This window comes from Amblyomma maculatum, chromosome 8 (assembly GCF_055883805.1).
Source record: "Amblyomma maculatum isolate TAMU_Amacu chromosome 8, ASM5588380v1, whole genome shotgun sequence".
NCBI classification, from domain to species: domain Eukaryota; kingdom Metazoa; phylum Arthropoda; class Arachnida; order Ixodida; family Ixodidae; genus Amblyomma; species Amblyomma maculatum.
The window spans coordinates 123,117,982-123,190,070 of record NC_139351.1 but is presented as its reverse complement, the minus strand read 5'-3'; the positions used below and the strand labels follow the sequence as shown (position 1 = coordinate 123,190,070).

Below are 72,089 nucleotides of genomic sequence, written 5' to 3'. Positions count from 1 at the left end.
TTTTCGCGGTCGTGTGTCGTATTCGATTGAGCAATCTACACTGACTCAAATAATGCAAATGAGAAGCATTTAGCGAGGATAACTTATGCGTGATGAAGAGTTCATAAAGGACCTTCTTGGTGGTCTTTTTTCCTCTCTTCTCCTTTTCTCTCTCTCTCTCCGTCTCAAACACTCACACACGTACACACACACATGGCAGAAAGAAAAACATCAAGCCGCGATATCTGAATAATTTCGAAATCGTGCCTTAGAGCACAATTAGCGAGTTCGATATCGGTCGGCTCGATCTTGATTCAGTAGGTCTAGGCAACGCAGAGCTTCACTTCTCCTAAACCAGTCAAAGACAACCAGAAAGTGTAATAGTAAATCCAAAGAAAATTATTCACACCGCAGGAAACGCGGGGGTAAAAATAATTCGGAGCTATTAATTTTATAGAGAGTGACTGCAGCGTAGTACAGTATAGTGTTCTACTGAGCTTCATTTTCGAACCTAGTGCTGTTTTTGGTCTTTCCCATCGGAAGGATTCGAGCAAGCCATCCTGACCTGGACGGGTGACAAAATCCAAAGCAAACAAGAGAAAAATTGTCCACCATTCGCTTGCACTGAAAAGTGCACCGCCAAGGCCGCGTCATAAAATAGTGGATTTATCTCCGGTATATCTAACAGCGTAGACATTTGTGCGGGTTGGTGCATGATCTGTGGCTAAAACAACCGCTGATACGAGACGAAGCAGAGAGAGCTAAGCTGACTGACAACCAGATTTGTATTGCACGTTCGTCAGTTTTATACCTTTCATTCGAACAAAAAAGAAAAAGGGAAGATAGAGAATCGCGAAAACAAGACAAGGTAAAAATGTGGCAGAAGATTGTGTATTATAGCACAGATAATCAATTTTGCTGTCGTGAAGTGCTACAGAAGGTATGCTGACGCACTCTTCGTTTTTTTGCCGAATGGTAATGGCTTCTTGAATTTCTCTGGTCTGTTGGTCTAAGTAGGACGATAAGATTGTGGTGTTGCCGAGCTGGGGAACACATTCATGCTGTCGGCAATGTTTTGCCAGTTCACTGCTGATGGCTTATTTCAAGGATCTTTTGTGTTCTTGGAGCCGTTCATTTAAACAGCGCCCTGTTTGACCGATGCAGATGCGCTCGCATGACAAGTGTATCTGATATACATTTTTTGTACAGTAAAACACGTTGTTGGGCTAGTTGGTGCATTACATGAAGTAAGACTAACCGGCCAAGAAGACGCACACAGGAAAAATCGACACAGAAAGAAAGAGGCTGGATTGTCATATTGTCTTTCTTTCTGTGTCGATTTTTCCTGTGTGCGTCTTCTTGGCCGGTTAGTCTTACTTCATTTTTTGTACATTTCACGTGCATGTTCTTGGGCTTCTTTTGGCATTTTTTTTTTCGTTCGCTCACTGTTGACATTGGCACACATGTTCTTTAACTTGTTGGGTGCTGACATCAGCACTTTTACGCCACTTTTTTTCGCCTGTCTTCTTGAGTTTGTGGGAAAAACCATGAATGTACGGAATGATGGCGAACGGCTTCTTTCTTCTGATGTGGTCTTGATTCTATTTTCTGCCTCTGAGGTCTTGTTGAAGTCCTCCTGCGACACTGGATAGTAGCAGCGCCAGGTAACCTGCTGCTTTCAGCCGACAGTTCTGGGTGTCAAAACTAGCTTGTACAGCATGGTATCGGGACCTTGTCAATGCGGCTCTCATTACTGCTTTCACTATTTCCCGCTTGATGGTCTTGGAGCGCGCTGAGGTGTATAAGAGTAGTGCCTTTTTGCTTCGTGGTCTGTACCGCCAACACACATGACTGACTAAAAAGGTTAGCCTCAAGTCAAAGAATCGCAGAAAGTTGTTTTCTGGGAGTTCGCTAGTTATTTCTAGTCCTTTTAGTTCTTCTTTGAAAATGTCAATGATCTGGCCAACGCACTGTTGCTCTTTTAGATAAATCGATGGTAAGACCACGAATTCGAATTCTGCCCTTTCCCTGGTTTGGATATTGTGCACGCGCATCTGAGTGCGAGTATTCGTTGCGTTCTTTCCTTCAATGAAACTTCAGTTGTTAGTCCAGACTGATCTTCGTTTCTGTTCTCCGCGTCTTGTCTTTAGGCTGGTTTAAAATGAATGCTTATAAACTCGCCGAGTCTTCAACCTTGTTGTGCAATGCAGGCGCTGTATATTGTTGGGAGGCCTCATGCGCAGTTGCACCTGTAAAAAAAAAAAAAAAAAAAATCAGCAACCACAAGAAACTATACAATCCGCGAAGAAAAAAGCTGTCTAAGAGGATCCAAATTCACGCTTCCAGGAGCGTATAACTTGGTTTAGCCACTCTAAGTTGGCATTGATTTTTGTGTGTTCCGTTCTTGCACTGCAGAGAGCACGGAGCTCACAGAGTGCACCGGTAACAAAGTTTTGACAACGCGAAGCAAAAGCTCTGTCTCAGAGAGCTTCAACACTACGGCGGATATCAGCTTACACGGCGGCGCGACAAGCTGTAGTCGCTGTGCACTAAAAGCCTTTGCCCAGAGGGCGTTCTCGTATTCAAACTGGACGCTCCTATATTCCATCCTTCCATCCATGGAAGGGACCGACCGTTCCCTCTTACGGCGTCCCCAGTTCTCGCTATAATGCATATGGCTGGTGGAGGGACTCCTGGAGCAAATTTGATTTATTTCATATTATGTTACTTTCGGCACGCCTTGCGTTACCTCATGCTGTTGGTGCAGTTGGTCGGGCCACTGTGTGGAAAGAGCGGAGAATAAAAAACCTTTGTGAAAGCAAATAAAAACACTGTGCTGGAACTTCACGAATAATGTAAAGGAATTTCTAGCGTTACCTCACAAAAAGACCACAAGCTAAACCACAGCTAATTTTTAGAAATTTGTCTTAGCTGCAGCTGTTATGAAAAGAGAACCTTTTCAGACCTTTTAAACAATTAATTACAACCAGTTGATGCTCGTCGCACGAGCTCTTTTTCTCGGTGAATCCGGGCGAGCATTTACGGTCGATTGAGGAAAAGGCGCCCCGATTGTCGGTCAATATTAGTAGAATAGCAACGCTGCGACATAGAAAAATAGCTTGATGGGCTCAGTGAGAGTGTAGGCAGCCGGCCGGGCTTCGATGTGCATGGAAAAAGACGGCAAAACAAGTGGAGCGTTTTTGCGAGCGCCTCCGTGACTGAAATAGCAGGTAGCGGTTGAATGGCCTCAGATGTAAAGAGATCAAACAATGTGACGCGTTTTCAAGCTAAGATGAAATGTTGATTATGTAGCAAAACCAGCGCGAAAGTGGCTGTCGCACATTGCATGCTACGTGAGATATATGTACGCAGTGAATTAAGAAATAGACGTTGTTGCACACATCCTAAACGACGCGAGCAAAGAACGTAAACATTGTCAATATTCAGACCGATCCAGCCAAAAATGTCAAATACGTTCTCATAACAAAAGTGATATATAATCACAAAACTACGAAAATCAATGCACAAATCCCGGAATAAACACGTCTCATGTATCAAACAGATTTTTACACGTTTAGCATGGGCCTACTTCAGTTATAAGCAACAAAGGTACTCCAAACTGACTTGTCGCAAAGTGCTTTCGGCCGAGTTGTTATGAAAGGGAAGAGCAAGTGTGTTTATGGTATGAATCAATCTGCCGAGATTGTTTTCACGATTGTACGATACCGATTCTCCTTCATAAATAATTTCTGCGCGCAAGTGTTACTGTAAGATAGCTTAATGACTACTTTGGCGAAAAATGCTGTTATGAATATTCCTGACGTCCACGCGAGCTGCTTCGCTCCTTCACATAAATACAACACTCCTCTCGCGAAAATATGAAGCGGCCATAATCGCGAGGGAAATGCTAGCCTGAAAGTTGAGATACACACCACGTGCGTTCTGAGCGTTATTGCAGCTTATGACAGCTTTCATAGATAAAGACTTAAGATAACCACGCCTTTAAACTGCGCAACCTACTAATAAGCTGGTTTTTATTCAACGCCTTCGTAACGATCACATAACGTTTAAAAATTCGAGATTAGCATCGAATGTTCCTTTTCTGATATCGCTAAAATTGAATGCGAAAAAACAATGCTGGAGGGTTTTCCTAGGAAGATAACACGGCGACAGGTGCCTAAACATGCGAGCAGGCAACGACAGTTACTCGCAAATAAAGTGCGTCACGTCTCGGGCTTAATATGTGTGAATGAGCGACTTTTATGGTGTCTGGGGAATAAAGTGTCGCGATATTCAAACGCAAACTGAAAAATGGTGTTATAAAGAAGTGGCTACTCTGGTCTTGCATAATTAGGGAACGACCTTCTGTGGTAAAATTCTGGTTTACGCAGGCGGTCGCTTAGTGTTTCATTCGGCAAACGTTTCTTTTTTTTTTTTTTTTTCCTGCGTGTGAGTGCGTTTGTGTGCAATGAAGTTTTAGTCTTATGCTAGGACAATGTTTCTTTTCGCATAAATGGAATTCATTTTCTTTTTATGTTTTAGTCGTCACTTCACTCTGAGAATTTTTTTCAGCAGAAATAATTACGTCTCTGTCATTTTTTGCCACTCAGAGCTGACCTTTTTCTAGACGAAGTTTAAACCAAATGCCTGCACAGAAGCGTTCAAAATGCCAGTGGCTGTTTTAAGGGGATGATATAAGAACAAGCTTATAAAGGTGTTCGGGTCCATTTTCCAGTTCGCTATCCATGAAGCTGTATGTTACATAAAGACTGAACTTGAAGCAAAGTAGGCGTTTTGAGGCAGGCAGCAGTAGAATCCGGCTTCCACACCCCATCAGCTTGCGTCAACGAGGACAGCGAAGGCATGGAATGAGCAGGCCACCAGTGGATTAGGACTTCATAACACTGAAATAAAAATACAGGCTGCGAAACGAGCGCAAGGCGAACTCCTCCAAGATAGGCAGGTAGTCCGCTATGTACTCGCTAGAAGAGCGAGAGTTTTGTAACTGTCACGATAATTAGAGGTTTAGATATTGAAAAAAAACTCGCGCTGCCTTATCATTAGCAGCTATCTTACTGTCCAAGCTGCAAAATAACATGAATGCCGCAGCATAAGCTTCTCAAAAGCCAGTATCCAGAGCCGAAGCCAGCAAATAATATTTCTTGCTGCTTTTTTTTCAATCAATCAATCAATCAATCAATCAATCAATCAATCAACCAATCAATCAATCAGTCGATCAATCAATCATTTATTTCAATAAATATACAGCATAAATGATGATGGCGGTTCTCGGATTATCCTTCCAATAAGATGCAAAGCTGCTGCAAAATGACTCCTATTTTTTAGATTGTTACCACGACTATTGATATCGTTGCCACAGTGGCAGCCGCAAACCTGCGCTTCTCAACGTTTTTACAAAGAGTAGACAACTTATTTTAGAAACGCATTTTATGGCAGACCGAACAGCAACGTGAGCCCGAGACAACGCATGTGCAATGCCGTCGCGAACGACTACGGCTAAGAGTCACACTGGGCTGCGAAACTTTGAAGGCTCCGCAATAGCGGTCGTTCTCTGCATCCGTGCAGTGAAGCTTCGGCGCCTTCCCCAGGAAAAACAGGGTGTTGCACGTGCACTTTGCGTAGCTCTGCATCACCAGATCAGCACTAATCCTACAGGTTCATCTACTTTCTCCTAACTTTTAACCCGATTCCGCGCATTCCCCCCTCAGTCAACTTCCACTCAGTCTAGTGCCTCCTCAAAAATTCAAAGCTAAATTATGATAGTGGTTGTTGGTCGGGTAATCTCCCTCATTAACAGGGGATGACTTTCAGCTAAATTCCACCACCTATACGGGGTCCTTTCTGCCGAAACGACTAGCTTACAGCACACGTTCGAAAGGTGTCAAGCGTGGCGTATCTGCATAATTAAGCTCTATAGTGTCGTGCGCTTTTTATCAGAGCAGTAGTCTCGTTTCTGGACTACCGCCACGAGTTGTGGAGATAGCACTGAACCGCGAAAAAAGCGTGGTTAGGGAGCTGAGATTGTTCAATGTTCGTTGTTTGTAACTCTGCGTTGGAATTTGCTTAAACGCAAGCCTTTATGTCTGGTCACGGTTACTGTCAGGCGGAATGAAATTTTATGCTATATACCCTGCTATATACCCTTGGAATTTTGTCTTAACGTTTTTCTAACGCAGTGATACCAGCCTTGACCATGCTTAATGATTGCCAACGCAACATGTCGTAAAGCTGCAGCATTTTAAGGTGGTACAGGAACAAGTCAGCAAAAAGACGTAAATGTGTCACAGAGATCAATCGATAACTTTGCTGATAAATACCATGCCGAATATGAGGGGGGCGCTTAGATTGAAAAAAATCGCCACGAGCATGTCTGTGATAAGAGAGGAGAAGTCTCGCTACAGCCAATATATATATATATATATATATATATAGACAGATCAATCAAGGGGAAATGAGGGTGCTCGTTATAATACATGAAGGAAAGAAGCCAACAGTCGGCGAGGCCAAGGAAAGCTCCGCTTTTGGCTGTTGGCCGACTGTTGGCTTCTTTCCTTCATATATATATATATATATATATATATCCCTTCTTAAGACAATGAATACATTTCGTTATTGTTTCAATGTGTGTTCTAGAGAATTCCAGGTACGACACTGTAGAAGCACCGGGATTTTCTTGCTATATACACTTAAAAAATGCCAGGAAAATAGACCTGTCTTGCGATGCATATTGTAGAGCATTTTCCATGTGGGGTCGGCTGCAACACAATAAAAGTGCACGCTTGGACAAAATCGTTCAGACATGATGCACGCAACCTCTAGAGGCAAAAGGAACGTTTTTTTCTAGCTTCCGCGCGAGAAATCATCTCCCAAGTAGAGTTTACTGTGTGCGCTATATTGAAGGGCTAGGAAAAGTACCTGCTGTCCAGTAGAATGGTATCATTGCCCGTGCTTTCAGGCACACAAGCCTAAACACAGAATGTGACAAATTCAGTGTGCTTCGAATAGACAAAGCGAATTAACGAGCTTGTGCATGTACCGCTGTTTCTAAGCTGCGTCGAGAAAACTGGAGGCAATGTTGGAACAGCGATACGTGGCGTCGTTTTGCAATAAACTTTGAAAGTTGCCTACCGAGGCACTCGGCATGACCAAGACAATGATACGATATGCTGAGTGCGGCTGCTCAAATGGTACAGAGCATCTATAGATGGCTGTGAAGACGTCCAACCCAGCATCGGTTCGGGCGCCCGTCGACGCAACTACGGACAGCGATAATGATTCTGTGTGCATGTTAGAGATAACTGATCTATGTTTAAGTGTCCTAATGTTTGTACAATCTCCAACTCTCTGAAGTCACACGGACACTTGAAAGCCGATTATATTTCAATAAAGCACGTTCACAATCAATATCGGTGATGGCAGCCCGCACCAATGCAGGGCTGGACGTCGTCAAGGTTGTCTGTAAATGCTTTGCACTATTTGAATAGTTGCAGTAAGCAAATCGCAGCGGGGGCCTTAACCATCATGAGTCAGTAGGCGACTTGTGCAGTGTGCTACAAAACTCCCCCGGGTATCGCTGTTCCAACTTTTGTTCGTCTCCTCGACGCAGCTAAGAAACAGCGATACATTCTCAAGCCCGTCCCCTCGCTTCGCCTGTCACTAGCCAACTGAACCCGTCACTTTGTGAAGCTAAAAGGCTCCCCACCATCCCCCCAAAACAATTTCTCAATCGCGCTTATACGCGTGTAACGCCACGACTAATCTCATTACTTCCAGGACATGCCCTTAGTTACACTGAAAAAAAAAAAAAAAAAACGAAAATCGGAATTAGATGAAAATCGAACACCGGACTCTTGGGTTTCAGTTGGACACATTACCACAGAGCCGTGCAGGCAGTTTTTGCCGCGGTGATTCGATAGTGCTAAAAAAGAGGTTTTCAAACCCTTATGGACAAATAAAAATATAAACCTAACAAAATGGCATCTTTATCTTTGAAACGATAAGGAATAGGACGGCAAGCTTGTGAACAGACCCAATAACGCTATCATTTCACGTTCGTGAGGCGGCGTTTAGGTGAGCGCTGCTGTTTTTTTTTTTTTTTTTTAGGTGGAAGCTTTTTTCTGCGCTTGAATATCTCATCGACCGAACTATTTTTACCATACGTCCTCAAGAGCAATGCCTTACCTTCATAAAACGCAGCACTCCTACATCACAAAATCCGTAATTTTTCGAAAAATGGAGCGAGTCTGAAGGCTTCGACACTAATCTCATAATGAGCTTTCCTCTTTCGGATGAAAGAATATCAGAAACAGCGTGCGCAGTTCCTTGTTGATTTTAATTTTCAATTTGGTGGCGATATTAAGATCCTTAAGATTCTTGCAGTCTTATAGTCAACTAAAAAACAAACGCACATTTTGTTTAAAAATGCCTTGAAAATTTGCAATTCCAAATACACAAACGCAATGGTCCGTCCACGTGCCTGCTCTGCTCTCCATTTGTGCGTTTACATCATCACCAAAGAGTAACTTGAGCCACACACTGCGTAGGTTTGGTAAAACGAACGAGTGACTTCGACGAAACATTCAGAAACAAATTGACATTTGTTCCGGAATCAATTCCAGTATACGGTTGTTTGCCTATGATTATGTTTTATATAGACAAATTAGAAATCAAGACGACGTTGCCCAGTTACAAAGTGACTTATCATGTGTTTTTGAATGGTGTTCTAAATAGAAAATGAAGTTAAATACTAAAAAATGTGTTCATGTTACGTTTGCACGTAAAAAACATAAGTTAGCCTCAGAGTATAGCATCAGCGGTTTTGTAGTGACACAAAAAGTGGCGCATAAATACTTAGGTGTGACACTTACAGCTGGCAGTTCATGGAATACACATGTGGCTACCCTAGTTGCAAAAGCCGCCAGGACCTTAAACATTATACAGCGAAATCTGAAACACGTGCCGCCTTGTTTGAAATCAATAGCCTACTTAACGTACGTTCGACCACTGCTCGAATACGCTTGGGCCGTATGGGACCCTTGGCAAACAACACTGAGCAATAAAATTGAAAACATCCCAAATTGAGCAGCAAGGTTTGTCCTGCGTCGGTACTCGAGAACTGATAGCTGCACCGTCATGAAAAAAGAATTAGGATGGGAAACCCTCTCCTCTCGAAGAAGGAAATTACGACTTAAACTGTTGTACAAAATATGCCACAACAAAACAGGCATTCGAAAGGAAATATACTTACATAGGCCACGTTATATCTCTGCTCGCACAGACCATTGTATTAAAATTTTGGAATACCGTGCTAGAACTAACATGTATGCCAGTTCCTTTTTTGTTCAATCTATCAGTGAATGGAATCGGCTTTCAGATCAAGTGTGCTCCATAAATTAAGATGTGTTTTTTTCCACTCTGTAATCCCCCTGCTGTAGCGCCCTCGAGCTAAGCGGGGTAATCATTGAATAAAGAATAAAGAAAAATAAAATAAAATAATTTTAAAATGCTTAGGCTGCCGTCCACAGAAGCCAGCTCTTCTCGTGTCGCCCGACAAACACAGCTAGATATTATAAATAGCTCGATGATTGACTTTGGCTCCTCCTCCCACATAGAACGCAGAACTTCCAGCTCGCTAGACGTATAGTGCAAAGAAAGGCTGTTTGAAGTAAATCCTCCGGGAGTGGGTTGCTCATTAGCATTCAGGGCCATTGTCCTAATATAAATTTAGCCGTCGTTTCGTTGAAGTGGTTTTCATTACCTCCTGCGCAGTCAGTCATCGGCGTTGTTCTCTGATGAACAGGAGGTTAAAAAAGACACGTGCAAGGTCATTTTTTTACAGGAGCTTTCTAGCCTGAAATACTTTATTTGCAATGCTTTCCATTTTTTGCAGCTTCGAGAGACCTCGAAAAGTTGCGCGAACATGTTGATTTTCCGTACCCTGCCAACCATGCAAAGCAGTAGTGGACGGCGCATTTGTTCGTTTGCGGTTTCGACAGCTGATCGTTCTTCTTGCAGTACTGTCTGGTAACAAATTCAAGAACATGCATTATCACGTTGCAGTGGTATCGAGGGCACGATGTTTGGTTTTTGTGATATCGCGAGCGAGTAGCGAGCCGATGTTGTGCTCTTCATCCTGCGCTTGTGATAAGTTACACACGGCACGCCAGCAGTGATCAATAATAACACGATGTTCTCGGGAATAAAAGTGCTTTTTCTTTTGGACAATCGTCGTTGCTCGTCGTAGTTATCAGTTGTCGTTTTTGTTTGGGGGGGGGGGGGATTTACTGTCCCAAAGTGACCCAGGCTATGAGAGATGCCGTAGTGGAGGGCTCCAGAAATTTCGACAACGTGGGTTGCTTTAACGTGCACTGACAACGTACCAGCACACGGGCGCCTTGCTTGCCGCCTATATCGAAAAGCGTCCGCCGCGGCCGTAATTCGATTCCCATTCTTCGGTACAGTAGTCGAGCGTCGTAACCTCTGCATCATCACGGTGGGTTAGGACATGATGTGTGTCTTGATGATTATTAACATAAGTAACGAAATTGGCACATATTGGATGGTCTGGCTCAAAATATACTATGCAGTTCAAGCGAAATATCTTTATTTTTAATGCTGAAAAAAATATTGCTGTATTCCTCTTATCTTTTGCCTTCCAAATCAGAAACTGCAGATGTTCTATGACCCTTCCTAGACCATTACTGACACCCTGGAGTATTTTAAGCTTGATTTCTATTACTAACGTCGTCAGTCGTATCCAAGAATTTCTCCTTGGTTTCAAGAAATTTGCACAAGGATGGACTAATGTTGGTTTAAAGTTGGCTTAAAGGCTTCACACTTAATGGCCTCTTAGAGCGGCGTATCTAGTGAAGAAAACTTTGAGAGGGAGATAACGAAATAAAAACACACTAGCTGTATTCTTACCGCACGAAAAGCTGTTAATGTCTGCGGACTGAATGATTTCTAGGCCTTAAGAGCAACAAGAGGGTTTCGAAAGACCAAGCTCTTTTTCTCAACTTCCAGAAGTATACGGTTAGCAAAAGGGCTTCAATAAAGGGCTGTTGACGGAGGTCATACATGCGCGCAACTAGGGGAGAAGCTGTCATAGAAGCTATCTGTCACGTATCTTCACCCTCTTCGATTCAGCAATTCGGGCAGACCGCTGAATGTCAGAAGATTCGCTTCTTGCAACAAATCGCTATATAGTCACATGAGTAGGCTGTTACTAGGACGACCCTGTCAGCCGCCACAAACCCAAGGCCGCCTGCTAAACGCGACATAACAAAAAGCTCGCGTGCACGTAGCGACAACGACTGGGGCTTTCGTCGCGCTCTATGCTGTTGTGAAGTGTGCATGTTACCCTCGAGAAATGCTCATAAACGCCTGATCAGCTATCGCTCTCTAGCGTATTTCGTTCGACACCACGTCAGAAAGGAAAATAGAGCGCATTGCTCTCCAAATGACACATCTTCCTCTCAAATGAGCTCGTGTTTTTCGACTACGTGCCGTAAATATCGGTATACACGATTGACTCCTTATGGCGGTTAACTCTGTGAAATTGTTGCGAATTTCACGCATGCGACCTGCTTTCTGCTAGCTGGAAGCGGAAAATAACCGATGCATTTCGGCAAACTGCGTTCTGTCGCTCGATTGACTATTGCTACCTGCAAGGAATGTACGCATTACTTGCAGAAGCACACGTCCTGAACGTTTTTTCTTTTTGTTTTGACGGAAACCGGTGCACTCCGAATTCAGAATTCGAGTATGCGTGTATGATGATCCGCGCTCGGAAGTTTCTTAACATTAATGAATCGAATGCGAGGTGATATCCGTGCGTGTTGTACTTCTTAAATATCTTGCAGCGATTCTCATAGCCTGTATACTTTGTTTCCGCAGTGCAGCAACGAAGAGCATGAGTCCGTATCGCGTTGCACATGTTGACCATGTACATTTATGCATTTGTCTGAGCGTAAAATAGGAGGGTGTATCTGCAGCCGGTTTCGAGAAAATTGTCTGCCACCAGTGATATCAGCCCCGTGCACGTAAATAAGAGCCAGTTTTACATCCCAGCTGTGCCTAATATCAAGCAGAAATTGTGCTCGCAAGAGAGGCTGGAGACATGATTGCGCGTACGACATAGAAATAAAATAAATAAAGAGATCTGACCTGATGGATCCATTGCAGCTGATGAAGACGATGTGCCCCGTGGTCTAGTCGAAACAAGCTCCTGAACCGCGCTCGAAATCGAACAAAACTTTTCTTTAAAGACCACAGCTCCTCGGCCACATTATACATGGCCCCGAGCGCGCCCTATTTCCGCAAATACTTCTCCGTCGTTCCATAGCCGCCCGAGGGTTGACAACGCAAAATTGTCCGAGCGACTCCGGCTGCCCGTGGGCAGCACAAACCTGGCCAGGCAGAAAAAAGCGAACGCGTTCTTTGAAACCTCCGAGAGTGCGCGGTGAAATCAGACAACGCTTGTCTATCTGTGCTCCCTGTATACCAGCATGAAGCCCTTGGGCTTCCCGCGATCTGCCCAGTATATACCTGGGCACTCTAGGTTCCTTTCACAGGGGCAGGGCGAGAGGTTGTCGGATGGACGAAGGTAAATGAGAGGGAAGTATGCTCTATGCCGGACTTTTGCCACTGGCAAGACCGAAATAATCCTGAAGCAAAGCCTTATAAAATAAGAAATGTTTGCACAACACAGAGATCACGTAGAACAATAGATTGAAACACGTGTTTATTGAAAAGTCTGAGTCACTGTGCACTTTTTGCTTCTGGCATCTGTCTGGGCATATGGCCTTCAGAAAGATGCTATTAGAAAAATCGGAAAGCATCCTCAGAAAGATGCAGGTATCATCACACTCGATGCTGCGTTAATTGCTGGTAGTCAACACATGCGAATCCTCATGGGAAACGCCGAAAACCGCTACGTGGAGCCATCATAGAATCCAGAAAATATAGGCAAATACGGCAAAATTGGGATACAGAAAGACCAAGGTCATGTCCTGTTTCCTTGTGAAAGCAACGTATGTACGTCACGGCCGAAAGAAAGGCTCGCAAAGTAGGAAAACAAAATCTTTAAATGTACGAGTAGCAAAGAGATGTGCGAGTGTAGGTGCCTTCACACGCGAACTACCATTGACAGATCTCCGCTCCTGTCTAGCTTGTAATCATCGAGGTCTTCAACTTTCGCCGACTCTGATTTTGCCAAACAATTCAAAGTTCTTTTTTCTAATGCATATTGTATATTTCGTCACAATGAACCATTTCTAGAAGAGATTGCCAAAATGATCTGTCTCTTAAATACCTTGAAATTTTATTTCAGATGCTTCACATGGTGCCTGTACGCGTAAGATAAATGTTTGTACTCAGAAACTAAAGGATTTACCCCTTGGGAAATTGAAAGTATTTCTAATGGCCAGCGTTCACATGAAGGGAATTGCACGGAAAGGAAGAAAAAAAATGATTTCGCTATTGACTTAGCAGCTTGGCTGACGAGGTGTCTCATTCGAAGACAGGAAAAGCTTTAGCGAAAAGCTAGTATATCTTCTAAACTCCAAGAGCCATGAAGTGAAAAACATCAGCCCGATATGGCATTATCTTGATGACGAAGAAATAGAAAAAAAGAAGCAGCGATATGTAGTTGGCTTAGCGATCGCGAAGGCTTTATTTGTCGGGCGTAACGCTTATGTTATCGCCCACTGCACAAATGAATTGAAGGTAGCGCCTAATAAGTACAAATGTTAATGTTTCTCAAGACGAAGAACGGACCCAAAGCGACTCAGGCTACTGAGAGACGCCGTAGTGGAGGAATCCGGAAATTTCGACAATCTGAGGCTCTTTAACGCGCACTGACATCGCCCAGAACACGGGCGCCTTGTTCATCGCCTCCATTGAAAAGCAGACCACTGCGACCGGGATTCGAACCCGCATCTTGGGGCACAGCAATCGAGCGCGGTAACCACTGCACCACAACTGTGGGTATATCGGTATTGAAGAAGTGGCTGAGGAAATGTTTCATTTGCAGTACCGTGTCCATTTAGCGGCTATCGTTCGTGCAATAATATGACAAAATGAAGGAAATCGCATGCTTTTTTTTTCTTTGTAGCGAGAGCTACATTCACTACATTTTCGCTACATTTTCGCCTTTTCGCGGTGCCTGTCCAAGCACCAGGGTAGTGGCCAAGCACTAACTGGACGTAGGAATTGCTGACATTACGTTTATCAGGAGCTGCCAACCCGGGCCTCTCCTTTCATGTGGGAATATGATATCACAATCAGCCTGCCAAAACCATTGCATTCCCGTTACACCTAGGCCCCGCAGGCACGTTCATACAGCTCGGTTAAAGTGGGGCTTTATATATTGGCTGGTAGCTTACGCTATCGCGTCATCACGAAAGTGGGTGTGAAAACAGAGAGAAAGAGGTGCCGTAGTGGAGGGCTTCAGACCACCGCGCGATAGAGGCTTTCGCCTCATCGCACTTTAGTGGTCAAAAGTGCCCCCTATGGCATAAATAAAGCTGAAACCATAGAGTAAACTACTATGTGCAAAAGTCATGTCTTTACTTTCAAACCGAACCTAAGCGTAGCCGTTCAAATGGCTATCGCGTAACTCTAGGTTTAACCATAAGCTAAACCACAGCTAATTTTTGTTTTTGTTTTTTTTCATAGAAACCTTAGAAGTAACAGTGAAAGACCGACCTCTGTTTTTGTTGTTGGCAGTCGCTGTTTGGCCTTGAGACGCCATTTTATTATTCAAGGGTCGGGGTCAGTACTGCTGTAAATATGAGGCTATCTACTGCAATATTATCTGCGTTCAGGAAAACATTTTGTGACTGGCAGCTGTATATGGCGTGTCTAAGGGGCCGAACAAGCGGGGATGACATTTTTAAAGAATAATAATATAATTGGTAGCTGAAAAATGTGCAACAGTTGAGTGCAAGCCAGTGAGTTTACAGCAAGCTCATTACATTATAACGTCATAAAGTCCCATACGCACTCAAATATTCATTTTCCTCCCTTTCAGATTCCCTAAATTGGAGTACCAGGCCTCGGTCATTTTTTCCGCCTGCCGACCTCTTCCGCTTTCCGGTAAGTGGACTACAATTTTACTCTATTTGAGAAAATTTTCTCCGTCTCGTGCGAGAGCACTTTCTACTGGTGACGTTTTCTTTATTATATTTAACAAAAGGTTGCGCCACCTGTGAGCTGGGCAGTAAACTATTATCGGCACCTTACAGCTGTTCCAGTGTGAGCTCACTGTCCATTTTGAACGCACCAGGTGGCTTTACAGTGTGTTCAACTTCAAATTTTGGTCAATTCAATGTCATTTACATCTATTCACGGGTCCTACGGGGAGTTTCATCACTTGTGCATTCCAATAAGCCTTCTCCACGATGACCGATAGCATATAGCATATTCTTGACAGTGCCAACTCATTGGCATCACTGCTTACTGTTTTACTTGACGATCTGTTTACTGGCCACTATTACTTAAGTGTTCTTACCACTACTAAGGCGCTGTCGCAGTTTAGACCGGTGGTCCTAGAACGACCTATCGCTGCAAAAGAAACGAGGGAACGTAGTAGGTCAGTTATCAAGATAAACAGCGCGAACACGAAGACAAAGGACACGATAAAAGAAAGCCACAGTACAAGCGCTGACTCACAACTATGCCTAAGCCCTTTACTCCAAGGCCCAGAAAAAAACAAACATGAAGAAAACAAAACAGTCACGTGAAACAACCCCTGAGTTCACCTGCCGCACAAAAAATCACTTAAATACGACACCTCTTTGCTTGAAAGAGCAAGAGAAGTCTTGCTGACACACTTATTGTCCGTTGAAATAAAATATGATTCCACTATCTCTCTCGTCATCTTCTCTTTGTGGTGATACAAAATCCTAACCTGGTCAAGCTTAGGAGTGCACTGCTTCTCCTTCTTCATTATTTCACATGAATGGCAATGTGATACCAGAAACGTTTTGTCCTTTCCACTTTCCAAGTTGTTCCGGTGTTCCTGTAGTCTCTTATTCACGTGAAATAATGAAGAAGGAGAAGAAGAAGTGTACTCCTAAGTTTGACAAGGTTAGGATTTTGTATCGCCACAAAGAGAAGATGACGAGAGAGATAGTGGAATCATATTTTATTTCAACGAACAATAAGTGTGTCAGCAAGACTTCTCCTGCTCTTTCAAGCAAATAGGTGTCTTATTTAAGCGATTTTTTGTGCGGCAGGTGAACCCAGGGGTTGTTTCACGTGACTGTTTCGTTTTCTTCATGTTTGTTTTTTCTGGGCCTTGGTGTAAAGGGCTTAGGCATAGTTGTGAGTCAGCGCTTGTACTGTGGCTTTCTTTTATCGTGTCCTTTGTCTTCGTGTTCGCGCTGTTTATCTTGATAATGAATAAGTACCAACTCGCCCAACAAAGTATCTTGGTCAGTTATCAAGATTGCGTTTATTCAGTGATCTGTAATGTTTTCCACAACCTTCGTCGTGTCCTTTCTCATTCTGAAGCGTCTTCCATAGCAGGAAATGTAGTTCTTGAGAGGCTGCAACGATAGCGTACTTCATTCCTACGTGGCCGAGCAGATTTAGGCGCCTCAAAATTCTTAGCGCACCGCGTTATACATCGAAAACGCATTAAAGGCCAGATGTAAAGACCCGAGTGCTACGTGTTGGAGTGAACGCATTAAACACCGTACGCGTAAAGTGCAGCACCTGTGGTGCCGTTCCCTGAAGCTCAGCCATGCTGCAAAAAAATTGCGATGGCTCCCAGCGTTCGTGACAACCCCGTAATTAAAACGAGTCGACATAATTGCCCGGGACGACAACACGCAGGCGTCGCTCCTGTGGGCGCTTTAATTGATCGCCGAGCACCGCCATGTCATTGTGTGGGGCGTCTGCACGGTTCGACGCCCTCGGTGACAGGACAGAAGCGGTCGCGATCTCATTTTCTACGCTCCAAGTATTCGCGGGCAATCAAAGAGACAAGACCTTTCTCGCTCGATACCTCCGCTGTGTCTCTTCCGGCTCGAAGCTCTCTTCGATCTCTTTTTCTGCGCTCGAAGTATTTGCAGGCAAATAGAAAATACCTTTCTGTTCAAGTGGTGTCGTTTTCGGCTCAAAGGTCTCCTAAGATAGAAAAAGGAAATAAATACGTCGTGGATGTGGTGCTTACAGCCGAGTTGTGTGTTGGCCTGTGACAGCGATGGGTTTTTATGCAGAAACAAAAATTTTAGCCGCGACTACGGCAATTTTGTCACTTATCGCGGGCCTCCTGAATTACACCTCGACCTAAAAAGAGAAGGCTTGACGGGGTATAAAGAGGCAGGATATGAGTGATAGCACTAACAATGTGATATAGTATGTAAGAGGAATTGAAGTGGCGGCATGGCAAAGGTGCAAAAAAGATCAATTCTCTACAGGAATACATGCTTGTTTTTCAAAGTTCCGATGTAATGCATACTCTAGGGACAGCAAAAGAATTGGTGTCCCTAAAAAAAAAACTTTGTGCACCCGTTAGGCCATTTGCAAGAGGTCCCGTGGTCCCCTCGATTACGTAGAGGGCATAACATAGAATGTTGGCTGGTTGTCGGTGTCTGGATGCAAGCATTCGTTTTCGATTTTTTTCGGGCATCCCATTGAGTTGTGTGTTCTAGGTCGCTGATGCAAGCAACGAGAAGGCTATAGCGTGGCCGCAGGCTCTCTTAAAGACATTTTATGCATCTGACCAGCCATTCAAACGCACAAAAACAGTCACACACCTTGAAAACAAACGCTGTTACGGCAGCCCTGTAAGCATACATCTCACCATAATAATCAAATATTCTCTAGAATGTGCGCTATAATTTGCTCTAAATGTTATAGAATATAAATGTGCAATTTCCTAAAGGAGTAAGGCATTCAAAAAGAAAATCATGGTCGATCACGGGGTTGACCTGACGGTAATCCGTGAGCATGGCTTGTTGCCACTGCATGTATCGTGCCATGTGCTTTCTTGCATTATCTCATTTCTTAAGTTAGTTTAGGTTAGATCAGGCTAGGTTATGTTTAGTTTAGGTCAGGTTTAGGTCATGTTAGGTTAAACATGATTTGGTTAGGCTAGGCTCTATTAGACGTAGCATCCACGAGCGAGGCAGCCTACTCCGAAGTGAAACGAAGATGCACACAGAGCCTCGTTTCTGAGTGTCCTTACGCACTACTACAGGCCATACATTTCACCGAGACTGCCTAGTCATCAAGTTTGAGATACGCGACTTACTCGCACCTGTACACACCCAGGCATGTATTCGTTGATGGTTCAATTCCCTAATAAAGGCTAAGACAAGCTACGACTATTTGCTCCGTACTAGGTTGCACCAGAGTCCAATGATTGCACGCATGTTTTAACCACAACGAATGTCCAACTTCTACAGTATGGACTCGAGAAAAGTGGGGTTCTGGGCCATTTGGTAGGCTGATTTACAGTAGGGCTTGCGCGAGATACACGAGAATAAGACAGGGATACAGGACGTGCTGTAACTTGCAAATAAAATTGGAACAAAAAAAAAAAAAAAACTTTACGAGTCCCAGAAAGTGTATAAGCATGCTCAGCCATGCACTAAATTGGGATGAAGGGGAAGGCAGATAAGGAAAACTAAACCAAGGTAATCTGGCGCTACTCGTAGACAGAGAATAAAAACATCGAATGATACCGGAAGCGGACGAAATAAATTACACAACATTTAGAAATACAGCTTCCTTTGCGTATACAGGTCCTCGAACTCGCATTATTTTTATTTTATTTTTTTTTTTCGCTTCAAACTTTAGGTGAAAGTTCCACCCTGGTTGAAAGTTAGCGCTGGTCTTGTGTCCCCCTTTTATCCTCATCTGTCTCGGGCTAAGCTCACCTGTAAATCATTCTACATTATCTGCGGCACACAATCATTTCACCCCGGCAAACCGACTCAGAGGAAAAGATTGTCAGTCTTTGGGAACTCGTATTTTTTAATAACCTCTGGCAAATGACTGGGTTAATTGAACAAAGGACTGAGGCGATACGGGAAAAGCGTTTCCCTGCGGTAGGTGTGCTCAGTCCGATGATGATTATTCTCTATAAAGCAAGTATTTGATTAGTGCAGTGCCAGAATGGGACGTCACACTCGTGTGACCTGCTTTTGCCTCTTCTTCCTACGCATTCGTTTTTTTCGGTTCCACGTCCACCTAGGTGTACAGGGCGGCCGATGTCAGTTTTCTTTCGCAGTGACCCTCTGAATTCTAACGCTTTCATAAATCTTACCAATACTTATGACGCAGCTCATGGTTAAATAGCCAGCCCAGCATAGCTTTTTGCTTGCTTTTACTGTACATAATACCTTGTAGATAACGGGGTATAATCACGCCAGTGAAGCGAGCAGAGCAAAAATATCATTTCGAGTAATCTACTGCGGTCTTAAAATTGAATGTGTATAAAAGACCACTGCACGAATGCGTTGCACGTATCCTTCTGTCGTAGCAATAAAGGTAACAGTAACAAAAAGATTCGAAGCGATGTTTTCCACGTTCATAAATAAAATGCCGGTATCACATTGCCATTCATGTGAAACAATGAAGAAGGAGAAGAAGAAGTGCACTCCTAAGCTTGACCAGGTTAGAATTTTGTATCGCCACAAAGAAAAGATGACGAGAGAAATAGTGGAATCATATTTCATTTCAACGGACAATAAGTGCGTCAGCAAGACTTTCTCTCTTTCAAATAAAGAGGTGTCTTTTTTGAGTGACTTTTTGTGCAGCAGGTAAACCCAGGGGTTTTTTCACGTGATTGTTTCGTTTTATTCATGTTTGTGTTTATCTGCGCCTTGGAGTAAAGGGCTTAGACATAGTTGTGAGGCAGCACGTGTACTGTGGCTTTCTTTGTCCTTTGTCTTCGTGTTCGCGCAGTTTTTCCACTGATCCTAATTTTAGAAATATATACAAAAATAGAAAAAAAGGTGTTTCCCCTTTAATGAATCATCCTCATTCTCAGCATAACAAACATGTGCATCAATTGTTTATTGAAAAACATCTCATTTTACCCCCGTAATTGTTAAATGTATATTCACGCAATGTCCCCACGTTTCGGTGACGACATTTTGTGCACTGGTGTCTTTTCACGAAAGGTTCTCTCGTGCATCCTTGGTTGGACGAAAAACTGGCAAGTTCCAGAATGCTTCAAACAACTTGTGAGCTGGTGTGTAGATGCTCTCGACAACCTGGCTTAAGCCTGGGGTTTAACGCTCTTGCCGAATACCAGGCAGGAGGCATGGATGACATTATCGGCGTGCATAAGGTTGTTCACTTCTTTCGCGATACCGTGTGTTGCGGAGAGGCATCCACCACGCAGATCTTGATCGAAAGTTACCTTCAGCGCGCAAAGGAGACTGGTTGAAATGACCAGCACGAGCTTGTTGGTCGTTTCCGTTTTCGTTAAAATATTATACGCAATGGATCAATTGTACCACATGCACGCTCTGCTGGATGGGAGGCGCCCGCGATTACCAAAGTAGTTGAGGATGATGCAGTCAAGGAGGAGGAGAAAGAAAGGTGCGGGGTTTAACCGGATATTCCCGGTTTACCTCCCTGTGTTGCCAGTTTGTTGCATTTTACGGGGGGTGGGGGAGGGGGGGGGAGGCAACGAGATAAAGAGATATAAAGATGAATCTGAGTACTCTCTTATTGCTTGCGGAGAACGTGGGAGGTCAGGTCCGGTTGCAGAAACGCTTGTGCTAGCTGCGTCGTTACCCAAAATGCATCTCGCAATGGCGTGATCTCTGTGTTTCACTGTAGGTGCTGCGCATCTCTATCCCGAAAACGTATGGCCAAGTACATAGAAAAAGTACAAAAGAACAAGTGTTGTTCACGAATTTAATAACGCTAAATATAATAATGACAGTTTGACACATAATCTATGTTCCTGCGCACCACACTTCGTGGATGAAATTCATAATGCTCAAAATCTGGCCTTCGTGTGATGTCCCGCTCTTGTACTTTTATTGCGTAAATTTCTGTACGTGCCTTCCTCCTACTTCAACACCTCCTCCTCCGGAAGGCTTTTTTTAAGCACGAAATAAAGAAGGTATGATGCATAAATGTTTAATGTAAACCATCAGCTTTTGACGTCGCGTACAACAACAAATGACGTATTTATATACAGTGTTGTTACATACAGGCTCTGGAAGTACGCCAACAGTACCGTTTCATGTTCACAGGTGTGCCGTTAGTGGGCTCGAAATACACACACACACACAGCGTGGTCCCACCATCATATGCGAAATAATATTTCTACAACAAAGAGTAGTCGTGAAATGGGAGCCTGATCATTGCAACGCCATTCGCCGGGCCACAGAGATTACACCCGCTATCTATGCGTGTCTAATCACTTGAAAGTGTTCAAAGGTACAACAGACATGTCTGTTCAATGCTGTTTGAACAAGGATATTTATGACAAGTGTCCGCTTGACTCAGAGTCTACTCAATTGACATCAAAATGTTGGAGCACAGGCTTCGACGCTGGCCATCACAAAATGGAGACAGGGGTGGTAGGGACTTGACTGCCCAATCAGACTTGTTTCTAGCACGTGGCTTCCGTGACGCCGGGGTGTGTTTGGTGGTTACTAGAACGCACTGTGAAAGCAATGAACAATTATTATGCGTGTAAAATAAATATTTCCTTTCTGTAATTATCTCTGAAACCAGAAAAAGTAAAATATCCACAGAAAGAAAGTGCTACACTGCCACTCTTCTTAGGATCATGCGAGATTGACAACGTGACCCTCAGGTAGCCCTTTCTTGTACAAAGAGCACGGTACCATCGATTCCTTCCTCTGAAAAAAAAAAAGAAAACAACAGCAAAACGCTCCAGACTCTCCTTTCAACGAAGCTGTCTCCGCATGAACGGGTGGACTGTTGCCTTACTTTGCGAAACATACAGGAATGTATTGCGTCAGAAAGGTTGAATTGCATTGTCTAATATTGTTTCGTTGCTTTTTACAAGTTATTATAGCATACTACCGGAACTGCAAGCAGTGATGTTATGTAACACAGAAGCTCTCATATTTTTACTATTGCTTATTACAAATAATACAACAGACTACCTCAAGTGTTGGAAAAGCATTGATGCTATAGCACGCAGAAGCTCTAAGATTTGTGTTAGTAAAGTTCGAAACTTATATTTTGAAGAAACATGACGCGTTCTTTGAGAAAAGTGATAAATTTTGTCTCCGAACAGCCTTCAGACGCATATTTTAATTAATCCAAATGGAAGGGGAATCTTGCTTCCCTTTCTATTACAAGTACTCCTCTCCTTATATACACACATACAAAGAAAACATTTACAAACACGTGTTAGAAACAAGTTTATAAGTGCAATTCATCAAACCGTAACTCATGAAGCACCGCTTTCCATCACGCTACCTGTTAACAACTGGATCTCTCTGCGCGTCAGCGCTCAATGTTTGCTTTCTAAGCATACCAACATATATACCGAAAAAATAAAAATCAACACAAAATCAAAACAGAAGCAAAACATTTTGACAATTATTCTGCTTGAGGGACAAAAACAAAAGCGCTGCAAAGAAGGTTCGAAATTTGACACGTATTGTCTTCAGTGGTATTAATGCCAATCTTTGTTGGTCTTGGTTTTCGACACCTCGAAAAACAGGCTGAGCGAATTCATACATTGCGCAGTCTGAGGATCGACTTGAAGGCCGTCCTTCGAAGAATCAGCCAATTGTAGCCTTAGAAGTCGCATGAATGATTGGGTTGAGTAAGAAATGAACAATCACGCTGTTGGTCACACGGAACCCCGAACATCAACAGATCACACTTTTTCGCCATCTTCTTCCAAAACGTACCACGGAATATTGCACAAACCACCCACAGGTAAACACGCATTCTGAGCTGTTCACACGTCATCATCTTCTCACTCCGCACTGCAAACTCGTTACAGTGGGTTTCATGGCGTCCACTCTCCAAGACGAACCCTTTTAAGGAACAGGAGCCATCATACCCACTAGTGCTCTCAAGTCATCGCAGCCGCACGGCATTGTTTTAAAATATAACGCTACGCATTCTTGCACAACCGCTTTACGTCTGTATCATGCCTCTCAATTCAGTTGTAACTTTTCGGCTGCTAATTAACAATTTCGATGTTCTAAACACTCTTTCATGAGCTATTCAAGCTTAGGTTCTCGCTCTTCATTTTTCTTTCAGCCATGATGGAGGGCGCACTCTTAATTAGATTTGAGGTCTTTACTGTGTCCTCAAGTGTCCATTTTGCAGGCACCACTGCCAAGGCATGGCATGCAGCACACGGTGACATCGGCGTCGGCGTCGGCGTGCGGCTTGCGCAGGCAGGGTCACGTGACGTACGTGGCTGAGCGTCCCATGCTCACGCTCGTGGTGCGTGTCCTGCTCAGGCGTACATTGGCTCCGTGCCAAGGGGTGGGCGTGCCCGGATGGACGCATCCGAGCAAAGCCTCGCGGAAGGAGTTGCGGAAGGAGCGGGACATGAAGCCGTACACTAGCGGATTCACGCAGCTGTTCAGGTACGACAGAAGGTGGAAGCATGTGCGCAGCGGTTTCAAGTAGGAGTAGTTGAGCGTTGAGACGCCGCCGAACGCCGTCAGGACGTTCAGGATGAGAATGGGCGCCCAGCAGAGAACGAACAGGGACACCACCAGGATCAGCATTTTGATCACCTGTCGGAGACCAAACAGCAGTGAAAAGTTGTCACGTAGCTGGCTGATGTGTCAGAAATGCTTTGACGTGTTCAGGAACTAAGACTATGCTCAAACAGCAGTCTGATCACCTTGGCCGCCTTTTTTTTTTTTTGCCAGTTAATGATTACAAATCAATACCTGAGTTGTAAAAGAGGCTACTGCGAACAGTGAAATGGATGACGGCGAAAAGCACTACTAACGTTGTTACAAATGAGGTCAAGAGTAACAAAACGCATTTTCATAATTCAGTCAGAACGATGCAATAATACTTTGATACTAATTCGACAAAAAGTCAATTTCGGCAGCCTAATTGAAATGCACACAAGTGACAGGCATTGAGATTCATGTTCTGCATAAGGATCGCAAATGAAATGCAAGAGAGAAATATTTAATGGCAAGATGGGGATGAACATCAGATGCGGAAACGTTCCTGTTCTCCTGTTGGTGGGGGTTAATAACACAGCAAATAAAAAGGGAGAGTTTGAAAGAGTATGATTGAAGTAATCAGGAATCGCATACTGCAACGAATTATAGGTGCGTGTTAACATCTCGTCATGTACACACACAAACACACCCTAAAGCTTGCACTTATCGCACGCCTAAATGCTTGAGAGACCGGTCTCCAAAGAGAGATCTTATAACACTTATCTCGTACGCTTTCAAATGTCCTGCTGACCTCTGCAAAAATGATTCCTTTAGGTATAAAGCTGCCAGTCTGGTGAGTCGAGCATTTTTAGCATACAAAGAAAAGATTCATACCTTTTAATCGCACATTAAAGCAGTGCTGAAATTTCAGCTAAATGGAATATCGTAAAGAGTACGAACGTTGATCACCTGGCGAACAGTGTCTTCGTCTGCGCGCGACGGCTTGAGAATGGACGGGTCTCCGTTATGCACGAAAGTGGCCTTCTTTTTTGGCTTCTGTTCGGTCATCTCAGTGGCAACCCTGCAGTGTGGTGTAAAGAAACAATCACGAGGTTACCGATTTTGGACTTTTAACGGACTGCTGCTTGGCTGCAAAACAAAAAGTCAAAGAACAAACTGCAAGATTTATTTCTATGACTAAACGATTACTCAGAATTCGCCTATCCTGATATTGATTTGAAATAGAGAGTCACATAGGCCTCAATAATATGCTTTTCAACATCGGGAATAGCCATTGAAATACAGCACAAACTAACATGAACAACATCGGCCATTGAATATATATATATATATATATATATATATATATATATATATATATATATATATACATTTTGTACAGAGACTACGCAGGGGTTCGCAGATAGTACGGAGAATGAAAAATGACGTTTCTCTTATTCGTCTTCTTCATGTTCTTAAGGGCTTTTGGAGAGACGATAAGTATTGTCATGTTGGAGGTTTTATTTTAAGTTTGATTTAAAAACGTTGTGACTCAATCCGTAATGTTTAGTTGATTAGTTTCACTTTATTTTATGTTTTATTATATAGTTCAGACTATGTGTACCTCGAACACTTTAAGAACTACCACAATTGCGTAAGCGGCAGGCATTGTAAAATATACGATTAATATTGAAGACCGAAAATTCCGACACTTCGGGGAGCGCCTTCTAGGCACTTGCAAAAGTGAATAATGACTTGTAACTTGACACTTTGTTGACAGGTGTGTCTGTAAGCTAAACTGAAAATATAAAGCACAATAAAAACGCAGTGCGGTTTTTGTACATTCTCTTTCTTTCTCTATGTGTGTTTCTTTTTCTCTCCTCGTCTTTATCTTTTTGCTTGCAGAATCGCATTTCCGTTTGTCTCAATCTTTACGTATGCCTCTTTATGTCCGTACCTCTATACATCCGTCCATCTCGGTGTCCGTCCCCGTGTATGTCCTTCTCATTGTCTAAATCTTGGCCCCACTGTGTCAGGCGCGACGAAGCATTTCTACATCTACGAACAATTTTCGCTTTCACCGCTCGCCACGTGACGCAGATGGGTAGCGCAGGTATTTAATGTAGAATAGGGACAAATGCACCTGGTGCAGACACTAACGCACACGTGTGACGTATAAAGCACACTCACGCGGTGCCTGTGGTGAGGGTGGCCCTCTCCCGAACCACCATCCAGAGTTGGGCGCATATCTTCGCGTAGGCGTAGCCCATGACCAGGGTGGGTATGCAGAACACCAGGATGAGCATGTAGATCTCGAAGGATCGCCACGCTCCAGGACTTGCCTCGTCGCGCATGCACCAGTAGGCGCGCCGATGTAGGCCCATCTCCACGTGCACCTACGGGGGCAGACGTAAGAGACTATGCAACAGGGTTCTTAACCGTTCAGAATGTGGTATGCCTGCGCGTTACTGCCACAACGCAGGCTCTTAGGATCAGCAGAGAGATTAATTTTGCGCTAATAATCTTCAGTGTCCACCTTGACTACGGTCTTCAAGAGATTTATAAAACCTGATCGGTGTTTCGTTTGCTGTTAGAGTTCGGAAGAAAAATGTGCTGCTTCTTGGTTTTTCGTGATATTCAAGTGTAATGCGCTTGCTCACAGCCCACTAACTAAAATGTTTACAAACCGCTCGATCAGACGATCACCTTTATTGCAGTTTTAATGAATATTTAATTCCTTCCGACCTCTATTGTCATCGCTCACCTGCACGAAGATGATGGGCAGCGCTGTGAGGAATGCTGCTATCCAGATGAAGATTATCACCCGCCGCGCTTGGCTGAAGGTGCACAGGTAGCGGGACCGAACGGGGTGAATGACCGCGTAGTACCTGGAGTGAGGAGCAGAGAAGGGAGGGAATGATAAATGGTGGCAGTTCAACAGCTCGTGGGAAATTATGACCCCCACAAAGGCGTGAAGGCGTATGATGTAAGCTTCATGTCTGCCAGCTACTATAACGCTACGCCTTATGTAGTTCTGCAATAGATGTTATTTACTTTTAAAGTAGCCATGACATGGTTGTTTGCCGTAGTACAATTTGTACTTAAAAGAAAATAGAATTAAATCATTACCTGGTAAAATAGTGCGTACTACGGCAGGCAGCAGCCGCTGAAACCGAGGAAAGCTAAAAAGCTTGTTACTCTTTTTATATTTGTTTGCGGCGTCGGTCAGTGGGATTTTGCTAGTGATGAGGGAGTAATTACTCACCCGAGTGCAGCAATACGGAAACAAAGGAAACTATACAGCTTTCTCAGAACCTTCGCATGGGTAAAGAAAAAATCGTCTCGGTCCGGTAATTGAACCCGGGACTACCGCCTTTCCGGGGCAGCCACTCTGCAAACTGAACCAACTGGAATTTCAGCAGATCAGATGATGGGACGGCAGTGAATTGATAATTAACTCGCAGTGATGTGAATGGTGCTGGCTGAATATTTCGGAGAATCCCCCAAGGGGGTAGTAGGACAAATTTTTCTTTAACTGCGAACTTTCTGAGAAAGCTGTATAGCTCTCCCTTGCAGCCGCATGGCTGCGCTTGGGTGGATGTCAATGAGTAATTACTCCTTTATTACAAACCTACTCCACCTTGGGGGATTCCCCTGAATATTCGACCAATTTAGTACTTTAGCCATTTTTTTATCAGGTAGATAATTGATAAGAAAGCAGGGACAAAAGACAATTAAGTGCCGCTTGTGGGATTCAAACCTATGACCTCCGTAAACAGCATATGATGCCCCGGAAACAAGCGAACCAGCGCCACATTAGACCAAAGCGGCGGACGTGATTAATGCTCCAATATCGTATTCATCCCGTTGAATGTAACCGAATAGGGAGGACGACAGCCCTTCAAGAATCCGCTCGAGCTAGGTAACGTATTACGACTGCGAAGGTCGACACACTCATTAAGTTATGGCTCAGACAAGGTTAGGCAGGTGAAGCGCTGGTTAGAGAAAAGTGCCGTTCTTCCGCGGTGACAATAACCCGGTTATCAAGAGCATCTGAGGCTGATGATCTCATTATCAGCGCTACTAGGAGCGTTATCGTAGTGTATGTACACGTAAAGCTGCAACTGGCCTGGTGAAGTATCAATGATAAGTAGAGCTCCGTTTGTGTTTTATGCCCTGCAAACAAACAGTAGCTGTTGGTACACAGCTACGTAAATCACAGTATGGCTGAGACGATTCATCTTAATCCCAGCACTTCAAGGAATTTTAACGCTCGCGCAATAAGCATTGATTGGTGTATTTTGTTAAACTGCTCATTGACCGAGTATATGAGTTATTTTAAAAAATGCAGCATACAAAAATGGGTCTGTTCGCAACCTCGCGATGCGAAACAACTCGCGAAGCGTCTATCGAAAGGGTGAAATAAATGTGGCGGTGGGTATTAGTATCTACGGGAAGTGAAGTGCTTTAGTTGCGTTGGATTTGGCAAACATTTCTATCAGCGAAAAACAGTCTACATTTGGGAAATATACGTTTTAATATAGTGTTGCCTTGTATATTTAGAAGTCTTTCGCTGTTGAGGCGACGGAGCAACCGTAGAAAATCATAGTCGGCAAGGCGACGTCACCGCCGCGCTCTTTGCAGCTAAAATGGGTGGAGCCGGAGACGGGATTTTCCTGGTTTTGGCTGGTATTAGGAGACCGCGGTTACAGCATTAATAGTGTGGTTCTGAGCATAGGCAATATTGACAGCGCATCAGCTTGTTGATTTCTGGTTTTTACAAATTCATGACGAGCGACAGCCACACGCCAGCTTCAACAAAGGCTTTTAGGCGCCGTTTTCAAAAGCATTGTATCAAATACCACGAAATAAATTGTACCAAGCATGTTACAAAGTTTTAGAGGCATAGTTTTGGATTTTATAAGAAAATAATACCTGCTACTATTAGTTAGTAGACTTGTTGCTGCTTCATTGTTTATTGTCCATGAGCAGGTTAGAACATTCGGAATAGATATTTTAGACAAGTCTTTGCCAAAGGTCCCCTGTAATCGTTCAATGCGTCTCACTCCTTGTATAGATACAAATATTTCACACACACTTCATTCTCGCGGGAAAATACGTATTCCTTTTAATGACTCTGCTATAAATAATGTTAGGGAGGGCTGCTAGATGTTCTAATTCGTGCCACATAGACAATCCGAGGACTTTCTTCGGCAAATTTTGCTTTAATTTTCATGTTTTAGACCATGAATGTGTACATATATGCGCAGCGTATGTGATGAAAGAGACTAACGATGAGCCTGATAATGTTTAACGATGCTCATTTTCATCCAGAATGTCATATATTGTTCCCCGATCTCATGTTTTGTCTCTGAATACTGCCAGCAAGCTACATTGGAAGACATGGCGACTTCAGCATAGGAAATACCCAACCAGTCATCGGAATAAAAAGAAAATCTTGCTAAATGCATAGAACCCAATGAGATGCACAAATATTATTCAGAAATATTGGCGCCACTATATTACAAGCATTACTTTGCATTCCACTGGGAAAACTCTGGTCATAATGTTTCCCATGCGTCAAGTGATCTAACATCCGCTTTCGCGAGTGTAAGGGCAAGGTAGGCACTGAAACTGATTGCTTCTCTTCTTCTCTACATGAGGTACGGGAGCGATAAATTGATGACTCAGAATGTTTCGCCGCCGGCGCTTAAAGTAGCATATATGTAGTCCGAAAGCCTTGCTGTCAACACCAATGATTATATTGTTACCGGGGGGAACGCGTGGACGACGAAGTGGTGTGGTCGCAGACAACGACGACCGAGGAGCACGTGAAAGATGAAAGGCTGTTCCAGAGGACGACACAGTCAGTGTGAACGCTCAACGACCCTTAAGTCTATGCATCGAGTTCTGCCCCTCGCAGCGCAAGTCTTAACAAATACATCCACGTAACAATATATAGAAACCATCCGCTATCCTTCTTTAATTTCAATACTTCCCCCTTCCCCTGTTCTAGTTAACATTAAGAAGGACATTTCATGATAATTTTACGGTGACAGATTGATCTCTTCTGACGGGCTGCTCAGTTTTCTTAACGTCTCAAGTTAGCGGGTTAAAATGGTCGACGTTTTTAGTTACAAGCGTCCCATCATCGATCTCCTGAGGCCGTGGGAAAAGTGTGAGTGCATATAGACGCCGTTTTATTGCGAAAGCAATACTACTCTAGGTTTCGAGCCTTCAGTGTAGTGCAGCCGGTAGCCACGTCTTACCCACGTGACGCTGCGTATGTCAGAATCAGCCTACTAGGACCCTGGCATTCACGTTACCCCTATAGGCATAGAGTTTCTTACCTTACCTAGAGGGAAAGCTGTGCTGCCGTCTATGGGAGTTTACATGGAGTGTCCAGACGGCCAGTTCAGCCACCATGAGCGCTCAAAGCATCATGGGCCGGAGAGCTACCGAGTGCAGAACTACAACTTTTGGCCAAAACTAATGCAAAGATAAACATTGTTCTACCGTAAATAATGTCCTAAGATCGAATATTGTGACTCTAAATTGCAAAAAGAGAGAGAAGCAGCATGTCAGTGTCATAAGCGATGGCTCTTTCTCCTATTGGCATAGTTTTGAGCAGCACAAATACCAATATTTTGCACTTAATAGGCAAAATTTGAAACAGAAAAACGTTATAAAAATATTTGTGGTTGTGCAATCACTTAAGGAAGTTTTTAGTGGCATTTCGGGAAACAGAAACCATTTATTGGCGACGTCTGCTTTTGCGCCTTCGCTACTATGGCTTTCGCGGTCAATGTACGCACCTTCAAATGATGATGACGACGAAAAAGAAACATCGCAGTAATGCCACTCCACGTACCCGAGAAAACCGACTGTCCCGCAATAAGTAGCACACCGGCCCATGATTCTTAGCGCGCCCATGGTGGCTGAAGTGCAGCGCCCTCAGCTTTCCCTCTAGTTAGTGTAAGGAACTCTATACCTATAGGCCACTAAGGCACGTTCATACGGGTTGGTTAAAGCGGGGCTTTATATGTGGGCTGAGGAAGAAGAAAAAGAGAAGAAGAATGCTCCGTCACCCGCAGCTAATTCTTTCGCTCATGATTTGGTTAAGCAGCGTTGAACCCTTGTACCTTTTTACGTTCGGCGTTGATAATATGGCTTAGCTCCTGGCGAGGGTGATACAAACTGGAAGCTGGCCAATGCATTCGCGTCATTTCAGTACCACGATGAGTGCTTTTTGTACACGGGGCGACTGAAGACAAGCACCAGGCTTTCAACCAAATAGTGTTTACTAAGTGATCTCGGTGAAGGTTTAGTAGTTATAGCCAGGTATGATTTTTACCCTCTGTGATGTATATAGAAGGAAAGAGCAGCGGGGAGAATTGTGTAGAATTTGTTTTTTTTTCGTCATATGTCTATAAAGAAACTGTCGATTGTCTGTTCTAAGTAGGCATATTAGTCACGCGCATGGTTTGCACCCTGGTCATGAACGGAAACCAATAAACGTCCCCTGCGGCAGTCCAGCTGTGCTTAGCATTTCTGAGTACTTTAGTATGTAACACTGCTGAGTAAAATGGTACCGAATATGCGGAAAAAGTAACATATCGGCGAGGAACCCCCTGAGGGGTCTCTTACATAAGAATTTCACGTAATTTGTGTATGGTTTTCTTTAACCTCAGTACTGCGACAATGCTGAATCTGGTCCTCTAAACCATATGAAAAGGTAGCAAGAGTGGAAATGAATGAAATCAGTAGAATAAATTAGTGAATGTACTAGAACCGCGTGAGAATCGTTGGTAAGAAGGCAACTTTCACCGAAGGAGCCATTACCATGCACGGAATGAAGCCTTGGTTGACGCTCTCAGAACATTTTTCTTAACTCACCGCTGAAGCTTACCAGGTATATCACAATTCTCAGCTTTCAATTTGAGGATATATGGTGGTTTTGTCGGCCTTTCTTCTCGAATAAAACGATTCATGAACCCGTGGCTATCTTAGTTGTACGCAGTCATTACCGCAAATGTTGGGCGAGGTTATCGTGAATAGGCGCTTTCTTTGAACATTTATTTACATGAAGGAGCTGCAAGTTGTCGTGAAAATCAAAATTAATCAAATGGCCCTAGTATAGATACCTCACTCAAGACCCCGCTCTGATATCTTCCAGTCGACCAGATAAGCTCAGTTGGTAGAGTGATAAGAAATTTAACAGAGCACGTTTTTGGGCTAGTCGGTCATACATGCTTAAAAAAGGTAATTGCGCTAAAAAAGAAAAGGACGAGAAGAGGACATGGACGGGCGCCCGTCCATGTCCTCTTCTCGTCCGTGTCTTTTTTAGCGCAATTCCCTTTTTTAAGAGTGATAAGAGTCCCCGCTGTAATTCTACTGGTGGTGGTGCCATATTCGATCTGCGTACTAGTACGAAGTTTTTTCAGAGCAGTGTAGCTTTGCATTTTGGATGTGCGGCTGCGCTTTAGTTGATGATAATGAATAAATCACTATACCAGTTACAGACAAAGCACCGTAATACCACATAAGGCTCACTCTCGACAACGGCCATAACATGGTTAACTTGGACAGGGCTTTTACTCGAGGAGGGGAACGTGGAAATATTAGTTGACGATCAACTTTCGACAATGAAGATTTAAATAATCACCAAGGAAGCCCCTTCTGCGTTGCAGGCGCAAGAAAAAAATAATTTCTTTCGCGGTCATACCTTTCGATGCTGAGAAAGGTGAGATTGAGCACGGAGCAGATCATGGACACGTGCTGCACGTACAGCAGCAGCTTGCAGCCCAGCTCCCCCAGAGTCCAGGTATAGGAGAAGAGCTGGCCGAACTTCACGGGGACGCACAGCAGCACGATGAGGAGGTCGGCCGAGGCCAGCGATGCCAGGAACAGGTTGGAGATGGAACGCATGCGCGGGAAACGAGCCACCGTGTACACGATGAGCAGGTTTCCCACCAACCCTAGCAGCAGGGTGGCCCCGTACACGACCGCCGTGGGAACCAGGTCGGCCAGGTCAAAGCGCCACGCGGATTCCTCGTAGTCGTAGTCCTCGGGCAGTCCTTCGTCGGGGAACAAGGGGAAGTCCTCCTCGCTCGAGTTGCTGCCCTCCATCACTGCACGGAGTGTCATTAAGAGTGAGTGTGGACTGCAAGTGGTATCGGACTCAGTAGGAAGGAGACACTCAGACAAGGGCTCGCAATCAGATGCTTCGGAACATAACGGCAGACAGACTTCAAGGTAGGGAATTGATGAAACTGGAAAGAAATACTTTGATTGTAGTAAGTGCCTTCTGTTAAAATCTTTCGGCAAGAATACGGCCAGGAGTTTCTCACATTCTTAAGCTATTGACATTGATAGACAAGTAGCAGGCAGGTTTAGAAACGTTGATATGTGGTCATCAAGACAGATACGAAATGAAGACAGGGACCAATGAAAAACATGCGTATAGCGGCTGCCTTTGTCTCCGGCTTTCGACTATCTTTTAAGCGATATCTTATACAGCTCCTCCGATCGAAAAGGCGTCGACATCGTAGTTGTAGTAGCCAGCATCGCATGTCAGAAATACTGGAGGCTACCTAAAAAATCGTATCATGGTAATATTTGGCATTAGTGATTGATGATTCGTTGGTGTGTGATAGGCGACGATGAGATAATGAAGTCACTATAATTAAGTGATTAAGTGACGAATTAAATAAATAAAAAAATGTGAAAAATGGAGCAAGTGCCCAGAATGTGAAGTTAATGCTAGACGAGGCTAATTACGAAAACTTAGAGCATAGATGATCAATAAATAATTGAAATAATTGACAACGGAAGAACTGGAAACGGAGGGTGTGGGAGGGGTCAAAATGCTCAGAATGAAAAGCTAATGCTTTATAATGCTAATAAAAAATATTTAGAGTGTGCAATTGATAAATTTACTGAATTGGCGATAAAATAAAAAAATGCATTCAAAGATGTCAAACTGTTCAGAATATAAAGCCAATGTTTGCTGTTGCTAAGTATCGGTGCGTGAAAGATAATAAAACAAGTTTAAATAATAAATAAAAAAATTGAAAAAGCATCGTGCTTATGTGTGTAAAACGCTATCGCATCGCATTCTTGACGGCGGAGCTTAAATGTCCTCCTAATTATTTTTACTGCGTCACAGTCCATACTAATTACCGATTTTCCTAACGTGGAAATCACTGAAGGTGACCTAGTGGGTAGAAATGCCCACTGGTGCAGCAGACATCGAAATACCATTTCCTCAAAAGATACCTTTTTGTTGCCTCCAAAAACGAAAAAAAGCTTGTTTTAACGAAATGTAAGAGAAAACTCAGAGGCGAATGACGTGCCTTCTTGTTTAAGAGCTTCTAAAGTCGTCATATCAAGTCAGCCCTGTTCCACCGACTTGAAGGCCAGAAACAAATAAAGCCAACTGAACAACATCCGAGCTTTCCTATCAGAGCGCGGTACTCTAACATGTGCGAATGGGCTAGCTGTATGTACAGCCGTCATGATATTTATAATATAACGCGAGCGTCGACCAATCTGCTGGTCAGCGCCTTATAACGGTGATAAGCGTGCAACACGGCTAGAGATAGCATCGTCTGTTAAGCTCTTCCGATCACCCTGCCACAATATCTGTTCGCAAAAACCCGACGGACAACTAAGCGCATGCGCGAGAAAAGATGTCACAGACGTCATTTTCCTCTTTTTTTTCCCTATTACTACAGGCTACGCTGGCAAAACGAAGTTAAGAAAAAAATAAAGAAAGCAAATACACCAGCACACGAAACACTTTACCTGGAATGCAAACATTCTGATTTCAGCAGCCCTCTGTTAGGTGGGAGCATGATAAAAGAGACAACAAAGCAGGTGTGCCCTACCGACATTTCGTTTGTCTTTTTTTTTTTTTTGCCAACAGATATTGAGCAGGGCGTGTCACCTTGTGATCGGAACAGCCTAGCAGCAGACGCCGTTCCACCTTCGTGCGCGTGCGCAAACCCTCGCCGAAATACACGCTTATCGCCGTTGTAAGGCGCTGACCAGCAGTTTGGTCGACGCTCGCGCTATATTATTAAAAATAAGGACGGCTGTGCATGCGGTGCCCACAGCACAGATCGCTGAGAAACAAAAAAAGCAATCCCCCTAGAAATATACAAATTTGGTACCCTATGTTTCGATACAAGACTTGTGAAGAAGACCGCTATAGGAGACGCCTGTCATCAAAACCAATTACGCGTCAAAGTTTCAAATTTTTCCTATTCGCGCATTCTCCACGTAGCGTATTAATATTCCAGCTGTAACGAGGTGTCTGCATGACGCGCTGGCGCACAGAGATTTCTATGTCAGCCAGACAGTAAGATATCGAATGAACACTCAAAGGACGAAGGTCCTCGATTGCATCATAGGTCTTCTGTGTGCTCCGGCCGTGCTTAATACGAAGAAACTGCCGGTGACAGCGCAGAGTAAGAACTTTTACTTTCAGCTTCCTTCCTCGTCACTAGCAGGTTCTCGCAAATATGGTCAGTGCTTGTCGCCAATATTCGAGTTGTTTCCTGGTCAATCAGCAGATCGAAAAACTGGCCGTTTCTCACTTCCTGCAGCTTTCAACTTGTATTCGAATTCCTGTTGGCTGCTTGGTGTGCATATAGCGAATGCAAAAACTGCTTTTTAAATCTCGTTGCGTGGGTTATCCCACATTGGGTCATTGCGTGGGTTATCCGACGTCGTTGCACATGGTAACGTCAGCAAAACGATGCTAACTTCAATATTATAAAGAAGCGCGAACAGCGCACGTATTTGTAGGTAAAATATGCAGTGAACACCAATAATGTGCAACGCCTGAAATTCAACACAGAGGAGCTTTCCAATGCGTTTTTTTACACGCTATAATTCGAACCACACTATCGCTTAAAAAAAAATTAAATTAAGAGACACCTTTCCTGTTGACAGCCTTGAATTTTTCGATATAATAATTTCCCTCAAAAGGCAAAACAAAAATGTTGAACAGGTAAATCAAGTAATTAAATGCCTAAACTCCGAGCTCTAACACAATATCCCCCTTGTAAAACACACCTGCATGGGCCTCACAGACGTATCTCTCACAAATTCGAAAGCAAACGTTTGCAAACGGTTAGTTGGTTGGTTTGGTTTGGTTTGGTTTGGTGTGGTGTGGTGTGGTGTGGTGTGGTGTGGTGTGGTGTGGTGTGGTGTGGTGTGGTGTGTGGTGTGTGGTGTGTGGTGTGTGGTGTGTGGTGTGTGGTGTGTGGTGTGTGGTGTGTGGTGTGTGGTGTGGTGTGGGTTGGGTTTGGTTTTTTGGTTTGGTTTGGTTTGGTTTTTTGGTTTGGTTTGGCTTTTTGGTTTGGTTTGGTTTGGCTTTTTGGTTTGGTTTGGTTTGGCTTTTTGGTTTGGTTTGGTTTGGCTTTTTGGTTTGGTTTGGTTTGGTTGGTTTGGGTTGGTTTGGCTTTTTGGTTTGGTTTGGTTTGGTTGGTTTGGGTTGGTTTGTTTGGTTGATTTGGGTTGGTTTGTTTGGTTGATTTGGGTTGGTTTGTTTGGTTGATTTGGGTTGGTTTGTTTGGTTCACAGGAAGGGAAAGGCGTTTACGCGCCTACTTTTTTCGTGGTAGCCACTCACATACCTTAGGGGACCATCGGCATCGACCGCACTAGGAATGGCATTGAAGGCGAAACTTTCCCGGTATCGGTGTGAAGCCTCCACCTGGTCATTATGGCACAGGTAGCAGATAGAGGGGAGAACGGAGGAGATGTTTTAGGCTGAGTTTTATTGAATTTGAGCGCCCCAATTCGACTCGCACTCTGATGGGCACCGTTATAGTGCTCCGGATGATTTCAATCATCTGGGGATTGTTGACTTGCGTTGACATCGTACAGCACACGGGCGCTTAGCTCCATCAAAAACCGACTGCCGTGGCCTTAATGGAACACACGTCCTTCAGTTCAGCAGCCTAACCCGTTTGCCTTCGCGGATAGAGAGATGGAGGGAGGAAAGAGAGATTTGGTTAAGAATTGCGACTAAGCAAACGTAGAAACGACAGTGAATTGGCAGGAATAAATCACAAACGCGATTGCAGAATGAACTTGAAAAAAGAATAGAAGCAGAAATAAATATACCGGTGAATCAAGGGTAATAAATTCTTAATTCGAATAGACACGCCAGTTGAAGAAATCGTGATTCCTCCGCATTATTGCAATTGATGACCCCCCCCCCCCCTTTTTTTTTTTGTTTTAATTTCAGCAAAGATTACAGTACCTTACGATTGCAAAAGACCCACTGGGCTCTCTTCTTGAGTCCTAACGTTGCAATTGCCATTTTATGCTGTACAGGCCACTGTGTTGTCCTCAAATTAAGTTGAAATTATCTTGTTTTACTGCATGTCTCTACTGCAGATGTTACTCAACCTCTCCCCCCCCATCTCCACAAAAAACAAATCGATGCCAGCAATTTTTACTTAACTGCGACCACTCCATCATGATGCCAATTATTTCATCATTACACCCTGAAAAACTAAATTGTGAATTATGGAGCGTGACGTAACTAACCGTATCAGGGGCTTCGAGGGACACGGCACTGGAAGTCTCCATACTATACACAAACTAGTATCCGCTATGCGCGCTGAAATAGCAGAACATGCAGGCGCCTTTTCCGATTCGCCTCCATAGAAACGCAGCCGCCGCTTTCTGGACTTAACCTGGGTCCTCCAATTCAGTAGCCAAGCGTCCTAAGCCCTGAGTCACCACAACGGTTTCCTAAATGCTACTTCAATTGTCTTTGGGGAAAAGAGCATATCTGTTATCCAGAGAAAGCTTGAAGGCATCTACATTCAATCAAACGAATAACAGCTTTTTATGCTTATTTTCTTTCGTAAACTTGCCATAAGACATCGATATGAAATCATGTAAACGATTTACATGCAGCAGCCGGATCGGTCGGCTGCACTTATTGTTGTCGGTCACCCTTTTAAGGAAATCCTGTCCCCTATCGCCGTTAGTTTTTAGTTCCCCTTCCTCAACAGTTTCCTCCGCTCATCGTTCAGATATAGGCTAATACGAGAACTCATCATTCTATTATCGCTACAACTTTCTTTTCGGAGGCCTTTTACACCTTACACGCCACCGCAATGCACGCACGTAATCGTATCTTCGCTCTCAACTTTCGGGATCTTCCAAAGTGTGTTCCAATTTCCCCCGTTTACAGTTCACAACCTCTTTTGGTTCAGACTGTCGCGTCATCAATAAAATCGTTTCATAAACAAATTAATAGTGAAGCTCGAGAATCGATGTACACATCCATTTGTGTCCTTGGCAGTAATATTCAATCACTTTTGGGGTTCCATATGTGAATGATTACCCGGAACAGGTCACTTCGAATTGCCTTCCCTGTAGTCGCGGCTGGCACTTCCTGCTCCTTCATCACAACCGAAGGTAAAATGCACAAGCAGAGATTGATTTTCAGCTGTGCGAGTCATTGACTACGTGACTTCCATGAATAAAAGATAGAAAGTTTCTTGAATGATTCTTTCGAATGGAATAGCAAGTCTGTACGCTTCAAAGGCTTATGGGTATATATAAGGGTCCCCATCACTTTGAAAGGATATGGTAGGAAGCATCAAATAGCTACATAGGATGCATTACGTATGGCTCAGAAAGTGGGTCAAACATGATCGAGGTCCTCTCTTTAGATCTGAGAAGACACGTGATCAGTCATTCTTGGCGTCCTGCGCCACGACAAGCCAGCAAAGACGCGAGGCCTAAGGACGCCTGTGACGTTTATTGCACTTGTAAGCGCCTAGGTGTTTTTGCCTGCGCTGCCTCTGACAGGAATCTGCACCAAGGCTGCCAGACACGCCTCAGGGACGACGTAGTGGACGCAGTCGTGTAAGAACTTGCGCAAGCAAACAGCGCAGGACAAGAGTCTCTGTTCCAACAGGCTCCTTTAGAAGCACGACAGCTGTTCTGGCAAGCTGCTAGATCGAGGATAGAGCCACAGACTGGTTACGCTTGGAGTGGAGCCTGAATGTCCGACCGAGTCTAAGGTTCGATCGCAGTTGGTCTACTGGATGTTCGTACGGAGAAAAAAAAATTCAAAGGACGACTGTGATACCCCTCTTTCGAATTTGACCGCATCAATTTTAGCATTTTTGCGACATGTCGAGGGAAAGTATTTGAGAGATGCTTATGTGTGAATACGTAAAATTTCAAAGCCCTCTGTCCTTTTCTCTCAAGCCAAAGAGAAATACTCTGAAGAAGAGGAAGAAGAGTCACGAGCGAGCGGCGCACTGACAGTCCTACTTCCTGGAGACGGCCGAATTGTTATCGGCACTTCTATAGCATGATGTATTCGTTTCTGCGCCGCGCGAGACGGAAACGAATCAATGCGCAACAATCTTAATCAGTCGCTGCAAACTTGTAGGTACTATGAGTTTACGGATAGTATTATCAGTAGTAAAAATACGAAAATGCCTCGAACCTAGATATCCTGGCAGCAGAGAGCATCGAAAATCTTGCCAAACAGAGTGTTTCTTTTTTAACGTTATTTAATTTCTCTGTTTCTTTGAATCAGTGCACATGACGCTTTGATGTAAGGCTTGCGAATCTTTCTGGAAGTATTAGCATAACCATGTTGGAAGTCTCTTTTCGGACAAGTGTGTGTGTGTGTGTGTGTGTGTGTGTGTGTGTGTGTGTGTGTGTGTGTGTGTGTGTGTGTGTGTGTGTGTGTGTGTGTGTGTGTGTGTGTGTGTGTGTGTGTGTGTGTGTGTGTGTGCGTGTGTGCGCGCGCGTGCGTGCGTGCGTGCGTGCGTGCGTGCGTGCGTGCGTGTGTGTGTGTGTGTGTGTGTGTGTGTGTGTGTGTGTGCGTGCGTGCGTGCGTGCGTGCTGGTAGGGATAATTATGATGACAGAAATGATCTCAAGCGATGCAAACACTGTTAGTTTCCTGCGATCTTGCTCTTTAGGAAGCATAAAGTGCGCGTTATTAAGTCAATAACTAGGTAATTAGTCGACAGGGATACCACCGCTGGAAGTTTCAGCCCAGGTTGTTACTACGTGCCCACACAACTGCCTGCTGGTGCACTAAGCGTTGCCACGTAAAGCCTCAAACAAGAGTAGTCGGCCACCGTGGCAGGCAGGTGCATTTTGCTATTTGCATCGACAGAGCCCTTCTCTCCTTTAGATGCCCTGATCCTCTTCCATAGCAAACCTGTTCTTGCACTCATGTAGACAAAAAACTGGGCCATGGCTGGACTGAGCGGCGCAGCTTCGCATTGTTAACCCTGGCAGTCAAGTGAACCTGGACAAAAGCTGACACTTTTCTTCTCCCCGAGCTTGTCCCTATTGTTCACATCTCCATTGATAATGGGTAGTGGACCTCGTAGAGCTAATGGAGAGGGCACCCCCCGTCGCTCTTCTTCCATATGAGGCTAATCGACTGCCACTGCGCAGGGCAGTACAAAGAGCTCGCAAAAGAAAGCAAAACCAAGAGAATTCTCTTATCCACCTGTCGCGTTCAGGCGCTCTAATATCGCCTCCTTCGGTGGGGAGCCGTTTGCCGCAATCAAACAGGCAGTAGAAATTCCAGCGATGGCCAGCAAAAACAAAACCGGAAACGGGAACTGTGATAAGAAAATGCTTGCACGAGAACGCTTGTTTCGGCAGACGCATTTTTACGCTGTGTCCTTGCCTCGACTGGCTTCCTCCTCTCGGAACTTTTGTTCTCATCAATGTCTACGATTTATGGCTCATCACGAGGAGGAAGTTTGGGAGCACTTCAGGTGGGGGATTGCACGCATGAAAGCAGCAGACCGACTTTTAAACTCTTAATAAATCTTTTGCCCCTTCTCCTTTTTACAGTTATAGTTTTGTGCTTGTGATCTTTATTTATTCCGTTACCTTTAGCATGCGTGCGCGATGACCAACACAATCCGCCTTTTTCACAAAATATGGCGCCCTCTGGGAGTGGCTGAAAATTCGTCTGCTACTGGTTGAAAACGTCCTTGGCGCCAGAGAAATGATGATGTGTGTTCTTGACAGTGAACGCCATCTATCGCGTACGCCTGTCGCGAATATTAACTACACATGGCCTCCGAGATCAACTATGGCTGCGCCGATCGCGGAGGCCAAGAGCTGCGCATGCGCAGCTGGTGTTGGTGGTTTGTTTTCAACCAGGAAAGAGGCGCGCATGCACAGAACGGCCTTGTGAAAAAGGCGTATTGGTTTCTGTGCATGGCAACTTGAACTAATATTCCCTGATAGTTTCATGAATTAACTGGTTATGATGAAAGCTGCTGGGTAAGCAATGCCGAAATAAGTAAGTCAAGACGCGACATCAGCTCCCATAATGCAAAGAAGTAGGTTAACGGGAAACTGTAGACGGAGTAATAGCGTATCGCTTGGTCTACTATGCATGTGAATAAAGTTTCTCGCGCAAAACAAATTCAACTTCAATTAATTTACCTCCACGCTGGTCAGGCGCACCCGACAGGTGGAACCTTCGTGACAGTAAGATATTCCAAAGATCGTATATTGTTGAAACGTTGTCTGTATAAATCACTGTAAATTATTTGCGCTTGCGCACCGACAGAGAGGGCATTCCTATGACTGCGCCCTTTGCAATCGTATATTCAATTCAGAAAAAAAGACGCCGCCTAATTTCGTGAAAGTGGCTTATATGTGAACCGGGTTAAGTGGAGAAATATGGGAGAGGCCTTTGCCCTGCATTGGGTATAATGAGGCTGATGATGATGATGATGCTTATATGCGTGAAAGGTAACTATTTGGTAAAACTCCCAGAGCTTTCCTTTAGACTTTAATATCGCTTTACCCTCTCTTGCAAAGGTTAACCTGCTCAGCCTGCTTTGTTCTTTCGTGCGACTGCGGAAAATGCACCACGGCTCAATGGCTGTCTCTTTCACAACACTTGGACGATATCGTGAGTTTCTCATACCTTCTTTTGTTCATATTGTCTGCTGACTGCAGCTGCTCTTACTTGACACGTGCTGATTGTGGTGGATAACGAGGATGAATAGTGCGTGGGCTGCCTACCCACTACCGCAGCATATGACAGGCGGTAGTCACGTAACGTGCAGCTCCTTGCAGCTCCTTTGAGGAGCTGCTGCGGGTGTGCAGCCGACATATAGATATACATCCTGAGCCGGGAAGAACTAAATATAGTACAAGGGTAAGTCGCTTAAGACTGGCTGTGTTTAGACAACCTTCGGTCCATGAAACAGCTCCGACTAACAAACGATACGGCGCGTATTTTGCGTTAGTCATCCTCTAAGGTCGAAACTGGCTGAGTGACCTACGAGAAGTCTTTACTATTTGGTCAAAACCTAGGGACATGTATTGGGGCAGTTATGTTAAGAACATTAAGCATCCTCCTGTCGCCTTAGGAAATCACCGGATGGTAGCTCTACGTATAATAGGACAGTTCCTCTTCTCAACTTGGACTATGATTTCCATAGCCAATTTCCATCATCATCATCATCATCAGCCTGACTATACCCACTGCAGGGTGAAGGCCTCTCCCATATTTCTCCACTTAGCCCGGTTCTGTGCTAGCTGCATCCACTTGACCTCTGCGAACTTCTTAACCTCATCCACCCACCTAACTTTCTGCCGCCCCCAGCTACGCTTTCCTTCCCTTGGAATTCAGTTTGTTACCCTCAGCGACCATCGGTTATCCTCTCTTTGCACTACATGTCCTGCCCATGTCCATTTCTTCTTCTTGATTTCCACTAGAATGTCGGTAACTTGAGTTATTTCTCTTACCCACTCTGCACGCTTCCTATCTCTTAATGTTACCCCTACCATTTTTCGTTCCATAGCCCTCTGGGTTGTCCTCAGCTTAAGTAGAACTCTTTTGGTTAGCCTCCACGTTTCAGCCCCATAGGTGAGTACAGGTAAGATGCAACTGTAGTATACTTTCCTCTTGAGCGATACTAGGTTTGGGGTGCGACCTGATGCTGGCGAACACCTCTGGCAACGCACTCCCTCACCAAAACAGGAGTTGGCCATCCTGGTGCAGTGATTGGCCGCAACCTCTCATGATAAGTCCATTTCCATAGCCCCAATAATTTTCTTTTCCACAACTTGTTGCGTTTTCTGATTATAAATGCAAGTCTTCGGGTTCATTTCCAGGTTTATGCCGTAGATGTGAGCGTTCGTAAGGCAAGAGATTATATACTTTCCTTGTGAAATACACGAGCGCAGGTGCCACGAAATCTTCATTGTGTGTGCACTTCGTCCAATGATAGCAGACGAGTGTTGAAAAGAACAATATTCAAATTGAACGAGCGCATTCCTGGGTCACTTAAAGACGTTCCTAGCGTTTCCAGAATGCTATACGCATGTACAGTCGACATTGTGTAATCCGCAAACACTTCAACTGTTGTCAAAATCAAAAGCTGAATATTTGACACACATGCCATGTAAGGCCTTAGAGGAATAGCCGCTGAAGAGAAGAAAGGAAATTTTTTTACATAAAAAAAATCTGACAGGTTTTTAGTCCCCTCATAAAAGCTGCCGACATGCTGTTCACACGCTAACTCAATGTACGCAGCATCAAGGTTTATTCAAGAGTTTATATGCACCACATTCAGGCGGCCAAACCTCGTTATACTGAGTCTGGCATATGATACGACGAACCGGTTTCCTTGAAATGCTCATGGCTTTCGGGGCATCGTCGAAGCACTTGCGAAAGTCGCAAAATGTGACACGCATTCCTACGACTCACGACACTTTGAGAAAGGAAGAAAATGGGAGGAGAGGCGAGTAAAGAAGGCACCTTCCACCTCGCTTGGCCGCTGTTGTGGCTTGTTATTGCAGCCATGGACGCATTTTGCCTCAAATCCGACAGCCACTAGGGAGACAGCGTTTCAGAGCGCTATACTTGACGAAAACTTTCCCGTTGCTCTTGTGCCTGTGTTTGCACCTTACTCGACTTGTGTATGTGACATTGCTTCTTGACTTCTCGTATGGTCGCTTACGGCATGAAAACCGTCATGGTCTTCATAGTCGCAGCCGAGGTCACAATACGAGAGAGCGACAGGCTGTATGTCAAATAGATGTCGGTTGCAAAGCTGCTGTTATTGCTTCTACTGCACAGCTACAAGTGCATTGCCGTTGTACTTACCAATACCGCCATCTTTACGCCGACATTTGCCAACATTGCCACTATTACCGTTATTGGCAAAACTATCACCGTAGTCTTCAGGCTGTATCCTGGGTGGGAGCTTTAGTGATAGTTGTAATGGTGCTAAAACTACTCACTTACACTGCTACTACTTCTACTTCCGCTGACCTGCGCCTAATCTCAGGTGGCGCTAGTAGCAAAGAATATGCAACGGCGGAAAATATGCGGCAATGAGGCCAGGCCGAGTCGGAGCGCTCGAGATAAAATTCGGAAAAGAATCTTTACGTCCTCTATGTGGACGCTAAGTTACTCGGAGAGGACAAGCACCTTGTGCTCATCGACTATAACAGCAATGGTGACAGGCACGTCACGCAGCGTATGTGTACATGCACTCAATCCGGATGGCAGAAGGGGCAGCTATTGCCGCTGCCTCTACAGCCGGAAGAGTGAGAACATCAACAACCGCGTTACCGTGACCGACTCACATTTGTAAGCTCAGGCGTAAGCGTATGATCAACTATCAATGCAGTCACGATAATTTATCCAACAATTCTTCAGATATACTCCACCTCATTTGAATCATCTAGACCCCTGTCGGTGGTTGTGTTTGTAGAAAACAACGCACCGACGAGCTCACACAGGACATGACCCGACGGCCACCAGGGAGAAAGGCCGGGACACCCGGCCGGTGACTCACACTTGCAGAAGACAACGCAACTGACAACCTCTTACATACACACTCATAAGTTTACATAAACAGAGACACTATTGAAAAAAAAAAAAAAAAAACGCTATCCGCACCACATGAATCACCCAACAAGGAGGCGTCGCAACCCGAAGCGAAATTCAGATACTTACTCAAAGCACAGCCCCAAACCTCTAACCCTCATCATCCATCCAACAGCCATGAATCGCTATTGGTTGGCGGGAAATTGCTATCGAAATTCTTGAACACAACGGTGCTCGAACCACCGATCCCCGACCAGACTTTCTCGTCTTGCTATGCTGACCTGCGCAGCTCAGAACCACAAGACCAGCAATGGCGGATTGAACGGTCGCGTCGGATACCGCCTGCCGACGTATTCATCGCTCGTTGATGATGGTGGCGTCGCTCTAGGCTAAATTCTGAAATTAATATACGTTTCTGCTTTTCTTCTCCTAACCTCGGAACACGGGGGGATGCACACTGCACGGTCGGTGTGATTTGAAAAACAACGATCTAATGAGAGGGTTCGAATGGAGCTTTTGCCTAGATGGTAGATGGAAGACTGCTGTGTTCTATATTTTCAGTGCTGCCGACAAGGAAGTTTCAATAATAATAATAATAATAATAATAATAATAATAATAATAATAATAATAATAATAATAATAATAATAATAATAATAATAATAATAATAATAATAATAATAATAATAATAATAATAATAATAATAATAATAATAATAATAATAATAATAACCGTGACTGTATAATCCCTCGTCAGAACTGAGCGCAAGAGTGTAGCTAGCTTCATTCCAGATATTCCTCAAGTCCGGACGCTTCCATTAATCAGTAAAAAGAAAACCAGCCGTAAGTCAAGCCTAACTGTGGTTTCTGTTCGACCTTCCGCAATAATTTACTGATTGGAAAAGGTTATTTATTGAAGCGATACCTGGCAAAATGCTCACTTGAATCAAAATTGTAAACTATGTATGAAATTGGCGATTCTTGAGAAACATTTGCTTCAAGGAACAGCAACCTGATTTACAGAAAAAAAAAAGCAACTCAGAAGACTACTGAGACCATATTTGCTTCGAACTGCTGAGAAGGTGGCAAAATGGGATGACAGCCTAATTTCCACTGGCGTTTAGGATGCAGAATTAGTGCTGTTTTTTCGTCTTTAAATAGCGTAATAGAGCAATGCACATTGCAATGCACGTGGATTCTGACAGGGCTGCAGCATATTTACGGTGAAACGCCTTCAGAATTCCGGGCTTGTAAATAATGCGTATTTCATTTTCTTGTGCCTCGAAGGTTGTGCCTTGTCTATACGTCTATTTCTGACACAACGTTTCCTGTGCTGCGCATGATCGTATCGCGGGTTCTCGCCCGCCTTCGATAGCCTCGATACTGAGCTGGAAAATATGTTTGCCTCTACTGTACCTATAGCAGAGGAGGGGAGTTTGTGCTCATAAATGTATAGATGCGGTCCAAGGGCACCAACTGCTTTCGGTTCTCTTCGGCTGTTCCCAGGGGATGTCGGGATACGATTGGCACCTTGTGCTGCCGCTTCGAGCCTCACGTACTTTCTTCCTCCTCCTCGTCTTCGACGACACGCTCCACCACATTCACGCTCGTCGATCACGTCGGGCTCGTCTCTCTTCGCAACGTCACACGCGATCGAATGCGTGGGCCTACGTATACTCATTCAGCCGCAAAATGAGTGCCGGCAGCACCTCGACCAGTAAAATATTACTGTGCTCCTTCCTGCTGACAGTGTTGCTGTTTCTGCCATTATCATCACTGTTTATCATTGTCACTATACTGAAACGTCTTTTAGTAATACCACTATTGCTCCCGTTACCGGTTCTACAACTGCTACTTTTGCCACTTTGCGAGTTTTTGCTGCTACTGCTTCGTGCTAAACTCGTTACTGCTGCGGCTACTTTCATTCGTACTAACGTTGCTTGTACTACTAACGTTACTATTACTAATAGTAATAGTAATAGTTTTGCTGCTACAGCTATAATCTTTGCTATACTCTTCGGAGACTGGATGTTCCTGAAGTAACGGAAACAATGAGCGTGCCACACTGTGGCCGTGTCAGACGTGTCTTCGGCGTACAACGGTATGTCTTGTCCAATAAAGCTTGAATGTGCTATTCTGCTATTCAATGCAATCGAAGTGAGAAGCCTAGGCGGTGTAGAGATTGTTTATACTTAACATTGATTAATATGAAGAAATAGGTGGTCTGCGTATTGCATCGACAAACCTCTCCATGCGACTGGCGGGGATCCTGATATTTCGTTGAACGGATAGCGTGTTAAACTTGCAATAAATTAACAGGGACAAGGGCTGTTCGCAGGCATTTCTAATTTCATGCCGCCAGTAGGCTCAAGCTACCTAGGGCCAAATTTAGGTTCCCAAGATGCTAAGATCTCTCACTACAGCTACATGAAAGACTAGCAAAACATTATATCATTTGATCGAAAATGCACGCTTAAGAAAATGCAGTGCCGAACTACACAAGAACTTGATAAATTTGTAATGCTTCATCACTATAAGGTCGAATGTTTTCCAATCAGGCGTGAAGTGCAAAAGGAACTTGAGCCACTAAATATTAAACTCATCAAATTAAAAGCACCTTCGAATTTGACTGTTTTCTTTATTTGAGAAATGTCGGAGCGCACCAATAGGATCATTTGAGATTAAGTTACCAATATGGTAACACACGTTCCTATTAGACCGTTACTGCAACGTGCACTGCGACGTCTGGCTAAGTCGCTGACGTTCTGGAGTTCCGCAAGCTGCACCCGATTCTGATGTGTAATGGAAACCGCTGGATTCCCGCGCCTAGTCGAAGCTCTACGTGGTAGAGCAGAGTCGCACTAAGAATAGATCTCGAAAACCTTTCTTACAATATTATTATTCTTTATGTTGCCTATCAAAATCTATTACCATGGGAGGTCCCACCTGCGGTCTTGTACCATGGGACCTCTCGCTGTATATTATTGTACCTTGTTTTTTGATGCAAAAATAAACTTTCAATTTCAACTTCAACTTCAAATCAGTGATACGAACGCTACGTCTCGCGATGTACGTACTTCGCTGCAGATGGTCTCCAGAGGCAAAGTGCAGCATATATTCGAGGTACAATTAATAAGTCGAGACATTCAATATGCATCCACAGAAAATCAATTTTATTTGCCTTATTCTGTCCCAGTGACCAATGTGTCTCTATGGCTTCTTTAGATATGGATGCGATGAAACGAGATATACGTTTATTTTTTCATATCCTGCCCGCGATTCGACATTAAATGACCCTGCAAAGTTGTCAACACAAAGTTAATTCTTAACAGTATGCTGTCGTTTGTGCTCACTCCCTTCATAGAGGCCTTGAACCGCCATCTACTGAGCAGGCGGCATCAAGACAGTGAGCGTGAGAGTGCAAGGACCGAGAGAACCGTGACGGCTCTTGGTAAAGGTAGCACACAAGGATTCATTTGCCGCTTTAAGAGGTTTGGCTGCTAAACTTTTCTCTCCTGTATCACAATGTTCATGGTAGGCAGTATAACGGCACTTTATACACGGAGCGAAGAAAGCCTAGCGGTTCAATTCAATTTTTCAATTTATTATTTATTTGCCATCCTGGTACAATGATGGCGGGAGCCCGGGGTAAAAGCTGCCGTTTGACAGCTTGACAAAGCCACGGGCCCCCACTTTGGCAGCACCACAGTAGTCAGGCATATATAAAAAAAAAAAGCACATGTCATGTGAATTTAAACACAAGGTAAGGAAACATTGAAATAATAAATACAGCTCTTGTCAGTGTACAGTTATGAAACGCAAAGTACACAATGAAAATGAAAACAAGCAGATAGAAGCCCACACTTATGACATATACCTGTCACTACAGCAGCAAAATTTCAGGCTGCGCGACCGTTATAGACAAGGTCTCGTTTGCCATGATAGAAGCCGCGTGTGTGTATAGCTAGTGTCTGGAGGTTAACGTTACCACCTTCAGTTACGACACAGCTCTGAGCTCAGAGCGATTGCTCACATAAGCTTGTGTCAGGCGTCACTTCATTTTTAAATGCTTCTCCATCCATAGTATCGTTGACGTGTTCTCTTTCTCTCTCGCTCTCTTATTTGGCCAAACATTACAGAAACAAAACATTGTGTGCCACTTTGGACCGCTAAAGTGCGATAAGGCGAAAGCCTTTGTTTGAAACTTCGCTGATTCCTGGTTTTACTGCACCTGTTTCTATATGTTGTGGGGTACGGCGCTCGAGGAAGCGCCAAATGGACGCCTGAGTCGGTGTATGACGCGATAGCGTAAGCTACCAGCCAGCATCTAAAGCCCCGCTTTAACCAAGCCGTACGAGCGTGTCTGCGTGGCCTAGGGATACCGTGAATGCAAGGGTCTTGGCAGACTGATTCTGATATCATCCTCTCATGTTAAAGGAGAGGCCCGAGTTGGCAGCGCCTGCCAAACGATAGTGCCCTGTGATTGGTCGAAATTTCTATGACGTCATACCCACCTCAGCCAATCAGAGCGCCGCAAAAGCGTGACACTTTCGCTGACGACAACGATGAACCATTAAAGGATTTCGTCTCTAAAAAATTAGAGGGTCTCTTAGATATCTCTTAATAGGAGAATGGCGAAAGCCTAGCCTTCCTCTCCTATCATTTGCCTCTCATTGTCTGTCTTTTATCGGCGTTCATTACAGTGCTACATATAATTATAATTCGTTTACAGGAAAGGAAAGGCGCAGTATCTATCACACTTTCTCCGGCAAGTGTGAGTTCGGACAGTACACCATCGCTCCTGTCGCGTGGCGTTCCTTGTTGTTGTTGTTGTGGCTGTAGGAAGAAGGAAAAAAAAATGCACGGGCCTGCTACTGGTTCTGTAGCTGAGCCACCTCCACTGCCTCGTGCAGAATGAAGAATAGAGAAGAAAGAAAAGGAAGAGGGAGAGAAAGACGCGCGCCGCAACAACAGCCGTCGTCCACCACCGAAATGGTGGCGGGTGTAATGACAGCCTATAACAGATGAAAATTCTGTGGCAGGCTAGCCCCCGTCGGAAGCGGCGGTGACCTACCTGTCCCAGCCCCTGTTCAAATTTGGCATTGCAGATGGCAGGGACGCATCCCGCCTCGGCCAATCAGAACGCCTCAAAAGCGGGACACACTTTGTCCACGACAGCATGAGCCATTCAAGGCTTTCGCCTTAATAACGTCGCAAGAAAGGAGTTCACTCATGATAGCTCCGATACCTTTTCATAGAAGATGTAACCTGCGCCATTGCGAGCTCTCCACCGACGACCGTTCATGCTCTGTTTATTTTCAAATACGTCCCCTTTTCTTCCGCCGGATGATCGGTATAATCTCAAAATCGTATAGCTGTCAGCGCACAATTTTTCTGATGGGATTCGGGCACGTATGCGGTGATTGAAAACGTAAGCGCTTCGGCCGCATCTGTGTGCGCAGAACCGCGAGGCCTCAGTCGTCGTATAGCTCCCAATTCCTCCCGTGGGGCTGCCTCGTCGCACCCGGCCTCCCACTTTCCTCCCTACATCTGCCCCTTTTACTCAGCATCATTGGGTAAGCTGTCTTCGAAGGGCGACTTTCTGTTGTTCCTTCCTCATATATATGTACTTCTAGAGTGCCTCGCTTTGAGGAGAAAATCCGATTATGCCATTTTCGTCGCGACTAAATATATCGCTCTATCTGAAGGATAAGTACGACGGCACATGCGCACTTGTGTGCCTTTTTCTATTTTATAAGGAGAATATCGTCGGATTCTTTGCTGACTTTGTGTTTACGCGAACAGGGTTGGATAATATAAGCTGTTTCGTACTGTAGAAGCTAGACACAAATTTTAATTACCGATCGCAGGTTGAAGCCCTAAGAAAGAGATTACGTTGATGAAAATATGCGTATCAAAATAACATTGTGCTAGGCTCCCTCTGCAATGTATAAATTAAATAAAAACAATTAGTGCGTGCGCAACTTTTCCTGGTTTTCTAAGCTACTTTCAGGCGCATTTAAGACACAAAACTGTAGCTTTTCTTAAGCGTAGTAACTATTCAAGTAATGGTAGCTACATTTTCAGGAGTAATTTAGAATACTTCCAATCTCAAAGTGTTTCTTTTTTGCGGGTGAGCTAGCGAATGCAATTTAAAACTTTAAACTTGACATAACGTTCTTCGACGTAATTAGGAAGACAAGTTATTCCGTGCCTAACAACGGAGTCTCCTTAGTATTTAGCATAATGTGTTTCTAAAAACATTTTGTCGAATGAAGGTTATTGAGCTTTTTGTTTCAATTATGATGTTTTCATCTTGTATTTAGTAACCATCCATGAGCTCTGCGCAGATTACTCAAGCCTGCAACGAATGAAAAATCGGGGTTCTCCGCTGTACATCTACATAAGAAAAATATTCCGAGGCTCTGCAGGGAGTAGCTACGAAGGAACATATATTATTGTCAAAATAACTTGCATGCGACGTTGTAAAATAAAGGATAAGCTGAAGTAGATATTTATTTAAAAGCGGTCATGGAAAAATGAACGCAATCAAGCGTCATAAGAGGCGAGTTTCTCCACGGTGTCTACTCATTTCCACGTGCTTCGTATTGCAATATCGAGGTACTGCTTTCCATTATCTCTGCTACGTCAATACTGTTTCCTTACAGAATATAGCACCAGGTCTACTCTGACCTTTCTCGTACAGCAATCACAATTAAATGGAAGTGAAATTTGATGACAAGGGAAGGGAAGGGCATTAGGAGTGTAAAAGGGAAAGTAACGTAGACGACCGCCATTATTGACCATAGCGAAGGGGCAACCCGGCCGGCCATCAGGACCATATGATGAGCAGTGTGTGTGTGTGTGTGTGTGTGTGTGTGTGTGTGTGTGTGTGTGTGTGTGTGTGTGTGTGTGTGTGTGTGTGTGTGTGTGTGTGTGTGTGTGTGTGTGTGTGTGTGTGTGTGTGTGTGTGTGTGTGTGTGTGTGTGTGTGTGTGTGTGTGTGTGTGTGTGTGTGTGTGTGTGTGTGTGTGTGTGTGTGAGAAAGAGAGATTCCGCAGCACTCTCATAGAAGAGGCTCTTCATACCTTATCCTGTTGGCGAAATCTCCGTCTGCTAGACTATATATTGTTCTGTTATTTGAATGTGATGTCAGTGTTCTTTGCGAGATTTGTGTCGGTTGTGTTGTTGAGGTAGGTATTTTGCTCCCTGCTAGTTTGGACACTTGGAATTCTTTTCCCCACCTGCGTCCCGGCCGCAGTGCTTACTTTGGAGACAAAAATATTCATAGGATTTTATATAATTTGTTTTTGTCCTGTTTGCGACAGTTGGTAACAACCATCGCTTTTATTTGTTTCTATGAATGTTGCCTACCAATTTATTATGATTTTTCCTAGTTTTTTTTTTTTTTTTTTTTACTTCAGAATGATGTCGTCTGTACACCGTCTGAAAAAAAAAAGTGGTAAAAACCGGCCTTGTCTTCTGAATCTGGGCAAGTAGAAGTGAAGCCAGTCATGCATTGAAATCGCTTGCGTTGTATCGCGGTTTGTTGGGGAAATGAGAAGACAGTTTGAGGCGGTTGATCATTTCTTAGTAAAAAAAAAAAAAAATAAGGATACACAGATCCCATTGTCAAAATAATAAACTATATTTGAGGGATGAAGAAATGTGAAAAAAGCCACCGACTACAAAGCTTCCTTTTGAACATAATCAAAGCAAAAGTTAGCGTTTTCAGTGAAGCCACTCAAAGCTTCCTCTGTCGATTACAACAAATTAATAATGAGGCTTGAAATAAGAGCAATAAATTTGCTGAATATATCTCAAATTATTTCGTATTTCTGCACAGCAAAAGGATGGAGCTACAAATGTTATCTGAAATAGCCATTGCCTGAGTTTTACTGAGTAATTAAAAACATTCCGTTTATAACGCCCGCGATTGGTGTATGTTTGAGAGTTAAAATATTTTAGGTTTTGGTGATATTTATCGTTAAAGCGTATGCAATAGTCTTTTCTTAAAAAGTGCCCCATGAATCATGGAATGGTAGGCCTGGTTTCTATTGCATGGTTGTGCTGAGTGTGTAGCAGAGCAAAAGTCCGAAAACTGTGCTCTGTAATATAAACAGCAATTGAGGGATGCATACAAAAAAAAAAAAAAAAAAAAGAAGGATGCGTCAGTTTCATGCTCTTAAGGATCGCGTTCATAATTATACTTCTAAACAACATGTTGATGGTTAATACAGCAAATATGAAACAAACAGTTCATGACGCCTATATCTATGACTTCTGAAGGTCTGAGCCAGCTTCACGCTACATGGCCTGGAGGTGTCGCGTAGAAGAAAGAAATTTTTAGGTTAATCAGGAAACTCTTCTTAATTATTACACTCGCATCAAAAAAGCTTATCACAACAAGTGAAAGAAATTCTTTTCTCAAGGTAAAGTTGCCATGGTAACAGCTCGTTAGTGCTGCAATTTGCCGCCGACATCTTCTGAGTTGAATCCTTTTCTCAGACTCAAAAAAATGAAAACAGATTTTATTTTTTTTAACCACGGCTTTCCTGTTCGAGTGTGAAGCAACAAAAAGTTTTCACTGCGAAAGTGCAGGGCTCGAGGACAAGGCGCGTCAGCGTTTCTCATCGTAATATTTTATTTTATTTTGTTTTTGTGTACTTGTTATCAATGCGTTACCTTCAGCAGGATACACATTTCAGGCTACTGGCTTAAAGCTCCTCACCGGTGCAGGACCGCCATACTCTCCGTACGTTTTGAGCTGCGGAAGGAAGACCAATTAGGAACTACGGTTTGGACGCGTCGAAATTGCATTGATTGTTTAGGACCCGAGCTCCCCGCTGGCGTCAGTAAATTAGCTCAGCAAACTTTTGCGCTCGTCTTTATTTATCTATTTTAGTTTTAGAATACCCACGTGTTCCAACTTGTGGGTGAGAGGAGCAACGCCAGCGTGATGCCGGAAATCATCGTCTCCTAGAAACTTCCTTAATTTCGGGACCTATGCGTTGCTAAGGGGTGTTCTGCAGGTGAAATTTGTGTCGCTTTTCTTCTCCCTTTAGCGCTATAAAATGTGCTGATGAGTTACAAGTCATGGAATAAGGTGCTCACGAAAATGCGCTTTTCAGCATATCCGCGAGTTTCGGTTCTCCTGGCAAGAAATTCCTTGCCCACGCCTCAAAGCCCTCAGCTAGTGTTCGAATTAAGAAGAAGGAACGATGAATGCAGTTCATGTTTCATGTATACGTTAGCAGGAACATTTCTCCTCTACGTAGCAACCAATTACGTTAAGGTCGTCATACTGTGTGAGCGGGCGATGTAAACTCAGTTTTCAATCACCGTTTTACATGCCATACCCTAGCTACCCACTCTCCTCTTTCTTCGTCTGTAATTGGCGGCCGCTGTTTCTCTCTCCACACGCCGCCTCTCAAACTCTGTCCCTGTTGACCCACTCACTAACAGCGGGGAGGGAGTTTCCTTTACTCCACTGTACCTCCCTTCCCCGAGACTATTATAATCATCACCTAGCAAGCAACGTGATATATTTTAGCCTGGAAAGTCAGTTTCTTTTAGCTCGTTATGCCGCAAGCATGAGGTATTTTAGATCGCATAACCCCTTTTTTCAGCGCCACAATTTAATGAACTTCAGTTCGAGCAAGTATAATGAGCTGCGAAAATTATTGAAAGTGCGCAAATTTGCAAAAAAAAAAAAAAAAAGAGAGAAAGAAACCGCAAAAATAATGCTCGCTATATTTCAACGTAACTGACTGACCAGGAAGTCGAGTAAAAGCAAAATTAAGAAAAGCACTCCGCATTAACGCTAATATAGGCGCTTTAGACGCTTATAGCAAACGTAGGTGTTTAGTTAAGCGCGTTTGTCTTCAGAACCCTTTAGCGCTGACGTCTCTACTTATAAAATGAATAATTTCCGCATATTAGAGACGTAAACGTGCTAGAGTAACATATATCGAATCGCCAGACGCCTACTGCGCAAGCACAATGGACAAGGTGGCGCCACTGTCCTTGCGCGGAAGGCAGGTGATTATTAGGTATGCGTCTAGGCTAGTATCCCAAAGAAAAACCGAACAAGAGCTGAACCAGAGGCTCAGACCGCAATCCGACGTTTTGACAAGAGGACTTGTCTTCATCTGGTCTTTCCTTCTCTTGTCGAAACATTTGATTGCCGACCATTCAGCCTTAGTTCATTTTCTTTGACTGCTTGTAGTCATCTTCTTCGCCCCGTTCTATCCTGGATACGCTAGTATATGTTAAGTAATCTAGAAATCTCTAATTAAGCTTTCGAACTTCCTCAAAGATTTTCAGTTTCTTAAACTGGTGATATAGGCTTGAACAAAAAGGAGTGGCTTTAAAAAAAAGATAAAAACATTACTAGTTCCTTGTATGAGCTAACCGACTGGGTTTTGTTATGAAAAATATTAAGCAAATAATTTAGTCGTAACATGGTCGTCACATGTGCACAGCTATCGTACTGTACATCACGCACTCGTCTGCGAAGAGCCTTACGCGGCCAAAAATTGCCGATCAGGTCATTCTCGTGAAGGTTATTCTAGCTAGCCGACAAATGCATTTAGGTAATCAAAGTCAAGAGAGAAAAATCGCAATATTGCGCTTAAGACGTTTTAAGAGCGGAAATGCGAAATCCTTTCTCTTTCGTCTCACCTCATGATGTTATGCAGTAACTATCATTGTCACAATCACTAACTATAATAATCATCATTATCTGTATGATCACCATCATCACTGTCACTAACTAGATCGTCATATTCGTCGCCGCTTTCGTCATCATAATCACTATCACTAACTACATTGTCATCACCGCTATAGTCATCATCACAACGGTCACTAAGTACATTGTCATCGCCATCATCATCACTATCAATCGCTACATCCTCATCGCTGCTGTCGTTATCACTAGCACCAATTATTATCATCACCACTGTCGTCATTACTGTAACCGCCATTGCCGCTAACTACTTCTAACCGACTATCGGCTGCATTTTTACCGTCACCGCTATCACTAATTACCACCGGCACAGCTATCGCTAACTGAACCTATCACTTACTCCCCCTGTCAGTATCACCAAATCTATTACAGCTGCCGTAATTAATTACCACTATCATACCAGTAACTGTAACTGTTACTCGCTCATATATATATATATATATATATATATATATATATATATATATATATATATATATATATATATATATATATATATATATGCATATTTATATATATATATGCATATTTATATATATATATGCATATTTATATAACGCACAAAGCATCGTTCTGTCACAACACTGTGAATTTCAGGACCGCATGGAGAACTGGGTGACGTCAACAAGCATGTTGCGCGCGAAATGCTTTACTTTTATCCACTCGATCCTTCATGCAACCAACCGTATTGATGAGAGGCAAGGCATCGACCAACTAACATAGCGATTTAGCTAAGAAATTCGCCTAAAATAGACCCAAGGTATAGTATTCTTGAAAATGAATGCCTTATCGGACGCACACCGGCGCTCCAATCTGTTCTTCAATTAACATTCGTCTATAACGTACTACGGCCACTGAATGGTGCGCCTCCATTGAGCGGCCGTGAATGTACTATATGCAATTTAAAATCGGAAAGGAAAGAAGATACATATATAGCATCATTGTTTGTTGTACGAACAAATGTTTCTCTAAATGATCACTTGCTGTATCTCATTTCCTTTTTCGCTCATTCTTTCACGTTTGTTGAAGGCACATGCAGGGATCTCAGCTTTCTAGTGTTTCTGGTTTCAGCATCAAGAGCAGCATTTGAGTTCGCAGAGTGAAAACCATGATTGATGGCTTTGGTTTGGTTTTGGAGTTTAACGTCCCTAAGCGACTCAGGCTATGAGAGACGCCGTAGTGCAGGACTCTGGAAATTTTGATTGAAAATATGACTGACTGCATGGTAGGGCAGCGAAGTAAGGAAACACATGAATGAACGTGCCGAAAAAACCAGCCGCGAATGTAGAAAATATTTTGCATATACTGCAGGTAGAAAAACGCGCAGGATGAGCTGGCTGCAAAAAGAAACGTAAGAGGTAGAATCCCACGGGAAGCATTTATTTCAGTTGCTTTCAGTGTGCCCTTTCAAGACTTTCTTTTGTGGCCAGCATTAAAGGTTTCAAGCCGTGTATTAAGGCCGATTCTTGGCCACCGGGGAGCTGCAACGAGTCGCATGAGACTCTCAGGAAAGGAAGAGGCGCATACTTTTGAGCACTTTCGCAGCGCTGATACTGCGCACTTTGCATGGTCGAAAGAAGTGCTTCGTTAACCCTTTATTTTTTGCATTGTTATTTTATACATAGGGAGAAAATTGTCAAAGACTGATTGATATTTACTAAATGTCCTGAATTTACGACGAGACTTTGACTCCCTCCTGTGTCGCAGTCACATGAGCTTTACGACGAAGCAATAATTTATTTATTTATTTGCATATACCTTACAGGCCTCCAGAGAGGCATTGTGTAAGGGGGGACAAATACAAAGATATCCGCAATTCATGAAATGTACTGTACGAGCTCTCACTTCGTCGCAGAAATATCCTCTCATTACGAGTGATAAGGCGTCCAGTTACGAGGTTCTTCCAAAATTACCCAAAGTAGCGGGATTTGAAGGCCATTGCAGTGTCTACATGAACCAATCGTGCCTTTCAGCTGACACGGCAAAGCCATGGGCAGGCACTCTTTGCTACACGAGCTGGATTTTTCTTGAATAGCCTGGCAGTGAGTGAGCCCCTCGCTTTGTTTCGGGCCACTCAGGCTTCTACTGCACTGTGCGGACGGTAGCGGAAATGTATGGTAACCCAAGAGAGAGTGATGATGTGTGCTTTACCCCAGAGAGTATCTTTTTCCATTAAGAGAGAGAGAGAATGCTTCCGTACGCTAGCAAAAACAGGAGGACGCAAAAGGGGGCGTAGTGGATGTAGGAAAGAGCTTATTCGGCTGTGCGAGTTTCTAGGATTGGATCTCTAATTATTCAGCATCACTGCATGAGCACCATCAGGTCGTTTATTCATCCGGTCTTCGCGGCCAAGCGTCCTTTCGTCGCCGTGCATGGCTATCTTGTTTCCGTCCGTTCATTTAGCAACGTATCTGTATTTGTTTTCTTCTCCCTCGTCTAACTTCCAGCCTCTCTCGAGGGTTTCACTTTTCCTCTTCTTGGTGGCAAGAGGAAAATCAGTAAATGAATAAAGCGAGACTCCAATGAGAACAAGTTTGTGCATATAGTTTCGTTATCGTTGGTGTGAAAAAAAAAACGCGAGGCAAGCGCTGTATCAAAGGCAATCCAATGGCACCCGAGATAGAAAAACATTCGTCGGTTTGGTTACTTGGTTGTAATACAAAAGGAAGAGCTACAAGGACTTGTTATAATTATTAGCGCGATTAATAACGAGCGTGAAGGATTCATCCTGAGCAGTTGCGCTGCAGAGATCCTTTGAGCAATACATGACCGTAGCTACCTGCAAAACGTAGCTGCATCATATGGTGTATGGTTTTGCAACCATCAATTTTCCACTGACCACCAGTGTGATCTTGGCGCACAGACCGGAAAGTTTTTGAGCAGCGGACAATACCATAATAACACCATATTTTTGTGCCCCTTTGTAGCCTGTGAAATGCGTTGCGGAAGAAAGGAACTATTGCAACCTTTTATCTACAGTCTTCCTTTGCGTTTGCAGTCTTTGCAGAACGCTTTCTCTATTTTGCTTCCCAGATAACATAAAGTTTTCTTTGTCGTGTCACAAACAACGCTTGATCGTTAAGAAGCTTTTAATTAGGAGATACGTTTTTATCAAAAAGTAATAGATTGCGGCCTTTTTGCTTGAAAACCGGAAATGGATAAGGTTAGTCCGGTTGTGTCTGCGGGATTTTGAATGCGGTAGAACGATGTTGATTGATGCAGTAATTCATATACCTTCGGCTGGATAGCTATTCTGAAGTAGGCGAGCATTAAGCAAATCTCGGTCGAAGATATAACATTTGTGTTGTACGAAAGAAAAGTGATATCTCTCTAGCGATTATATTGCGAACCGAAATATTCACGAACTTGGTAGCTACCGGACTGAATCCTGAATATTCAAAGCGTTGCAAATAAAAGATCTTAAATAATTTAAGCACGAACATGTGTTAAGAAGCGCACGCTGATTTATCTGACTTGTGGAAAACTGCCTTCTTAGTACCTGCCCGCTTATATAGCTTCGATAGCACTACAATATATTATTCAAATCGAAATACATGCCAGTTTCCTCCGTAATAACTTAACGTCTAGGCTAACCACGCAGTCTTCCCGCCGCACGAAAGCGCAAAAAATTCGAGGGTCTCCCACCTTCATCCCTTCCCTTACGGCGCGGTTCAGGTGTCCACATAGCAAGTGTGACAGATACTGCGCCTTTCCCTTCCTGTGAACCAACTATTATTATTATTATTATTATTATTATTATTATTATTATTATTATTATTATTATTATTATTATTATTATTATTATTATTATTATTATTATTATTATCGTAGATGTAATTGGTTGATAGGAAAGGAAAGACGCAGTATCTGTCACACTTTCTCCGCCAATGCGAGTTTGGATGGTACACTATCGCGCCTGTCGCGTGGCATTCCTTGACGCGCGTTCAAGTTTGGGATTGCAGATGGCAGGAACCCTAGACAAGAACACATCTCGCGGATTCTCGCAGAACATGGCAGATCTCGCGAATAAATCTCGCGCACGGGATTTCGTTCCATGAGCCTAGAAAGGCTTTTGCATTAAAAAAACAGGCTGTCATTGAAGTTCAAGAAGTTTGGCTCTTACGCAGATTGTACACAAGAAAAAGAGTAATTGAATACAAAGATTATGCTATCTTTATTTGTCTGGCGCCTCTCGCTTTATGTGCATACTGCGTTTCTAATGAGTAGGCTTTGGAAGATCCACACTAATATTGAAACAAACGTCGTCAGAACGGCACCTTTTTAATAAATGTGCTGTCAGTGCCAATTAAGCACATTGGTTGTCTTCGAAACCGTGGAGCCGTTGGTACCTTCAAGTGCAAAGGAGAAGGAGGATTATGGAGGACACTACAATTAACGCTAAGGGGTGTCCCTGTTATAGAGTTGAGGGAAGAATAAATTTTCCCCAAAAGCAGCAACAAAAAGAGTCTTGCATTCGAACTTGCTGCACAAAAAAAAAGAATATAATAATTATAATATTAATAATAATACTCGGTTCATAGGAAGGGAAAGGCGCGGTAACTGTCTCACTTGTTTTCTGTGGACACAGCAACCGCGCCGTAAGGGAAGGGAGGAAGGTGGGAGTGAAAGTAGAAAGAGAGAAAGAGGAGCCGTAGTGGAGGGCTACGGAGTAATTTCGACCACCTGGGGATCTTTAACGTGCGCTGACATCGCACAGCACACGAACGCCACTTCGTTTCGCCTCCATCGAAACGCAGCCGCCGCGGTCGGGTTCGAACCCGGGAACTCCGGCACAGTAGTCGGGCACTTACCACTGTGTACCACCCCGGCGAGGCCCACAAAAAAAAAAAAAAAAGAAAGTTCGTGATATTCGGTGAATATATAAAGGACGTGGAGGCTCCCTTGTTTATTAATATTACTAATATAACCTGAGAAGTGAGTGTTTATTATTCACGATTCCGTGACTGCATTCTCAAGGCGTGCTGCTCATTTTTACTCCTTTTTATACGCGCGCTGACCGTCACGGCAGTGATTTGTGCAGAAACCTTGCAGATTCCCTCATTAAAGGGGTCGGTGTTAGTTGTTACGACTAGGGTTTTGTAACAAATTTTATAAATAGCTTGACACATCTTCGCTTAAAAAGTTGTGTAACGTTTTATGCACCTTTTATGCAAGTGCAATATAATCTGGCGGAAGCGCTGTGAAAACGAATGAAAGCCCAAAAGCTCCCGCACGAACTTGTTCGACTTCTTTCAAAGAGACTGTACAATACGCATTTTTCACAAGGCCGCTCTGCGCATGCGCGCCTCTTTCCTGGTTGAAAACAAGCCACCAACACCAGCTGCGCATGCGCCGTTCTTGGCCTCCGCGATCGGAGCAGCCGCAGCTGATCTCGGAGTTAATATTCGTGACAGGTGTACGCGATAGATGGCGTTAGCTGTCAAGAACACACACCATCATTTCTCTGGCGCCAAGGACGTTTTCAACCAGTAGCAGACGAATTTTCAACCATTCCCAGAGGGCGCCACATTTTGTGAAAAAGGCGGATTGCGAAGTCAGGAAGGAACCAAAAGAAAAAACGGCTTCGAATCACGATGCTAAATTATGCATGGCAGGACTATTTAGGCGCCTTTGGAGAACCTGTTAACGCGGACGTCCTTCAACGGGCGTTAAGTTCATTTAATCGGTATTGACCATTCAGTCTTTCTTGAAACGCTTACCTAAGGACCTTCAGTGTGGTTAATGAGGCGTTGCAGGCTGTATGCGAAATGAGGGTTTTCAAATAAATTAAATAGTTATTTTTTCAATGCGCCCTAGCTGACGTTTTGTGTAAATAACATTACCACACACTCCATCCAGTAACATAGGGGCTCCACTAAAGCAAACAAGGATGAGGTGCAGTAACTTTCGTGGTTCGAAGATTGTCACGTGACCGAATCACGTTGGAAAATAGGCGATATTATTTTATTCCTGCGCGCAAGTCGGCACTTGATGCAGTCAGAAATATCATGCGCGCGCTCAACGACGTCTGTTGGTGGCCTCCCTCAAGTGATCTTCTCCACACGATATGTCACATAGTGGCAAAGCAAGCTTCATAACAAATTCTTTTTTAGCATTTCAAACCCGTCGTGTTTCTCGAGCGATTGCTACGTCGACAGGTTGCTTGCAGGTCGGAACAATTTGACGTGCACAAGTGCAAGCAGTACATTCTTATCTCTTTTTTCTTTTAATATGGAATCAATATGGCTGCCATGAAGAGAGCAGTTGCCCGCCGTCTGACTCCTGTGTTTCTCTTCTGTTCCTGTCTTCATCTTTTTCGCTGTTTTCCCTTCAAAATGCTTAGCACTTTGTGAATGTTATAATATCTATGGCCTGTAATAGGTTCCCAGTAAACGAGTCCTGTGACAGTTTTTAAGGTTAAATACGTGCTCTGGGCTAAATGTCTTACACTCCATAGCGTAGGGAAGCGCTACTCAGTGCGCTGCATTTAAATGAACATTTGATTGTTCTTCAAAACGTAGTATATCGCAAGGCATTTTGGAAAGTTGGGTACCAGTACTCAACAACCGCGCTTAGTTTCTTGTGTTTCTATGACTGAGTCGTTCCCGCCTGCGTCCTGGCAATAAGCTGGCCTTCGGGACAAAACAGTCGCTTTTTTTTTTTTTTTTCACTTTTCACTCAACGTCACCGCTTCTGTTGACGCGCTAATTTGCTAAGTCGCTTAGTCATTGATGAGCAGTAACGAAAAACGGAATAGTCAGTGGTCGGTAATTGCAGCTTTGCAACGAAACAGAGCTAACTACACATAAAATGCCTGAAAACCACACAACACGACCGCGCGTTACTTTACTCCCTTTCACATCTTTTTAGTCTATCTCGCATTTCTTTGTGTTTCTTTTTCCCTCTCTCTGCCTCTTTGTTCACTCTGCTCCTATCTATCTTTCTCGCTGCTTTCGGCTCCCCGTACAAATAAGTCAGATAACATCTTCGATCAATGCACGCTGTCGCCAGTGTGCAAGCACTTCGTGCGGGATATTTTTGTTTTGTTTCTAATAGGCCGTGTTTTTCGTCAAGGGTAGACACAGCGGCCAGCGATCATGGCGGTATTACCGTAGCTGCGCTGACAGTTGCCACAGGTTTCTATCAGCGGAACGCTAACGGAAGGCAGGTTGTGCAAGACCCGGGTGATAGTAATTAAGTATGCTCTTTGCACACACACGCAGGCAAACGTAGACACACACAACCACAGAACCGTTGAGCGCGACATCAAAATGATTGGAGCTGCAAATCCTTACGTAATGGGTCGTCTCAGAGCAACTTCTCCCACTCCTCTACCCCTTCAGCAGTTCCCTTGCCCGATAAGGCAGAAACCAGGCGATGGTAATGCTTCGTCGGCAGTAAACAGCCACTTTGGGCTCTCCCGCTCCCTGCACTGGTGTAAAGAGAGCCCCCGGGCTCACGAACGACCTTGTCAGCGCCGATATAATGAGGGTAATATATACCGACATCGTGTATGTACCCCGTGTCATCCTTTTCCCTGTGCTCCCTGGATGTGGATCTGTAGGCTGGCTTTCTTCAACCGGACATTATCGCACTACAAGAACCCTCCAGAGTGGCTACTCTTTCAGGCTATGTTACCGTTAAGCAACTGCGAACTAGCCGCAGATATCCAGGAACGACTGTCCTGGTCAAAAGGGACATCAGCTATGTGCTGCACAAAATTGAAGACGTAAACCTATATTATATCTTTGTTGAAATCATTCTTGCCGAGAAGGGACAGAGGAGCACCTACGTCCTCAATGTCTACAGCTCTCCCAAGGATCACACCCAGGAAACAAGTAAACTCCCAGAAAAAATTGTGAGAAAGGCCAGAAGGGATCAGCTTATCATAGTTGGGGAATTCAACGCCCATCACCCTGAATGGGGTTACCCGAAAACTAATGGTAAAGGCACAGCAATAGTAGGGAAGATACAGTAGCTAGGCCTCACGCTACTGAATTTTACTACCATACCCACGAGAACCGGCAACAGTATATCGAGGGACACTAATCCTGATCTGTCACTAGCTCGAAACGCGATCAATCCCACATGGCTCAGTACAGGGGAAGACCTTAATAGCGACCAGTACATTCTCGCCATTACAATAGAAACCAACTCACGTAATAAGAGGGCATGTAACTCCTGTAAGTACACCGACTAGGATAAATTCAAGAAAGACAGGGAGAGTAATGCGCCGTGCAGTATCTCGGACTCGGAGAAGTGGGTCCAGGATGTCTGCGTAGACGCCCTTAAGCACACCAGTAGCATAGAAACGGACGGGGAGCAAAGCATCATAGACTCCAGGCTAGCCCACATGTAGGAAGCCAGACGCGCCCTCATGAAGAAATGGAAAAAGCAAGGAATTAATCGGAAGCTCAAGTTACGCATTGCACGGCTTGAGAAGGAAATTGAAAATCACGCCATTAACCTTACACGCCAGAACTGGTATCAAGTATGCGACGAACTTAACGGGCAGCTTGGAAATAAGAACGCGTGGAACCTTCTCCGCCACCTCCTTGATCCATCCCAGTCCAAAACAGACAACAGAAACGCTATATACCAGATCATCTATGCACATCCCGGAAGCGGGGAACAATTGTTATCGTCGCTTCAAGATCAATATGTAAACTCCAGCAAAGATGGAGATCTGTACCCGCACTACAGGGGACGCGACAACCCAAATCTTGAAGAGCCTTTCTCGAACGCAGAAATTTCGTCCGCACTGTATCAACTCAAGACCAAATCTGCACCTGTACCAGATCAAATCAATAATAAGATGCTGCGGAACCTAGATCTAAAGTCAGTCACAGCATTCACGGATTACTTGAATGAGTGCTGGGAGAGTGGTAGCATACCCCAAACCTGGACGCACGCCAAGGTTATTTTTATTCCGAAACCTAACAAGATGATAAACCTACCTCATGCTTAGGTAAGCTAATGGAGCATGTTGTAGGCTGCAGGACTATGCTGAAGAATACTTGCTTCTACGACACACCACGGTGGGCTTCAGAAGGGGACTTTCTACACAGGATGTCATGCTTCAACTGTCACATGACATCATTAACACATCTAAAAAGGTAAATACGCAGGCCATCCTGGCTATCGACATAAAAGAAGCATTTGACAATGTCTTTCATTATACTGTACTAGAGCACCTAAACGAAATTAACCCTGGGCGAAAGGCTTACAACTACATCAAGGGCTTTCTCAGTGAGCGCTCAGTGGTACTGCACGTGGGCAATTTGAAATCCGAATCGATAAAGCTGGGAAACAGAAGCATCCCTCAGGGGGCTGTTCTCTCTCCGTTCCTCTTTAATCTGGCATTAATCAAGATCCCGGATAGACACGTCAAAATACCAGGAGTACAGCACAGCCTCTACGCGGATGATATTACTGTGTGGGCAACTAAGGACTCTCATGGTGAAATCGAGGCTGGTCTTGAAGCAGCTGCAGACGTCATCGTTGAAGAGGCCAGGACAGTGGGCCTAGAATGCTCCCCTGAAAAATCGGAGCTTATAGTGTTTCATAAAGGCAAATTAAATGCGCCCTTGACAACAGTCGTTATACAGGGCGTGGAAGTAACAGAGGTTCAAGAGATCAAGATCCTGTGGCTCAGGCTAGAAACTCTGGAAACCCGCCAGCAGTCAACAAACTCAAATGGGCGGCTCACCAAACAGTCAGACTAATACAAAGAATTACTTATAAAAATGATTCATGAAAGAACACGACCTCTTCAAACTCATAGACGCCTTCATCATAAGCAGGATTACATACTCCCTCCCGAGTTTAATACTCCAAAGAAACGAAGTTGAGAGAATTGACGCCATCATTAGAATGGCATACAAAACAGCAATGGGCCAGGTTCGCTCGACTCCCAAAGAAAAGCTTCTCAAACTCGGGGTCCGCAATACCTACGAGGAACTCAAAGAAGCACAACGAACTGCCCAAATAAGGCTCCTATCCAGCACGCCCACCGGTAGGACAATACTTGAAAGATTAGGTATTGAAAGCGAACCCCTACAAGACATCCCTCAAACTATTCCACCTGATATCCGAAAGAGGATCAGCATCAAACCTCTTCCTCGGAACATGAACCCCCACGCCCATCAAGGCCGAAGAAAAGCACGAGCTAAGAGCCTGCATAAAACCCTGAGCCGGCTACAGGATGTCATCTACGTCGACGCCGCAGAAGACGCGGATGACCCTAACAAATATTCGATATGTGGAGTCACACAGCCCAACACTAACCCAGCGAGACTCGTTATGGCGGAGACTGTTTCCACATCCACACCCCTAGTGGCGGAGGAGGACGCCATCGCCGCGGCCATCGCTTCTACTAATGCAACAACCATAGTAACAGAGTCCAAACTGGCAATTAGTAACTTTGCCAGAGGTAGAGTCTCCAAACCCGCCTCACAAATACTCAGTGAAATGAGAGAATCTCCTCTCGAGAGAAATGTCGAATTAATATGGACCCCAGCTCATGCGAGGAATCCGGGAAATGAGGCTGCCCACCAGTACGCTCGAGAATTAGCCGGCCGAGCGGTGGCGCAAAATCAGGAACCGGAACCGCAACAAATAGTGGTAAATGTCTACTGGCGTTAGAGAAACACTGCATTAATCAAGCCTAATGTTTCACTTGTATTTGTGGGAGAATCACAACGTGTTGTGAGGTGAACTTCGATGATCTGGCCTACAAAATATTTCTCGCCGTCACAACGAGCTACTTCCGACGGCCACAGAAAACCAGTTCAAAAGTCTGAAGACAAAAATTGCTTCTCCGGCGGTAATTCTGAACATTAACACATGCGCTGCACGTCGTCTAGCTGTACAACTGTTAGCTTCTCGAGAATGCGTGGCCGCATTTCCACGTTATGCCTCTCGGCGTCTACCTGCAGTGATTCGTATCAGTGACACACCGGTCATAATTATTTTCTTCGAGTGATATTTGACGTTTGATGACTGAGAACAAATTGTTGTGTGGCTAGCACCTCCGATCTCAAGCCGCTGTCAGTGTAATCATAATCGGAACAGTTTTTCCTCATCTAACCATCATTACGGGGGTTGGTTTCTATAACATGTCCTTGTTTATTGACTCGTAATTCCAGGTTTGAGAAGAGTTCAAATTTTGTTTCTGCAGTAAAACGTGAACGTTTTATAGAAGCGGAACAACTCAAACGTTTTTCGTTTTAAATGCTTTCTCTCACTGTAAACAGAGCGAGCATAACGTGAAAGTTGACGGAGTGACAGTGCGGGAGAGAGAAATGTTTTATTGGGGAACCAGTAAATATCGGTATTATGAAGAAACAGATGTAGGGACACTCAGCAGGCATTGAAGTCGTCTTTAGCAAACAAGAGGAGTGTATGCACAGCCCTTTTTATTAACACACTTCGGCCTACAATTCAGTTATGTACAACATCTGGAGGACGTTAAGATACGTTTCATTGCACCCGTTTGTGGCATTTTTTCTTACTTCGCAAATTGGGACTTTATTGGGGGGACCACTTCTTCAAACAACGTTTCTGCCGGGACGCTTTTAATACATACCATTAAATGTAGATTAGGAGATGTGGTGCTATCAGCCAAACGCTTTCCTTTTTTCCAGTTTATTTTCCACCCACCGGTTGGAAGCAACGCTGCTCCCAACGGAAAGCTGTTTCTTCAACGCTTCACTCCCGTCAGGAGTCCGCTGCGTGAGCACTTCCTACAGTGCCACCCCCCCCCCCCCCCCCCCCCCCCCCATGCAAAGCTAACTCACACTAAAACATCGGAAGCCTGCTTATCGAAACTTACACGAACCCGGCACCGTGGTGGACGCACACGTTGCTTGTGTATCCAACTACACCACTTCGCTTTCTCGCCTTGCTCGGCTTCCTGTCGGGAGAAACTTTGCTTCCTCGGCAGGAAGGAATTTCTATGAATTTCTATGACAGTGGTCATATATGCCCTTTCGTATTGTCCTGGGAGCTATTTTTTTTTCGATTGACTTTTTACTGTGTAATCACGGCAATATTGTGAGCATATATTTGTTTACTTCATGCCGTTGGTCACAGATGCACTTTTTACGTCAAGTTTTTTTTTTTTTTTTTTGTATACGCTAGAGCCTTCTTCTTGTAGCTTTTTTTCCTTGCCTTTTCCTTTTTTTTTCTTTCCCTCTACCCTTTCCGCTTTAGATAAGGAATACCTCTTTGGTCTTTTTGGTGTGCGCGGTTTTGTGTCTTCGTCGCTGTCGCGATGCGCATTCGTTGCTCTCATTGCTTGCTTTGCGTGCAAGTCTTACTTGCGTCACGCGACCAAATGCACAACCGACTTTTTACTTCGGAAAAAGCGATGGGCAAGGTTCTTGTACGGCCATAAAACATGAACGTACCTACTGTTTTTCATGTAGTTACAAACAAAAAATGAGCTTTAGCAGCGGCCATTATGGAGTCTTCCAAATAGAAATGATTGTTGTTTTGACCATCATTATTACGTTTTACTTTACAAACGCACAACGATCAACTTCAAAGGAGCCTCGAGAGAATAAGCAAAAATGAAAAGACATGACACGTCAGCGACATTTGTTCAATGTGTCTTAGAGGCTAGTACCGTTAGACGCGCATTTAGAAAATAACCAAACCCGAGATGGTGGTTAAAACGTGGAGGAAGTAAAACATGATGAGGAAGTCGTTACGGCTAAATAGTGCTTATGTGCTCTCTCAGAGCAAGCATGTCTTTTTCTAATCAAATTTAGTTATTTACCTACAGTAAATAAGTAACCACAACCACTAGCGCTATGGCAATTTTAGCTTGACATAGAGACGTTAGATAGCGGCTAGAGAAACTGCCAAGGATGTGACTCCCAGTGTGCGATGTTTGCTGTATCCAAACGCGCTAAATATTTAAAAATGATTGCTGCTAGAGCACGCGTTTCTCTATACGCCGTGCGTTGTAACGGTGTCGTTGTCAGTCGTTGCTGTGGCGTGCCCAGTTTACGCGAGCATTGTAGCCGTATCAACACGTGCGAGCGGCGAAAGTCTCCTGGTTCTTTCTATATTTAAGTGATTTGTTCAAAATGTCGAGGCAAGAAGCATCCGCGGTAAGGCATTGCCATTCCAAACTGAAACAGATGGGCATCTGCACCTCTCTGCTGGCTCTTCCCACCCTGTATAACCGTCCGTTTGAAAGTTATGAGGCCCACTGGCAGGTAGTGAACGCGTACTTGCAAAAAATATATAAGTAAAAAAGAAAGCGCGTAATCAAATCTCACCTGTAAGCGCCCCCCCCCCCCCCCTTCACCACACCTTTTTTTTATGCGAATCTGTCACAGTTCCGTACACCAGCAAGTGAGTGTCTTCCCTTTCTCCGCTGCTGGTTCTCGAAAACAGCTTATTGAAAAAGTTTGCTTTTGATTGTACACATGGTTTCGAGCGAGGCCGAGCCTGCGTAGACGCGTTCTTCTCCCTTTCCCCCGCACCCCTTTGTGTGCTATATTATTGCCAGACAGCGAGGACGATAAGTTTTGCACCCAGTGTGCATAAATGCGCAGTAAAAGCAAACGACTTGCAGTGGCGGAGGCTGAAGGGTAAGAATTACGCGTATCGGTCGTCTCCTCAGTTGAATGTGGATGGCAGAAAAACCTATGAACAGCAACACAAGTAGAAAGCCATTCACACAGGACGGATTGGGGATGAATAGCAGCCCACGAGCGGCTTGCTGAGATTGGCGGTGGGGTCCCAAAGATCGCGGCAAGATGATTGAAGGTTACGTTGACTTTGTTTTTGGATGCATTCCTAGGAATACTTTTATGGTTCCAGCAGTGAATAAAAGCGGAAAGATTGAAGGGGAGCACTTTTCGAAAATCAGTTTTGTTGGAACACTGCAGGCGATGCTTTATGCTTTTACTGCCCGCAGCTTTCTTAGTCGCCATCTTGAATACTGGTATGTAACCAAGGAGGACCCTGATCAAATTTTGATTGAATTACATGTTGAGTAATAAGGTACTTGATAGTTTGTAAACTAAGAAGTAAATAATGTTTTCACAAACACACTGCTAGTGACCCAGCTTTAGTCAATTTAATTGCCTTTTATTTTACTACTCCTGATTTTATATTTGCAACACAACACAGTAGTAAATTCGGGACAAAAGTCTGCCGAGAGAATTACGCTTGTCTGTTAGAGGTCACGTTTCCGGGGAGATTTCAAAAACGACCAGTTCCAATGGCAACAAAATATGCTATGCTCTTCACATCTCACGATAAAAGTTATATGGCTTTCTATTGGCTCATCACGTGCGGCTTATTAGACCCGTGAACAAAATAAGATTAGTACATATTTCCCAAGGTGCTCATTGCTGAAGAGAAAACCGGTTGGTGCTGTTAGCCGATTCGTATTGACAGCTACACTTGAAGACGTAGCTATGATAATATTTGGTATATTTTTTTCTCTCCCATGCATAATGACTGACCGCAGCGTAGATGTAATTTCCAAAACGTTATCACTGAAGCATTCGATTGCCCCGCCGCGGTGGTAAAGTGGTTAACAGGCCTGACTACTTAATGTACCGAAGTAGCCGGGTTCGAACCCAACCGCCGGCGGCTGCGTTTCGATGAGGGATGAAACGGAGTGGCGACCATGTGCTGTGCGATGTCAGTGCACGTTAAAGGTACCCAGGTGGTCGAAATTACTGCATACCTCTACTACGGCGCCTCTCATATCCTGAGTCGCTTTGGGACGTTAAACTCAACAAAACAAAACAAACATTACATTGAGGTAAAATATTTGTTTCTGAGAACTGGTCATTATATTCGCAAGGGTTGTTCATTAAGACTGAGTAATTTTCTGCGACTTTTTAAAATAAAAATTACTCATTAAAACGTCTGTAACATTCGAAGTATACTCCACTGAGTGAAGCGCACTTTTCCAACTCTATTTTATGCCAGGAGAAGAACGCAGCCTTTTATCGCCGTCTACTTTAAAACCGAATCCAATGCTTTGGCTGCATTGTGCTCCTTATCAATACGACGCCCCTTCAACTGATTTCCTTTTCTTTTGCAGTGAAATGCAAAGTGATGCGTACCGATCCAGGCCAGAACTGTAAAGATGTTGAGTGCGATGTTTTCGAGGGAGAGATCAGGCCACAGTGCTCACTTTGTGAGCCCTTGCGTTTTCACAGCTCTCTTTCCAATTTCCCACAAGTTCTGGCATTTCTCCTAAGATGTACACCCTGAATGGCTCTCCGAAATATTTGTGCAGTACTAGGAGTTGACTGTCTGGCCTGTCGCGTCCTGTCTGCTCTTCTGTCGTGATCGTCTTTTTTTGTGCACATACCTTCCCATTGTCTGGCCTGTAGGAACTCTCAGGTTGTTGACCGTTCCTCCTCATTCATTCGTAGAGATTGACTCGTTCGACCTATTGATACTTCTCGCACTTCTTCTCTGGATCATAGCAATATACACAGATCTCGTCTGCAGTCATAATGGCTTTCGAACGGTCATCATCTCTTTGTTCTAGGCGCCATTTTCACTGGAGACAAATGTCTACACGGTTTTGTTTCAGGACTAGCGTAAGCAGGAGAGGCACCAACTGTCCCCACTCCTGACATGTAACGATCCTCCTAAAGAATTAAATAATGCGTGCTTCCTACAGAAATCTTAAGGTATTGGATATGTTGCCCGATGATAAGGCTTCATGGATTTTCATCGCCTCAACCGCAGTTTTGATGCTTTCTAGAGAATAGGCTTCAAGAGGTGCATCATCCCTCCCTCAAATCCGGGTCATCCCTGGCTATTGCCCTTGATATTCTTGAACCGCCGAAAACAAGCGGCGCAAGACACGACGTGCTCACTAAATTAACGAGAATCTTCATTGTCCACTTAGCATTGTTAACTCAAGGTAGTCACGGATCACACAACCAGTATAATTGTAGGTGATAACTGCTATCTTATGTTCTCTAACCGGATTATAGTGATATGAAAGACAAGAGAACAACGGTTGAGGGGGAGCCTCACTACAAAATCCACGCCTCCGTTTCGACAAGGGGATTTTTCCTTGTCTAAGCAGCGCGATTAATACTCCCTTCATCTTATTCCACTCGTTCTACGCTAAATTAGAGAGAGAGTAACATAATATCTGCCGGAAATTAGCGAGGTCACAGCGATTAATAGAAACACCGAGGGATGGCGCAGCGAGCGAAAAACGAAGATTTCTAGACCCTGTTTCAATCTAATTTAAAGCATTATATATAATAGCATAAACCGAGTGTAACTGTAACTAATAACGTTTATGTTGTAAGTAGGAAAGTTTCAATATTTGGCACGTAAAATTTGCGTTGGCGAGTGAACAAAAGCAGTAGCCTTCGTTGGGAAAAATAGTCCAGTTACAGATGTTATGCTCCCAAGGTCAACATATGCTTAGAAATATAGGGATTAATATCAGATCAACAAGTCGTTGTGGCCGCGGCATCAGGAAACACTATGCGTACACACAAAGGCTTAGTGAGGAAGAGCGAACCGTCGTCTCGCTGCCTTTTATGACACCCTCGTGCGCCCGAGCTCCCAACGTCAGTTTTTCCAACTGTTGTTCCACAGCTCGGGACGGAGCCAGTTTATACATTGCGCTTGCAGGCTTTTAGTGGGCTCTGGAGAGCAGCTGGCCTTGAGCCCGCCATATTTATTTGACAGTGAAAGAGAAAAAGAGAGGTTTTTTTTCCTTCATTTTTACTTTCTTTCCCTCTCATCAAACGCTTATATTATGAGCTCCGCTAATCTGTGTACCACGCTTCGGTGATCAGACAGGCTCACATGTCGACACTCAGTTCGCTCGCCTTAGGATCAACCGA

The 72,089-nt window shown here is 44.0% G+C and overlaps 1 protein-coding gene across 1 annotated transcript; it reads right to left on the bottom strand.

Annotated features, from left to right (window-relative positions):
• Positions 1-23,375: 23,375 nt before the first annotated feature.
• On the bottom strand, positions 23,376-32,732 carry LOC146182435 (QRFP-like peptide receptor). Its single transcript, XM_084576001.1, has 5 exons — positions 32,329-32,732; positions 26,368-26,491; positions 25,794-25,999; positions 24,573-24,684; positions 23,376-23,717 (listed from the first exon to the last, which is right to left on the bottom strand). Exons 1-5 carry the CDS (start codon positions 32,730-32,732, stop codon positions 23,376-23,378), a joined length of 1,188 nt encoding a protein of 395 aa, XP_084432127.1.
• Positions 32,733-72,089: the final 39,357 nt, after the last annotated feature.

Bases quoted from the DNA above. Each gene is read 5' to 3' on its own strand.
- LOC146182435 (XM_084576001.1), bottom strand. From the start codon at position 32,732: ATGGAGGGCAGCAACTCGAGCGAGGAGGACTTCCCCTTGTTCCCCGAC. The intron at 26,492-32,328 runs GTATGACCGCGA...TCCTCACTCCAG, and splicing joins ACCTTTCTCAGCATCGAAAG to GTACTACGCGGTCATTCACC. The intron at 23,718-24,572 runs GTGATCAACGTT...GGTCTCCGACAG, and splicing joins ACGAAGACACTGTTCGCCAG to GTGATCAAAATGCTGATCCT.